Source organism: Cupressus sempervirens, chromosome 2, assembly GCF_028749045.1.
Source record: "Cupressus sempervirens isolate cs-2001-9-10 chromosome 2, ASM2874904v1, whole genome shotgun sequence".
Lineage (NCBI taxonomy): Eukaryota > Viridiplantae > Streptophyta > Pinopsida > Cupressales > Cupressaceae > Cupressus > Cupressus sempervirens.
In genome coordinates, this window is record NC_143119.1 from 306,843,657 (window position 1) to 306,915,745 (window position 72,089).

Sequence of the window (72,089 nt, forward strand, 5' to 3'; positions counted from 1 at the left end):
TTCTGGAGAAGGTATATGGGCTGTCCTAACTCAAAGGGGACATCCAATAGCATTTGAGAGTAGAAAACTAAATCAATCAGAGAAAGGTTACTCCATCTATGATAAGGAAATATTGGCAATCATGCATGCACTTCATAAGTTTAGACAATATTTGGTATGTGGGAGATTCATTGTAAAGACAGACCATAATAGCCTTAGGTTCTTCTTGAACCAAAGGGATTTGAATGATCGTCAACAAAAATGGGTAAGCAAATTGCAAGCTTATGATTTTGATATTGAATATATGAAAGGAAAGAATAATGTGGTTGCTGATGCTCTCTCAAGAAAGCTCACTCTGTGTTCCTTAACATCTACCTCTGCTAATTGGAAAGTCTCCATAATTTTAGAGTATGCTAAAGATTCCTTTGCCACCAAGATTTTGGATAAGTTAGTGGATGATAACAGGTACAAGGTTGTTGATGAATTGATTTATTACAAGAATAGGATCTTCTTAGTGTTAGGATCAAAAACTAAGGAGAGGATATTGAGGGCCTTTCATGACACACCTTTGGCTGGTCACTAGGGATACTTTAAGAAATACAGGCAAATTTGAGAGCAGTTTTCATGGAAGGGTATGAAGGAGGATGTCCTTAAACACATTAAGGAATGCATGGTATGCCAACAAAGCAAGAGTGAGCAAAATTTTCCTGTAGGGTTGTTGCAGCCATTTCCTATTCCTGAACAAAAATGGGAAAGTATTTCCATAGACTTCATCACCGGGTTGCCCAAGGTTCAAGGTAAGGATTGCATATATGTGGTGGTAGATAGACTAGCTAAGTATGCACATTTCTTTCCTATCACATCTGATTTCAAGGCATCACAAGTGGCCAAATTGTTCTTCAAGGAGATTTTTAGATTACATGGCTTGCCTAGAAACATTGTTAGTGACTGGGATAGTAGATTCCTCAGATCTTTTTGGAAGGAGCTCTTTCATTTGGCAGGAACTAAACTCACTCCCAGTACTAGCTATCACCCTCAAATAGATGGACAAACAGAGATAGTTAATAAATGGATAGAGGGATATTTGAGGAACTATGTTTCAAATCAACAGCATGCTTGGGTGAAATGGTTGCACCTAAGGGAGTATTGTTACAATACATCTCATTGCATGTCTATTGGTATGCCTCCTTTTCATGCTCTTTATGGTTATGATGCCCTTTCCTTTGTTGATTTAGTACTTTCAGATAGTAGAGTACCTGTAGCAAGTGATTTCATCAAGCAAAGCCAAGACATAATAAGGTCCCTCAAGGATAATCTACAACATGCACAAAACCAATAAAAGTTGTATGCTAATAGGAAAAGGACTGAAAGATCTTTTGAGGTGGGAGATTTGGTATTTGTTAGGTTGTAGCCATATAAGCAAAGCACCTTGAAGAGGAGTGGGGCAGAGAAACTCAAGCCAAGGTTCTATCGGCCTTATAAGATCACCAAGAAGGTAGGAGAGGTAGCTTATGAATTGGAGCTCCCACCAAATAGAAAAATACATAATGTTTTCCATGTATCTTGCATGAAGAAGGTTCTAGGCTAGCAGACCATAGTATCTACAGAATTATCACCTCTTGATGATGAAGAGAAATTAGTTTTGATACCATAAGAGATTTTGGATACAAGAGAGAAAAGATTGAGAAACAGGAGCATCATAGAGCATTTGGTCAAATGAAAAGGATTACCACTAGAGGATGCAACTTGAGAAGGAGCACATATTCTTGAACATTTCAGTCTTCATTGCTTGAGGACAAGAAATATTTGGGAGTTGTCATGTCCCCTTTTCAATTATTTAAAAATAATAATCTTTGCTAAGGCAGGTAGGCCCAAAAAAGGTGAAGTTTCGGCAAAAGGGGCTAATCTTTGGAAACCAATGGACTAATAAATAAAAATTATTATTAAAATATGTTTTATTAACCCATCTTGGATGTGAGTTAGGGTTATGCCATCTTTTAAGGGATTTGGAGGCATTTTGGGCTCATTCCAGAACTTGATTTTTGCTCATTGCTTTGTTGTTCTTCAGAGGCTGCCAAACCTGTGGAGAAGGAGACCCAAGGATGGGAGTTTGTCAGTTTCTAGGAATGCTAAGGAAAAGAGTTTAAAGCCATTCCATGTGCAAGCTTATGCAGAGTTTTCCCTTGTGCTGAACAGTGCAAATTTGTGGGTTTTTGGGTGTGTTTTTTTGTAAGAGTTTGGTGTTTTCGGTTGAGTATTTCATATTAGGTTGGGTTGCTGATATATTTTAGAGTTGTAGATGTTAAAATAGAGCTGAATATATGTATTGGGTCATGGTTAAACTTTTGTGATAGATTATTAGTGTTTTGTGGTGATTTCGGGCTATTTTGTGTTATTTTTGGGAGCCCGATAAGCATTGTTTTTGTCCTCCGTTTGGGAGCTGTTATGTAAATGTTATATAGATCTAGAAATGTCATTTTATAGGCTGTTATGCTGCTCAAATTTCTATAAAAATTTCCACTTTCATATTTATTAATAATATGTGAAGTTGTGAAGTTTTTGGCACTATTTCGGACATACCCGATTTGGGGTTTATTGAGAAATTGGTGGATCTTTGTAATATTGGTTGTTTGATTTTGAAAATCTGATTAGATGGTTGAAATATCATATAAATTTAGAAAAAGGGACATTTCAGAACAAGACCCTAGTTAGAAGGAAGAAAAATAGAGACCCTTCCCTAGTTTCACTAGCAGCCACTAGGAGCAAAGTGAAAGTTGATGTTGGAGCTAAAATTAATACTCTGGGAAGAAATAGTTTAAGCCAATCCATTTAGGAGGAGGCTAGAAGGAATGTGGTGGATGGGAGCCAAAGGAACATCAAGGAGGTATGCTCAATTAAAAATAAATAAAGATAGTATCCTAGAATATAAGTGGGCTAAATGGAGCCCATAAATAGGAGGTAATTAGGAATATGATTAGAGACCATAGACCTGATTTTGTGATGATCCAAGAAACCAAAATGAAGAAAGACTTGCTAGGTAAGATTTCTTTTTGTAGCAGTATGGAAGGACATACCACTAATGTAGATGGCATGTCTGGGGGACTGCTCACTTTCTTCAATCATAAGCACTTCCAAGTCACTACCATTCATAATGAAGGTAACATTCTATTGTGTAAACTTCTGCACATGTATAGCAAAGACTCCTAGTTTCTTTTGAATGTGTATGCCCCCAACACTAAGTGAGAGAGGAAGGTTTATTGGTCCAAGCTCAACTCCCTCATTCAGAACTACAACCTAAATAAAGGGATCATTATGGGAGATTTTAATACTCCCCTCTCTTATGAGGAAAAATCTAGGGTCCTGGCTTCGAACCTAGATAGAAAAATGGATCTATCTTTCTTCATAAATAGTTTGGCTCTTTTGGACGTGGAACTTTCAGGTGGGATCTTTACTTGGTCCAATAGGCATTGAGGGAGTGAATGTATCCAAGTTTACCTTGATCAGGCCCTTATTTTTCTAGGCTGATTGAACCCCTTCTCCAACAAGATCTCCCTTCTTCTTAGAGTTGGGTCTAATCATTCCCCCATCTCTCTTTCTTTAGTCCCTCTCTCAGTGAAGCAGAACTTCCCTTTTCATTTAGAGAAGATGTGGATCTCCCACCTAAACCTATTTTCCATAATCTCCTCTTGGTGGAAAATTGATGTGGAAGGGACAACTATGTTCAAGGTTGCAAAGAAATTGAAAAATGTTAAAAGAAATATCAAAATTTGGAACAAGTCTAATTTTGGGCATATTTTCTAGGACAAGGATGTGGTATCTGATCAAATTCTTACCATTCATAACATCATTCAAAAGGAAGGATATAATGAACACCTCATAATTATCTAGATGTCTCTCCTTTATGATCTTCACAACATCATTATGTCATGTCCCCTTTTCAAATAATTAAAAAATAATAATCTTTGCTAAGGCAGACAGGCCCAAGAAAGTGAAGTTTCGGAAAAAGGGGGTTAATCTTTGGAAACTGTTGGACTAATAAATGAAAATTATTATTAAAATATGTTTCATTAACCTCTCTTGGACATGAGTTATGGTTATGCCCTCTTTTAAGGGGTTTGGAGGCATTTTGGGCTGATTACAGAACTTGATTTTTGCTCATTCTTTGTTATTCTTCAGAGGCTGCCAAACCTGTGGAGAAGGAGACCCAAGAATGGGAGTTTGCAGGTTTCCAAGAAGTCTAAGGATAGGAGTTTGAAGCCATTCCATGTGCATGCTCATACAGAGTTTACTTTTGTGCTGAACAGTGCAGATTTGTGAGTTTTCGGGTGTGTTTTTTGTATGAGTTTGGTGTTTTCAGTTGAGTTTTTCATATCAGTTTGGGTTGCTGCTGTATTTCAGACTTTAAGGTGTTAAAATAGAGCTGAATATATGCATTGGGACGTGATTAAACTTCTGAGATAGATAATTAGTGTTTTTGTGGTGTTTCTGGGCATTTTTGTGTTAATTTTGGGAGCCCGATGAGCATAGTTTTTGTCCTACATTTGAGAACTGTTGTGTAAAGGCTATACAGATCTGGAAATGTCATTTTGTATGCTGTTATGCTACTGAAATTTCTATAAAAATTTCCACTTTCAGATTTATTAATAATTTGTGAAGTTGTGAAGCTTTTGGCACTATTTTCAGCATACCCGATTTGGGGTTTCTTGAGAAATTTGGTGGATCTTTGTGATATTAGTTGTTTGATCTCAAAAATCTGATTAGAGGTTGGAAATATCATATAAAATCAGTAAAGGGACATTTCAGTGGTATCAGAGCCATGATCTTGCCAGCCTGAGGGTTTGTAGAAGTTTGCAGGTCAGTTTTGACAACTATCCAGATCTTGCATTTCAGTTTTGAGAACTACCCAAATCTTGCATGTCATAATTTATGGTTGCATGTTTCTTCTAATCAGCTACATGTCAAAATTTATGTTTGCATGCTACTTCTAATCATTTTCATGGTAGTTCTTAGTGAATTTGGTGTTTGTAGAAGTTTGCATGTCAGTTTTGACAACTACCCAAATCTTGCATGTCATAATTTATGATTGCATGTTGCTTCTAATCAGCTGCATGTCAAAATTTATGGTTGCATGCTACTTCTAATCATTTGCATGTTAGTTCTTAGTGAATTTGGTGGTTGCATGTTGCTTCTAATCAGTTGCATGTCAAAATCTATGGTTGCATGCTACTTCTAATCATTTGCATGTTAGTTCTTGGTGTTTGAAGAAGTTATATCCTATTGGGGTTACACTCTACTTTATCCAGAATGGACAGGTATAGTACAGAGTCTCAGAGGACACAATCTTGGACAATTGATAACCAGAGTCAAAACAGTAGAAAGGATGGTTATTTAGACATTCGAGATAAACTTATGAAAATAAGCCATGACATGTCTGAATAGTTGATTGAGCACCATCGTATAATGAATGACATGTTGTCTGACCCAGCTAAGGTGGATAAGTTGACTGGATTTCTGCCACAGGAGGTGGTGGGAAAGGATATTACACTGATTGATAGTAACAGTCAACTTGATACTCAAATTGAGACAATTGTTTACAGGTTATCAAAGGGTGATGCCATAGGTATTCAGGATGGTATAGTTACAACAGGCAGTGACTACAGTGTAGTGGGTTCAGATGATGATTATGAGGATGTTGTTGTGCAGGATGGTGAGATACCTGGTAGAGATGAGCAAACATTGAGCATTCATGACTTTGCTGAGAAAGAGTACCAGGCACAGTTAGATGCTTCATCACATGAGGTTGAGGCTGGTAGTACTTCACATGATTTGTCCAGCCAGCTGAAGGTGAACAAAGATAGTATTGTGACTTCATTATCTCATCATGACAGGTATGTGGAGTTAGTTGGTATTGGTCATATTACTCAGGTGAGGAGTTTTCTTGAGTTACCAGTTGATTCTAGTTTATGGATATGGACTCGGGATTGTTATATTGCCGTTTGGGATTCAGTTGATTGGAGATCTTTAACACTTTTTGGTAGCAGTGTTTGTTTGGGTGCTATCATGGATTTGATTAGCAGATTACATGGTGTTGTCTTTTCTTGTGCCAGTATCTTGTCTGATGTTGGTATTAGTTTTTATACACCGGTGTTGGGCTTTGTTTATATATCTAGTCGACCATACTTGTTGGAATGTGTTGATGATCTTTCATATTTGGCAGTGTGTACAGATGAGTCCCAGGATCATATTGGCATTGATGACATCCAGGAGGATGCAGTGGGCAGTTTTGAAGACTTAGTTTCTTTGGGTACAGAGGAGTTGGACAGCAGTGCTATAGTTTTTGATACTCCGTATGTTGATATGAGCTTTAGATTTGATTCACAAGATATGGATGGTAATACTCTAGAGACTAGTAACTTTGAGGATACTCCTTTAGATAGTGCATCAGAGGAGGTTTGTAGGAGACAATCAAGCCAGTTCCATCATGTGTCTAATCAGTTGAGAGTTAGTGACCGAGATATTGCTATCACTTGCCAGCATTTCGATGTTGCTCGTCAGTTGTTAGCAGTTTATGGATGGGGTTCTCCTACTAGTGATGAGCAGGGAGGCAGTTATCTTTCCTTGACAGAGTTCCACTCTTTATGAGAGGCTATTCGGATTTTGAGACAGAATTATATGCAGTTGGTAGCTGACAGAGATTATCTTATGGAGTGGGGCAGTACAACATATGATACATTGTTGGCCAAGGAAGATGAGGTGAGTGAGCTTACTGAGCAGCTTGAGGTGACTTCTGAGATTCTTGAGAGTACACAGTTGGCTTTCAAGGAGTCACAGTTTCATTTGGCTAAGGTGACCATGGAGTTAGAGTGACTACAGTCTTTACCTGATTCGATACAGTCACAAGCTATGGTGTTTGGTGATCCGAGGATGTCCACGGCCGAGATTGTTAGAGACAATGGAGATGGGGATGCATCCATCCTTGATACTAACATTGGCATATCAGGTTCATTCCCACTAGAGTCAGGTTCAATTGAGTTGGGTGCTGTAGCAGATTTTTGTGGTGTGCCTGACATGGTGGTGACCTCTAGTACTAATGGCACAAAGACTAGAGATGTTGTATCAAAGACCATGTGTGATATTGGTGAGCTGATAGTTGGCATGGTTCCTGCTAGTAATACTACTCCCTTCACAATGTCTTCAGAGGTAGTAGTCAGTTCCAAATTGGTTAATGATCGATTGCAGTTAGTTACATCTGGATTGCAGTCTGAGCCACTTACTGAGATTGGTGCATTCTATCGGCATTACACTGTGAGGTATGCTCATCAATCTACCTTTGATGACCATGTTGATGAGATGATGATACATAGATGTACTTTGGTTCCTAGTGCTTATCATCAGTTATGGGATAGTTTGATGCCTCGAGATGAGAGTTGTGATGGGCATGACATGGTGATAGGTCCTGCAGTTGACAGGTTGATAATACATGACTTAGAGCAGGAGTTTTGGACTGATGCTTCAACAGGTGTTGTTATTGATTCTACTCCTTTGGCTATGACATCTCCTGACTTAGCTGGTGATCAGTCACAGTGGGTTGTATCACTTCTTCATGGTGAGCTGTTGACTGAGGTTGGTTTTTTTTATCAACATTATATTGCAGGGTATGTACATTAGTTAGCATTTGATCCTTGTGCTGAGGAGTTGATGGCAGACAAATTTGGTTTGGATTCCATTTCTTACTCTTTATCTTGTAATATCTTTTCACCATCAGTAGTGCATGGGAGTTATGGTTATGAGATAGTGGTCGGTGATTTGCAAAGTTGTGTTGACTGTAGGAGTTGTACAGTGTGTGGATTTTCCATACTTGGTACAGTTTCATTCGAGAGCATTCACCATTGTTGCAGAGTTGGATTGTACATTCCGTATAGGCCAGTGGGATGCGTTGATGGTATTTACTGTGTTGGTAGTTTGATTTGTCCACTTTACTTGGGTTCTGATGTTCTAAGAGTTTGTGCCTCATGGGTTTTTGATTGTGGTAGTGGTGATTTTGGAGTTTGGTTGAGCTATAATTGTCAGTTTGATTATGGATTCCTCTTGGTCATATTGCAGAGGATATTGCAGGAGCCTGTGTTAATTGGTAGTAGTATAGTTCATGACTACATTTGGGATCCAGGTGGATTGATTGGTTTATTGTTCAGCCATTGCTTGAGGACAAGAAATTTTTGGGAGGGGAGGACTTGTCATGTCCCCTTTTCAAATAATTAAAAATTAATAATCTTTGCTAAGGCAGGCAGGCCCAAGAAAGTGAAGTTTCAGAAAAAGGGGGTTAATCTTTGGAAACCGTTGGACTAATAAATAAAAATTATTATTAAAATATGTTTCATTAACCTCTCTTGGACATGAGTTATGGTTATGCCCTCTTTTAAGGGGTTTGGAGGCATTTTGGGCTGATTACAGAACTTGATTTTTGCTCATTCTTTGTTATTCTTCAGAGGCTGCCAAACCTGTGGAGAAGGAGACCCAAGAACAGGAGTTTGTAGGTTTCCAGGGAGACCCAAGAATGGGAGTTTGCAGGTTTCCAAGAAGGCTAAGGATGGGATTTTGAAGCCATTCCATGTGCATGCTCATACAGAGTTTGCCTTTGTGCTGAACAGTGCAGATTTGTGGATTTTCGGGTGTGTTTTTTGTATGAGTTTGGTGTTTTCAGTTGAGTTTTTCATATCAGTTTGGGTTGCTAATGTATTTCATACTTTAAGGTGTTAAAATAGAGCTGAATATATGTATTGGTACATGATTAAACTTATGAGATAGATTATTAGAGTTTTTGTGGTGTTTTCGGGCATTTTTGTGTTAATTTCGGGAGCCCGATGAGCATAGTTTTTGTCCTACATTTGAGAACTGCTGTGTAAAGGCTATATGGATTTGGAAATGTCATTTTTTATGCTGTTATGCTACTGAAATTTCTATAAAAATTTCCACTTTCAGATTTATTAATAATTTGTGAAGTTGTGAAGCTTTTGGCACTATTTTCAGCATACCCAATTTGGGGTTTCTTGAGAAATTTGGTGGATCTTTGTGATATTAGTTGTTTGATCTTGAAAATATGATTAGAGGTTGGAAATATCATATAAAATCAATAAAGGGACATTTCACATTAGTAGAGGAGAACTTTTGGAAACAAAGATCTAGAATTGACTGGCTCAAAGAGGGAGATCAAAATACCAAGTTCTTCCACCTCCCCACACTGAAGCATAGAGAAAGCAACTAGATTTTAGGAATTAAGAAGGGCCAATTGCTATTAACTGATGATAAGGACATTTCTATTAAGGCTGTTGGCTTTTTCTCTTCACTACTTTCTAGGGACTTCTCTTTGTTTGTGGAAGACTAGAAGAAAATTGTTTCCTCTCTTCCCTACTTGATTCAGCCTCACCACAATGCAATGATGCAAGCTATACCTAACATTTTGGAAGCGAAGCAAGCTCTATTTTCTCTCCCTATTAATAAAGCCCCTAGGCCAGATGGTTTGCCAACTTTCTTTTTCTAGGTTTATTGGGAGGTGATAAAGATGGATATTGTTAAGGTGGTGTAGGAATTCTTTGGGGCTAGGAATCTGCTAAAAGAGCTCAACTTTACCTTTAAAATTATTCCTAAATTTTTGGAGCAAATTATATGGACTAGTTCAAGCCCATTAGTCTATGTAATTCATTCTATAAGATCATCTTGAGAGTTCTAACAACTAGAATTCTCAAGGTCCTCCCATTGATCATTTCCCCATAACAGATGGGTTTCGTTCCCGACAGATAGATCTTGGACTCTATGATGTTGGTTCATGAAGCCCTTCATTCTCCAAAGGTAGGGCATAGGGAGGGTCTTCTCCTCAAGCCAAATCTCTCTAAAGCCTATGACCGGGTGGACTAGTCCTTCCTTGGTATAGCTCTCTAGGCCTTTGGTTTTGATCAACAAGTATGTAAGCTTATTTTCCAACTTGCTTCCACTTCTTCACTTGCTATCATTGTTAATGGAGCCCCCTCTGAATTCTTCTATCCACCAAGAGGCTTAAGGTAGGGAGATCCTCTTTCTCCCATTCTCTTCATCATCTTGGTTGAGTGTATTGGCAGATTGATTCAGAGAAAATGACATGAAGGGTCCTTGAGAGGAATGAAACCTTGTTTAGGGTAGTTTTCATTTACTCACCAACAATTTGTGGATGACATTATTATGGGAGGAGAAGCTTTGGTTTTTGAGGCCAAATCAATTAAGAGCCATTTGGATATGTACACTAGGAGAATTGACTAGCTTATTAATTGGCAAAAAGTTTAGTATTCTTTATCAATACCCTTGTAGACAGACAAAGGAAGATTGTAGGCATTTTTGATTGTGGGGTTGGAAGCCTGCCTGCTAGCTAGCTTGGTCTTTCACTGGGGACAAAGCTGCCATATTCTTTTTGGAAGGGGCTTATTGATAGGTTCAATAAGAAATTGGTAGGATGGAAAGGAACCACTCTTATCCAAGCTAGTAAATGCCTTCTAGTGAAGGCCACCCTTTAGAACCTTCCCATGTATGCCTTGAGTCTCTTTGGGATTCCAATCAAATATGCTGAGATAATGGAAAAGATCCAAAGAGATTTTTTGTGGTCTAGTGTGGAAGAGCATAAGAGATACCCTCTTATGGCTTGGGATAATGTATGCCTCCCCAAGTGTTATGGGGGCCTGGGAATTAGAAAACTAAAGCATCTCAATAGTGCCCTCCAAGCTAAGAAAGTTTGGTGAATATTTAACAACACTAGAGAATGGAGAGATATTCTGGCATATAAGTATTTACGAAGACCCTCTCTAAGATATCTACTTAATGAATCTGATATCCGAACTGGCTCAGTTATATGGAATGAGATCTTAAAGGTAGGAACCCTTATTAAGGCTGAAGCCAAATGGAAAGTGGGAAATGGAGAGCACATCCTCTTTTGGCAAGATAACTAGCTCATTTAAGGCCCTCTCATCAATAACCCCATCTATAATAATTGGGAAAACACCTATATAAGGATGTTTTGATCAAAAGTAAGTTTGATTATAGAATGAACCAAGGATGGAGAGACTAGTACTTGATATTGAACGACTTAAAGTTAATTATGGTGATGCTAAATTCTTTGATTTTGAACAATAACAAGGATGAATTTATATGAGAAGGAAATTCTAGTGGATCCTATTTGGGGTATGGCTCCCTTTGGAATATGAAGGAGAAATATCCCTGGGCTAAGGCTTGGATGCTTGGCCTTACCCCTAAAATCAACATTTTCTTCTCATTGATGCTTCAAAAAAATTTCTCACTTTGGATAGCTTGGCTAAAAGAGGTTAGATTATCCCTAATAGATGCATTCTTTGTAAGCATCAATTGGAGAGGGTCAACCACATCTTCATTCATTGTTCTTATTCCATGGAGGTTTGGGACAATCTCGCCAAGAACTATGGTGTTAGTTGGTGCAAGCTAGGGAATATCCTAGACTTCTTCTACAAGTGGGACAACATGTTCAAAGGTATGAACTTGCAAAGTATAAGCATGCAGATCCTACCCCATTTTTGTTGGGGAGTATGGAAAGAGAGAAATAACCAAATCTTTAGAGATAGAGAGGTTCCTACTAATGTTCTTACAGATAAAATCAACAACTTGAGAGAAAATTTTCTTATTAGGAAGGGTTGCCTTCCTAATGAAGGGGGTATGTGTAAGGACAGAGAAAAGTACAAGAGAATGAAAAGATAGGAGGTCAAGTGGAAACTTCCTCTAGAAGGATGGCACAAAGACAACTTTGATGGAGTGGCCAAAGGCAATCCTAGTCCTATTAGATGTGGGGGCATCATCAGAAATAACCATGGGGCTAGAATTGTTGCTTTCTCCCACCCCTTGGGAAACTAGACGAATCACTATGCTGAAGCCAGTGCTACCCTCTACACCGCCAAACTGGCACTAAAAGTGGGAGTCAAAAATCTATGGTTAGAGGGGGACTCAAACAATATAATTAGATGCATAAATGGTGTCCTCTATCCTTCTTGGACCATTGCAAATATAGTGGAAGATATTTGCACTACCCTTGGTAAATTTGACAATGTACATATCAACCATGAGTATAGGGAATCTAACTCGGTGGCTGATTGGTTTGCCAATGAGGTAGTCAAGTATGAGATAATAAGGAAATGGGCCACTAGAGGGAATATTTTGTTAGCTGCAAAAGAACTAATTGATCAGGAGAGGATCTAGGGAAGTATGGGTGAAATCACATCAAAATCTCATTGAAATCACCATTTAATTATGGAAATTAGTGCAAAAATGTGCACAAGCCATTGTAATAATGAAAAGTACGAGGTGAATTGGAAAATGATGCATTTGGTGTCTAATTTCCATGCTTTATGGGTTACTCATTTTCTTCTCCAAATTTTTAAATTTCAAAGAAAAGGTGGTCTTCAATAGAGGAAATAAAGGAGAATTGAGTTTATGCGACAAGCAACTTCCCAGCTGAATGAGATGGTGGGAGAATGGAGCAGAAGGGAACTAGTTGGAGAGGTGGAGAAATGGAAATAAAGAACCAAGGTTTGGGAGAAACTCAATAAGGGAGGCATTGCTAACTACATTGCCAAGCTTCACGAGTTTGATTCAATGATTACTAATCTTAGGGTTAATTTCTAGAACTGTGATAGGGTTAAGACTGATGGGGTTTCGTATCATGTTGACGTGGGGGTTATCACCCATGTTACTAAAATCCCAGCCAAGGGTTTGGAATTTTATAGAGATAAGAAAGTTTTTGCAAATGCAGTGAAGGACTTTGCCAAGAACACAGAACAGGAGGAGTTGGTGAAAGTTAAGACCTATTATGAGATGGATTCAATCAAGAAGCTCTAGAGGTATGTGTTGTGGGCTATCATTGAGTTTATTTCCTTAGATACAAGGTTTGATAGGGTTAGAACTCACCACTTTGTGCTACTTAATCATTTCTGTTATGGTGTTCAAGTCTCTTTTCCTTTTTATCTTTTCTCTTCTATGAACAAGAATATTTCAAGGTATAAGAAAAAACCTAATGCTAATCTTGTCCTATACGAGGGTCTTCGTCTTCTTGTTCTCTTTGAATATTTCAAAGCTTGGTCTAGGAGTAAACCCCTGCATCATTTCATGGCTACTTTTGAGGAGATAGGGAGCTCCAATTTCTCCTCAAACACGAAGGAAAATGTGAGTGTTAGCTCAGAGGAGGAGGAAGCTTATCATTCTATAGGGAAGAAGAGCAAGGGGAGAGTTAAGGGTATTCCCTCTCTTGGAAATACCCCTTGTAGGAAAATCCCTAGGGCTCATATGTCCAAAATGTCTGGCCAACTAGATGATGAGTAAAATGAGGAAGGTGATGACATGGACACAGATGAGGAGACCAAGGGTGTGGATGATGAGACCAAAGTAGAGCTGGATGCAACCCCTAAAAAGAAGTAGAGGAAGATCAAGGAGGAAGACATGCCACTAGAGGGGCAAAATGTTAGAGGGTCAGTGCTTTCTGCTTCTCTCCCCCTCCTAAGCCCCCACATGAGCAAAATGAGAAAATGGAGGAGGGCAACACAAGCGGTGTGGTGGAAATCAGAGATAGGAAAATGGCCTAGAAGAACTTCAATGCCAGAACCTCCAAAATGGGGATAGTTCATGAAGTTATGAACCCTCAAATATTTAAAGAAAAAGAGGGGAAAATCCAACTGGATGAACTCATCAATTCAACATTGGTGGCCATTACCAACAATGCAAGGGAGGTGGGTATAAAATTGCTCAACAACACCAAAAAAAACATGGTTGACAACTTTCAATCCATAAAATGGCTTTTTAATGAGTTGGGGGAAGTTAAAGATAGACTAGGGTAGATGGAAAGCCAAGTGAAGAAGAATAAGGAAAGGAACTAGGCCAATCTAGGGGACTGAATAAAGATGGCTGAAGATAGGACAAAAAATATGGAGAACTTCAACTTTAGTATGGCTAACCAGATGCTAAGTATCCTTAAATCCCATAATGAAAACATTGTCAGTCTTAGTGGGAAGCTGAAAGCCAGGGGGCTTATTGTAGAGGAGGATGAAAAGCACAAGGAATAAGATAGGATGGAAGAAGGCTCCATAATGGACATAACTCAAAGCCACCTAGATCAGAGCTATGAGAAGGACAAGGAACACTTGGAGGAGGAGCTTTAGAGAATCAAGGATGCAATAGAGACCATCCAAGACCTTGAGAGGAGGATAGAGGAGTAAGTACAAAATGTACAAGTTTCCTATTTGGCTATTGTTATTTTTGTTGGTTTTTTCTTGTCAGGTTTTAGCCCATCTTTTGTTGTAGCCTTTTTGTTGGCCGTGTTTCTGTTGCTAGGTATTTTAAACTTGCTGCCCTTTTTTATGTAAGAACTATTAGGTTTCAGGAGCATTGTAAAACTTATTTTTCTTAATAAAAAACATATTATTATTATATCAATAATATATTATTAGTTAACCTTTAATAATATATTATATCATTTAAACATATTTTAATAATCATGAGATTATAATAATTTCTATATATATTTTACTCTAATAATTTAATATATATATATTTATAATAATTAAAACTATTTATTTCATTCACCTATATTACTATAATTAGAGGACATGACAATCCACCCTTCCTCAAATTGCTTGTCCTCAAGCAATGACTGTTTACACTCAACTTTCCTTGTGAAGTTAACATACAAGTTATACACTAAGATGCAAGAATACATAAGGTATGCATATAGTTAATATCATAATGCATGAAGTAAATATATTAGTACTTGCAGACATGAAGCATACATGAAGAAGACACATTAATGCATGAAGACATGAAGCATATATGATGAAGACACAATACACATGTTATGCAATTCCTTGATTGTCAACTTGAAATCAAAAAGTCATTAGTACACATTCATATAACTGTACCAAGGAATACAAGTTAGTACATCTAGGTATACTTTCAAAAAAGCTACTAGTTTTAATTAGGAAAAATAGCTCCATTATAATCTTCCTACTTGTAAGGGCTTATAATATTGTCCTATTTTTCGAAGGAATCAATGATTGCATTAATTAATCAAAATATTTCTTCATACATGTATATATTCATATCATCTCAATTACATTGTATGTATAGGCTAGGTCACCCAGGGATTGGACAAGGAAACCACATTAAAGACTTGACAAGACCTTGGTCCTTGCCTTTCAAATGGGTTCCTTCCAACTCTCACTATGCCTAGATGCTATACCATACTATAGTCCTCGAACATTGTGGTGGGGTCCCATAGCTCAATAAACCTAAGCCCGAAAGTCGGTATACACCCCTCTTGCCTTAGGAATCAGCCCTACCCTCTTATCCACCTAGTTCTTACTAATTAACATAATCTTGTGATCATTTTAAAATCATTACTTCTTAATGCTATACCTTGCTAGAGTACTCAGACATTGTGGTGGGGTCCCATTGCTCGGTAAGCCTAAACCCAAGAGTGGAATACATTCCTCTATTGCCTTAGGGATCAACCCTACCCTCTTACCTACCTAATACTTTCCTCAATAACATGCATTTTCAATTTATCTTGAATCATTGTATTTAAGATAATCAAGAATTAATATTAAATAAACAAATAGATATTTAGTCTTAATATTTTACTTTATTATTTTTGTATCTCACAATAATATTTACTTTCCCTTTATTTTATTTACAAAATCATAAACATATACATTAAATGAACCTTACCTTTCCTCATAATAACAAAATTGTTTCATTCTTAATTTATCAATCATATTCAATATTTATATTTATATTCAATTTCATCCTATTTTATATTCCCAATGACAATATTAAAAATTCATATTTTATAGTATAGATCTACATACCTTTGTGTACCTTGTTTGTGTTGTTGGTGACTCCTTTAACCGATGATGTGGTTGTTTGTACAAGTAATGTGTCATTCTTTACTACCTATGCCACTCCTTTATTCTTTAATTTGCTTCTATGTTGATCGCCTCCTCCCTTATGTGTATTTCAATAAAGGTATGTATTGTTATCCTTGATCCATCCTTGATTAGTCAAATAAATACGTGGCTCAAAGGTACACATGTTGTGGTTTCCATTACTTGTGTTCCCCCTATTTTGTGGGTGCATTGTTCCTCCAAGTGGGAGTTTTTCCACAGTGTGTAATAATGACATGGATTATTTCTATTGATATATTTTTCTTTTCTCTAATTGATCGATGTGTATGATCATTACATAATTAAATTTGGACTTTAATATATAGCTACTTGACTGGAAATCAATGCAACTACAATTATTATCACACAAGCGAGTAAAGGATTTGGTTTGTTTGAGTTTTGGATTAAGGTGATACATTGTCCATTGTATCTTATAGACAACAGTTCCAGATGGTGCTACCATATCTTATTATGTTTTGTATAAACATTAGCTCCAAAATCCAAGAGCTACTACTCCATCTCAACAACGTTTGATTGCTATAAATATGCTGGCACTCACTTCTCCCATCAACAATGATTGTTCTTTGTCCCTACTCTATCTGGTTTTCATTTATAACCATACTCTATCGAGTTTTGCTACAAAGTTGGGCTATGGAAAAAAATTTGATTAATGATTCACCAAATATATCCATGACACCAAACTTTACGGGATGGTATGAAAGTTTATCAAATTTTTTTTCAAGCATATATTGATGGGGCACCTTTACTTTTGGATCACAATATTTATATCATTCCAAGTTCCTTTCTATCTTTATTCACAACAATGCTAAAAATAATGAAATATTTCTCAAAGCACTCATACAAATCTGCCCATTAATATCATCTGATAAAAACTTTTATTTTCAAATCAACTTGACATGTAAATTTTGTACACAGGTTGGTAGGAAAACTTACTTTGATACCACTGTAATGTCCCTGATTAGGACATTAGATTATAAATCCCAACTCTACATGTATTTTTCTATATTTTTTTTCTGATATATCCCTATATCATATTTGTGAGATACACTACTCCTTTATATATTTTGAAATATGAAAAGTTGCATCTTTTCATATTTGTATTATATTGATAATATAATAATTAATATGCTTATATTATATGAATAATATAGATAAAATTAATTATATTTCTTATTATAATATTAATAGTAATATTATTGCATATACCACATAATATATTTAGATTATTAATCTAAATATTATATTTAATTCTCAGATTAATATATTATTCAATATCATAATATGATAATAAACGTTATTGACATTATATTATTATTACGATTTTATTTATTAAAATTAGTTTGATCTTATTATTTTAGTAGTTACTACCTTGGTAACATATTATTATTATATCAATAATATATTATTATTTATTCTATAGTAATATATTATATCATTTAAACATATTTTAATAATCATGAGATTATAATATGTTTATACATATATTTTATGCTAATAATTTAATATTTATTTATTTATAATAATTAAAACTATTTATTTCATTCACCTATATTACCACAATTAGGGGACATGACATTCTCTCATAACAATTGTTGTCACCACATTCTTTTCCTTACTAGATTCAATAGTTGTTGTAGCTAATGTATCTAACCCATCTTGATCAAGTTTTTCTATTACTTCCTCAACAATTTATTATCTAAATTTTAGGTAGTCCTCCAAAGGGAACTCTATAGAATTTTCACCAATGTCCTGCATATCAAGGCTTTCCTAAAACTCCTTAGATACTTCAAGCTCACCAAACTCCTTATCAGTATCAATAAGCACATAATTAACACTACAATCAACTTCAGGTTGTGGATTCTAGAATTTATACTCATTCTCACTGGCTACATTTTGTTGTAATTTTTCCTTTGGAGAGGACTCAATTTCACATTCAAAAAACTCAAGGTTAACTATTGGAACAAATGTTTCAGGAACCCTATTTCCCTCAGAGAGCCTCATACTTTGTCTTGTGGGTAGACAAGCATGAAATTCTTTCATTTCCTCTTGCTTACAAGTATTTCCACCATAGGTGCTTTAGGAGGTTTGTCTAAATCTTCCTCCTCTTATGAGTACAAGGTTTCATTAATGTTACTCTCATCATCTAGTTGTTGTTCTAACTTTTCTTCTTTAGGTTCCACAACTTTATCTTTACCTTCCCTAATGGTAGACCTAGTCTTAATAGATGATGGGGTCTTAGGGACACTAGCAACTTCTCTATTTTTGCTTCTCTTTTTGCTAGAAATGGAGGTTTCATCTTTGTAAATCTGCTTCTTAGTTGGTCTAGAACTAGAGGGAGAGGCTTCAGGAACATTTTTAGTTTTGGGAACAACCTTACAGAAAATAGTAGATGTCCTTTCCCTTTGTCCAACACCTTGGCCTCTAGGGCCAACCAACCTAGGCTCTACCTCATTTAACTACAAAAACTCTTCCCACGTCCCAATTGATTACTTATTCAACTCTCTTTCTACAATTAATTTTATTAAGCAATTGTGAGAGACAACCTAATCCTTTCCTGATTGTACTAAAGAAGCTTGCTTCTTAACAATGTTAAACTAAAAATTTGGAATGTTTACCTATCTACAATCATGTAGTAGGTGAGCTAAAATATTGAAGTGTAGGGCATGTGGGTATGCATAACAACCTTTGCAAGTGAAGTACTAGATGATAAACACTACTAGCTAGATAAACTCCATGGGCAAGGATAGTCTAGAGGTACCTTGCTTCTTGTCAATTTCTAGTGGAGGGTCCTGGTGTACACTAAACTATGGCCTAACTGTCCGTAGGTCAAAATATTTTTTCCAATTTTCTCCTTCCTGGGGTATCCCAGTGACCTCAGTTACCACCTCTTTCACAAACTCAATTCTCAAGCCCGTCACTATTGCAATGCCATCTTTAAGGTTCTCATGAATTGAAGAGTGATATCTTCATTGAATCCTTTTAGATTGAGACAGTAATCCAACCATCCCCTTCTTATAAACATCTTGCAACTAGCTGCATCACCTAGAAGAACCTGGTGGTCAACTGGATCATACCTCTAAGACCTTGACCCATTATTGACTTTAGTAGAATTTTGGCAAAATCATGATGTTTTAGAGCTTGGTGAATCAAAGTTTGCAATATTATGAAATTGGATATCTCAAAAGAAAAAATGACATGTACTTGAAGAGTTTAGTGCAAAATATCTCATAATATCCTTCTTGCATCAAGTTTCATAATTTATTCTCATGTATAGGTCCATCACTCGAACACATTGCAAATTATCATTAAAAGTTAAGTAAATGCTTTTAATGTCCTTAATTTCATGATGATGCAATCATAGAAGGACAAGTCAAAAGTATATGACATTAGTCATTTCAATTATCAATCATCTCAATTAACTTTTAAATTTTACATGTGATTGTGATTTGAAAACAAGTATTTAAATATTTCCCTCCCCCAACTATGAAAAGGCATGGATCCCACTAGGCTAAGATATACAAGAGTGAATAATTGTAAACAATACCAATTCCTAACAAAGTATGATTAAAATAGAATGTATGCAAAGTTATGTAGTATGTACCTAGTAACTAGTGCAAGAAAGATGTTCTAGAAAGGATCATCAAAATTGATAGAGTGATGGGATGGAATGGTAAGATGAGAAAGAGAGACGATGAAGTGGAGTGGATGGTGAAGAAAGTACTTTCAAGAATAAAGTGTTTATTATGAATGCCTTGAATGAAATCAAGTAGCAGCAGGAGCTAGGGTAGGAGACCTAGACTCTTTGGCTATAGGCATGAGGATATCCTCACTAAGCTAAAACTACTATAGGAACTCCCCATGGCTAACTGGTTTATTGTAAATCTTAAGGAGATGCCTACTAACAAGTAACTTGAGTCAGGCAAGATCAATGGTAGACAACTGAACTGCACCATTTGGAAATATAACAACAATCTGATATGGTCCTAACTAGTATGTTTGAAACTTCCCTAGATTGTGCTAGTATTTGGAACCATAAAGGAGTGTCCAATCTCCTACAACAAGCATTTCCTGTTTGATAAACCTATCATGCCACTATTTCCTTTGGTGCTAAATGAGTTTAGTGTTATTTAATGTAAATTTCTTCCATTCATCAAGACCATTTAAACTTAGGATTTGCTCCTATTGTGCAATAGTAAGTTCCATACCAAGATCCAAGGAAATCCTCAATTTTTTATATTTGAACTCCACAGGCATTACAACTGACCTACCATAGACGAGCTCGAAAGGAGTAAAATTGGTTATGGATTTCTAGGTAGTTCTATAAGCCCATAGAGCTACAGGAAGGCATGTGGCCCAATCCTTCCTATGGAGTGCTACTACCTTGGTGAGGATGGCTTTCAGCTTCCTATTAGTAAATTCTACTTGACCATTAGCTTATGGATGATAAGGTGATGATTTACCATGCCAAATATTATACTCTTGCATAAGAGCAGTTATCAAATGTGACGTAAATTGAGCCCCTTGATTAGATTTCAATTCATTAGGTACTCCAAAATGTGTAAGGGTGGATTCATAAAAGAACTTGGTGACGTTGGTATCCCTTGGGTGTTTCATGGGTTTAGCTTCTACCCATTTGGTTACATGGTCAGTGCAAACTAGAATATAGGATTTTCCCTGTGAAGAAGGTTCAATAGGTCCTACAAAGTCAATCCCTAATTTGTCAAAGGGTACAACAACAACTTGAGGCTATAGGGACATTTCATCTGATTTAGTGGGTCTTCCTATACGTTGACACTTCTCACATTTATTTGTATATCTAGCTGCATCCTTGTGCAAACTTGGCCAATAATACCTAGTTGTCAAGATTTTGAAAGCTGTTCATTTACCTAAAAAGTGACCTCCATAGGGCTCATCATGACACACACTTAATACATCATATGTTTCATCCTCTCTTATATACCGACACATTACTTGATTAGGTCCAATATAGAACATAAATCCAACAATCCATGAATAGTTAAAGCTCTTCTCTACTAGTAACTTTCTTGTTTTGGTAGAAAAGTGAACTGGCATTTTACCTATGGTGAGATAGTTAGCAATATCTGCATACCATGGATTCTATGTTGACAATAGAAAAATCTATTCATATGGAAAACTATTGTCAATGGCTACAGGATCATCAGGGACATGCAACCAAGAGAGAAAGTCAGCTACCACATTGGCCTTGCTAGGTTTATCTACTATGGTGATATCAAATTCTTGCATGAACAAAAACCATCGAGCTAATCTTCCTAATATTACAAGCTTGTTCATGAAATATTTTATAGCAGAATGGTTAGTATGGACAAATATTTCACCATTAATATAGTGCCTAAATTTTTTGACGGTGTAGATGACTACAAGTAACTCATTTTTAGTGACTGTGTAGTTAAACTCCACACCTTGCAATTTTTTACTGATGAAATAAATGGCATGTTCAACTGAGTCTACCTTTTGTCCTAGCATGACACCTATAACATAGTCTAAGGCATCTATATGAATGTGGAAAGGAAGTCCCCAATTGGGTCCTCTTAGAATAGGTGTTGTGGTAAGAACTTCCTTAAGCTACAAGAAAGATGTAACACAATCAGAGTCCCAAGAAAATTTAGAGTCTTTTTTTAGCACGTTGTAGAGGGTGCTACAAGTTGACTGAAGTTTTTTATGAATCTTCTACAATATCTAGCATGTCCCAAAAAAATTTGTACATCCTTTTGCTTTTCTGGCATAGGAAAGGTACTAACAACTTCAATCTTTGTTGGATCTACTTGGATGCCCTTAGATGAAATGAAATAGCCTAGCACTACACCTTCCTCCATCATTATAAAACATTTTTCACTATTTAAGCAAAGTTTATAGTCTTGACATCTGTTGAGTACCATTTCTAGATTGGCTTTTGCTTCCTCAAAAGTAACCCTATAAATAGTAAAATCATCCATGACGATCTCCATATAGCTAGCAAATATATCTAAGAAGATACTAATGATAGCTCGTTGAAATGTGGCTGGGGCATTGCACAAGCCAAAAGGTAAAATAGAGTAAGCAAATGTTCCCCATGGGTAGGTAAAATTTGTTTTTCCTTGATCCTTTGGAGCGATTTGTATCTAATTGTAACCACTAAAACCATCCAGAAAAGAAAAATACTTTTTGCCAGTTAGGTTGTCAAGGACTTGGTCTATACATGGAAAGGGAAAATGGTCTTTCTTAGTGGCTGAATTGAGCTCCCATTAATCTACACAAACTCACCATTTTCCTCCCTTTTTAGGTACTATAACCAGGGGTGAGACCCATTAGCTATTATAGATAGGGTATATAAAACCAACACTTAGTAGTTTCCATAATTCATTCTTAGCTATATCTTTTAAAATATGGTTAACTCTCCTTTGAGGTTGTCAGATAGGTTTGTAGTTAGGGCTGATGTAAATCTTGTAAGTGCAAAGCATAGGATCTAGTCCTTTCATGTCCATGTAATCCCAAATGAATGCTTTTTGATTCTCCTACAGTAACTACAATGTAATATACTATTGGGAGGGTGATAAGGCATTGTTGACATTCAATTCTCTTCCTGGACCAACTTCCATCTTAATAACCTTATCTACCTTGAATAATTGGGCAACAAGAGAAGAATCCATCTCATGAGGTAATAATGAGTGGAGAAACTATGAAGCTTCTAAATGATTTGGTGAATCCAAGGATGGTAATATGGTCTCTAAGATACATATAGCTTGAGGAGACACTTGAGACTCTATTCCATATTCATTCAGAATAATAGATGAAATTATTTCATCTTCTTCTCAAGTAGCTATAAATGATTCTCTACCTATCATCATTAGATGATGGATGAAATTTACCTCTAGATCACGATCACCCAAATCTAGCCATATTACTAGGTCATCTAGTAATAGTGGTTAAGCAAGAGAATATAAAGTTAGGTTCTTAGTATGAATACCATTGGATATTGTCATCTTTCTAGATTGGCAAGCTATATAAGCATTTGCAGTGGCCAACTATGGATGTTCTAAAATTAAAGTATATGCTGCTATATTAGCCTTTGAGGAGAGGACAACAAAATCAATTGGATACTCCCAAGAGTTTAAGGTGACTATGACTTCTTCTATCATCCCATCTAGCTTAATAGTAGAGCTATCAACAAGCTGAAGCATGGTGGGTGTCTCTCTGAAGCCAATGATATGCAGTCGAGACAATACCTCTTTTGTCATGACATTTATAGATGCTCCTAAGTCAACTAAAGCATTTTGAACTTGGATCCCATGGATAGTGACTGTAACCACATGACTCCTAAGGTCATAATGTTTAGGTATAGTTAATTTCTCTAGCATTAAATCAGACAATTATCCTAGGACATGAATGGTTTTTGGATCTTTCTTCTTCCTTCCTAGCTATTTAATACATACTTCCTTAATAGATTTAGTATGGGCAAGGACTTCCTTGATTGTATCTAGTAATGATATTTTTACTATTATTTGCTTCTGCTAATTAAGAAAATCAATGACTACATGGTTTTTTGTAGGTTGTGTTGAGATAATGGGTGTTGCACACATTGCATAATATTGTTATTTTATTATTTTATTTTTATTATGTAATGTTGTACCTAGATGGACGTGCAACATGTAAAGATTCCCATGGAATATTCTTGATGAGTTGTATTGTAACATTGTGAAAATATTTCATGTAATTATTTAATATTGGGGAAAAGAATTAAATGCCCAATATTAAATGTGGGGTCAATGGGTTAGGTAGCACATGGTTTTAACACATGGTTTATGTAATACCATTTAGTGGTTTTGTGGGACTTGCTACTATATAAACAACCACAAGGGTAGTTGTTGTAGAGAGAGTGACAATAAGATAAAAGGCAAGAGTCAAGCGGGACAAGGCTTGACAGGTTAGCCAAGGGAGCATTTGTGAAGGTTGAAAGCATGGCATGGGATGTGTGGATTCATGCTTATTCACATAGTTTGCTCGGTTGTGGCTATGGCCATGAAGGCTTCCATGATTGTATGGAATGGTATTTTTTGCTAAATAATACATGATGATGGATGCTTTTGGAGGTTGGATTTTTTCCCTCAATGAGGGTTTTTCAGGGTATATCTTGTGTCACAATTTTGTGGGTATGTTGTTTATTCTCTTGCATGTGGATTTTAATTCTGTGTTTATTTAAGATCTATTATGGGTTATGTGGAAACAATTATATTCTTTATTGCCCAGTTTTCCTTACAAGTGGTATCAGAGCTATGGTTTTATTATTGTAACCCTAGATTGAATCCATGGGAATGCATGAGAGGATAAAAGAAAAGGGCAAGATATATGAATGATTTATTGTAGATCTAAGAGTTTTGGATTTGCTGTTATGATGGGATGTTAAAAGATTTGGGCATGTGAAATTGTTGGAGAAAAGGATTTCTTCGGATGTTTCATTTAAATGAGGGTTTTTGGGGGTAGCATGCAGAAATGACCTCTTGGGTAAAAAAAGACCTCACCATTGGATCCAGGTTGACATTTCCATAAAATTTGATATATAATATGCCCTAGTTTGGCTATGTTTAGAGGAAATGAAAGAGTTTTTTAGTTTTAGCCCATGATGGCCGTCAAATTTAATCCTGTCTGAATTTTCGTCACTGAAAAAATAAAAAATGAAAAATCGTACTAAAAATGGTAAAAAGATTGTCTTAGTAAAACGACCATAACCTTCTCTCAGAATATCGGATTTCAGAGTTCTTATAGGCGTTGGAAAGCTAATTCAGAGCACTACAACATGATGTAGGTTTGGTTCTATGATTTTGAAATTTTTTTAGATTTTAAGATCCCTAAAGGCAAATGTTATTTATTTTGAGCACGGATTAGGGCATAACTTGGGCATACGAAGTTGGATTTTGGACTTTGAGTAGTCAACGGAAAGCTCTTGGAGAGCACTACACATTGGTTTAGATTTTGTGTAGGTTTGGCATGATTTATTTGTTGATATATTGATCTGAACAGTTTATAGGTATATTTTGAATATGGTAACTTGTGAGTTTATGGCATTGGAGATTTAAGTTTTGATGTCATTGTATACTCAGTTCATATTTCAGTTTGGTCTCATGATGATATGGTTATCAATGTTTGGATTTGGATATGCATGATGACTTGTTGGGTCTACAAGTTGTGCAGTGTTGTAAGTGGTCTATACTTACAGGTTGCATTTATAGCTTAGTTATGAGTTGTCTTTGCCCATTGATCTTTCATTATTGATGCATATTCAGATTGGTGGCTTGGATTTGGGTTGTCTATGCCCTAAGTCACATGATTTACTATTTTCTTCATGTAGAAGGGATTAGATGTTGTTACCAGGGAGAGTCATGGTGAAGGATTGTGGTTGACTATTTTATGTTGACAGGTTCGACACTTTGAGAGATAGATGCTTGGTTCATGGATGTGATCATGGTGTCATGGATTTTGGCATGACATGATTGGATATACAGGTACATCCTTGATGTTCATTAGCTTGGATTTTTTGATTTAGTTATGGTGGTGTATCTTCTTGGTTGAGGATCATGGTTATTTGGTTTTCTTTTGAGGAGCTCATGATGTGCACTTTGAGTTCTTTGATGGTTTGATGCCTTGGTTGATTCTCATGGTTAGAAGATGGTTTTTCATCATTATGTCATTGATAGCTTGGATACACGATTTAGTGGGAGCTTGTGACAGTGATGGGGTGACAGTGCAGGATTAGTTCCTGGTTTGGTTTATATCTTCTTGGTTTGGAGAGGATTGATTTTATGATGCCATAGGTGACTTGGTACCACAGTTGAGTGGGAGTTGTTAGCATTGATATATTTATTGAGTGTTTGCAGATGTTGGAGGTTTGTCTTAGATCCTATTGCTGTAGAAGTGTCTTTAACATTTGCATGGTGCACTTGTTATCTTCATGGTGTGTGAAGATGGTTAGATCTTGAAGACTCATGGAGTTCTTAGTTATCTTTGTGGTATGTGGAGATGGTTGCATCTTGAGGACTCACAAGGTTCTTGGCAAAGGTGTGGTTTATGCTTTTATTTGGCATGTTATCCTTGGTATGAGGATGGTTTCATTATTATGTCATGGTATACTCTTGATATGCGTTTAGAGTTGTGACATGTTATAGTATGTTCATGTGGAGCATGTTATCTCTTTGGTTGAGATGGTTAGATCATGTTGTCATGTTTATGTTCCTGAGGCCATGGTTGGAACTTTGACATTGATCTTGGTTTAGTTTCTTGGTATTGAGTACACTGATCATAAGCTGGATACTTCATGATATTGCTATGTTTCATTTGGAGTTGGCATGGATTGATTGGTTACAGGTGCTCATGGATACTTAGAGATGGTGGTGATGCTGATTTCTCTTGGATTAGAGAAGTATTTGTTGGGACGGTTGATTGCTTCAGTAGGAAGTCCGAGGGGCAATCACCTGATATGGACTTGAGAGGAGATTGTTCTTAGATGAGTCTTGGTTGGAGACTTGGGTATCTTGATGAGCATTCTCATTCCCCACTCTTGGTCTACTCGACAGTTTGCTACTTGAGAGGTATAGCCCATTGTTTTCTCTCAGTTGCATTATATTTATGCTTGTCTTTCATGGATATGGATCTTGAGCTATGGTACATGAGTTAGTTCTGGAGGGTTCATTTGAGAGATGGTTTAGCATTGGTTATCTCCATTTGCATATGTTGTTATGCTGGTTGAGTTTGGAGATGGTTTTATATTGGGCATATTCCTTGATTTAGGAATGGTTTTATTGAGTTTGATCTTCTTGTGAGAGGCTTACATCCATGATTAGTTATATGGTATGGTTCAGGTGTTGTTGAGGCTTCTTGTTGGAGTTTTATGGAGGAGATCATACTTGCACAGTTTACATCTAGAGGTGTGTGTAGAAGGACATGATACAGGTTATGATTTGCATGGTTTCTCTGGTCTTGGTTATCTTCCTGGATGTTCAGTTTTGCTTACATTGGATTTGAGATTGGTTAGAGATTGTGATCACTGATTTGTGCTCATGTATGTCATGTGAGAGATGACATGGTTATTTCTTTCTCTTTCCTTTGTTGGTTGTGGAGAATTTGAGAGACTATTGGAGACTTGTTATGAGAGTTTTTCTTGCAGGATATCAGTTTATGTATTGTGGATGTCCTTGATACTACATGGATTCACTTCTTTGAGATGTGTTGAGTGGATTTGTTATAGATTTGACATTATATTTTTCAGTGGGAGCTTCTTGTTATATATGTGGCAGGTATTGCTCTTGAGGCTTGTGATTGCAGGTTATAGATTGGATATGTCGGTGATATGAGATTCACTTGTTATACCTTTGAGGTATGGATAGTTGGATGGGTTTGGCACTTGCTGTGGGTGCTATTTTAGCTATGGATATTTTGACAACTACGGATACATGTGATTACCTTTGGATCAGATTTTTTGTGCTTGGTATTTCAATTGGTATAGGATTTTATGATCTTCTAATGTGACAGGTTGGGTGTCTTTCTCTTTGGATGGCTTCTATGTATGTCCAGTGGGAGTGGCATAATAGGAGGTGAGATCATTCATGTTTGAGATGCTAGATAATTTGATTTTGTTGTGGGTACCAGGATGGAGCACTTGGTGTATTTTGATCCATGATGGTGGATGTGCTGGGAGGGATTGTTCCCTTGTTCATTTATGTGGCTACGAATTGACCCTATGCAATGCATACAACAAGTGGGAGATTGTTGAGATAATGGGTGTTGCACACATTGCATAATATTGTTATTTTATTATTTTATTTTTATTATGCAATGTTGTACCTAGATGGACGTGCAACATGTAAAGATTCCCATGGAATATTCTTGATGAGTTGTATTGTAACATTGTGAAAATATTTCATGTAATTATTTAATACTAGGGAAAAAAATTAAATGCCCAATATTAAATGTGGGGTCAGTGGGTTAGGTAGCACATGGTTTTAGTACATGGTTTATATAATACCACTTAGTGGTTTTGTAGGACTTGCTACTATATAAGCAACCACAAGGGTAGTTGTTGTAGAGAGAGTGACAAGAAGATAAAAGACAAGAGTCAAGCGAGACAAGGCTTGACAGGTTAGCCAAGGGAGCATTTGTGAAGGTTGAAAGCATGACATGGGATGTGTGGATTCATGCTTATTCACATAGTTTGCTCGGTTGTGGCTATGGCCATGAAGGCTTCCATGGTTGTATGGAAATGGTATTTTTTGCTGAATAATACATGATGATGGATGCTTTTGGAGGCTGGGTTTTTTCCCTCAATGAGGGTTTCCTAGGGTATATCTTGTGTTACAATTTTGTGGGTATGTTGTCTATTCTCTTGCATGTGGATTTTAATTCCATGTTTATTTCAGATCTATTATGGGTTATGTGGAAACGGTTATATTCTTTATTGCCAAGTTTTCCTTATAGGTTGGCTTTGTTCCATCAACCTATGAAAAAATGAAGGTTCTTTGGCTACAGGAGAGGTCTGCTGATTTGACTCATCTATCTATTTAGTTGGAGAATCTTTAAATTCAATTATTATAGGCTTTTGGGGTGAAGGAAGAGTGGTACCTAACCTTAAGTGAATATCATTCAAGAAGATAGCATAGCTTTGTTGTTGAGCCTATTGTTTAGTATTGTTTGGATTAGGATTAGGCTAAACTGGTAGTTGGGTCTGCTTGGGAGGAGTATTAGTGGCTACAAGAGGAGGCATTAAAGTTTGTTGTTGAGGTGGTGGCAATAGGATTTGTTGACTCAGTTGGTTATTCCAATTCTGAGGTTTTTGCCAACTTGGTTGAGGTTGTTGCCAAATTTTCTGATGTTGTTGCCAATTATTATTTTCACTAAAACTAGTATTTTGAAAGTTTTTCCATTGATTGTTATTATTATAACTTTGAAGATGATCTTTCAACATGCCTTATCTTTGAACCCATGGCCTTCATTGAGCAACATAAAGAACCTCTCCATTTTCATCAATGACTCTAAACTTAGTAGGCATTGGTTGTGTCTCCAAACTTGCGATGAACTTACATCTATAGTGCCTTTTCTTTTCCCTACAATGTGGATAGTATTGAGTCAACATGGCATCAACTTCATCTTTCTTCCTTCTTTCTTGCACAGTGTCTAACTGAGTGGCTACATCATTAATGATGTCTTGCTTGGAATCTGACAACAAATTGGATAATTCCATCTTTGATACTCTTGAACTGCCATTGGACTTATGTGGTAGATCTCTATGTCCCCTACCTTTCTTCATAGTGGCTATGGAATAATTTAGACATATATTTTGTATATCAGTCCAATTTTTTTGAGTAATATCTCCTCCTTCCATAAGATCTAGAGCTTTAATGCTTCCATCATTCACACTTCTAAGAAAAATATGTTTCTTTCATTTTGAACATTCAATTGATGTTGTGTATTATGCTGCAGGTTGAACATGAACCAAAAAACACAATCTTCTAGGGTTTCATCATCCTTTTGGGACATTTTGAAAATGTAACCCCCTTTTAAATCTCGACACTTGAAGTATTCTTTATACTTTATGAGGAACACATTGCTCATTATAGTCCAATTTGCTACAATGTTGGCATCCAACCCCATGAACCATTTTAGAGCAGCTTCCTTTAGGGTAGAAGGAAACAACTTTAGTTTATGGGCATCAGTTTTATAGTTATAACTTCTACAAAGTATGTCTAAATCAAAGAGAAATGTTTCAAGGTCTTTTATAATTAGGCCATAAAACTTAGGAAGTGCAACTCAACATGTATGTTCTTCAAGTTTGGTTACCCTATTGAGGAGGGATAGGAAAAGGAAATGAAGGTTGAAACTAAGGCTAAGCCATTCTTGGAGGAGATACTTATTAGGAATAAGGTGTCTCAACCTTGGATGATTCATATTCTTATTATTTGTTTTGTAAATGTATTTTTTGCAAATAATGTAGTTAAGTGTGAGTGTACATGTCTAGTTAGCATGTTGATGTGTCACTCCACTTGCATGTGTCAACATCTTAAATTATGATAGATTCCTATGATGTGTAAGAGATATCTTTGGAATATTTAATTATGTGTAAGGAGATCATGACTAAAAATGGTTATGATAGATTTCTATGACACGTAAGAACTATCTTTGGAAGATTTAATTGTGTGTAAGGAAATCATGACTAAAAATGGTTATGACGGATTCCTATGACATATAAGAACTATGTTTGGAAGATTTAATTGTGTGTAAGGAAATCATGACTAAAATACTTATGACGGATTCCTATGATGCATAAGAGCTATCTTTGGAAGATTCCCTAATAATGGAAAGTGCATTATATAAGCACTTTGAGGGCTTTAGATAGTTGAGTGAGAGTATGTGAGCAGTGTATTGTTGGTTGCTACTAGATAAGTCTTCCATGTCCTGAAAGAGCTTGCACTATAAGTGTGTTGTAATCTTTGAGTTGAAGATAATACATTGTGTAGGTTTTGGAGGGGTGGAGTTGTTTTATCAAAAGGTTTTTCCCCACCAACATATCTTTGTGTTTATGTGTTATTATTTCTCTATCTATTTTCTATATTCATGGTTGATTGCAATATTTTTGTTATACTGAAAGTGAATATGAAATTGTAAGGATTTAAAAGAATTTGCATAATAATTTCCTTTAGAGATTAGTGTAGGAAGCTATTTCTGCACTTGAGTTTCCTTACAGTACTAATGGTGGTGGTTGATAGATAACAAGGGCAAGTGGATTATCTTGGTATTCAGGTTTAGTAAAAAGATCATTCAAATATAGGGATTCTTTAGAGGATGAGGGTATTCATTCTTGAGTAGTAGTAAATGGATTTTCAAAAGTTCCTCTTCTTTGTTCTCACTATGAGGTTCTTCAGGTTGAAGATTAAAAATGTCTTCTTGAGTATTATGGGGAAGAAATCTCCCAAGGAGGTCTCTTCTTCTATGCATGCAAAATAATGCAAAATCTAAACTAACATAACAACTTTAGGGTTGAATTAGATTGAAACCTTCCCCAAAAATGGCACCAAAAATGGTTAGCCAACTTAATACCTTATAAACAAAGGATTGGACATCCTTTGACAGTGACTCCATGATTATGTAGAATCATGTGTTTTCCTAAAATGACATACCGACTTCATTTTATTTTGTCAAACTAGAAGCATAAGCTTGAGAGGGTGGCTGCAAAGTATATGCTCTAATTCTTCTTTAAGTCATTACAACTAAAACAAATGAAATGTTAAAGAAGAATTGAGCTAGAAACTAAAACAACATCTTAACTTAAAGCTTAAAGTAATATTGCAAGCAATAAACCTATCTATGCACTTATACTATAGGAATAGTTCACTAATTCTATTATCAATGCCTATAGGAACAACATAATTCTACCTTGTGAAGAAACAAACAAGGAAATGAAATATATTGTAATAGAGTAGTTCACTCACCAAGTGATCCCCCTTGGATGAGTGAACAGAAAAGACAATCAAGGAAAAAGATGTAAACTTGAACTTTGTATTCTATTCATTCATGGTAAGAGATTACATATGATTAAAAACAAGATCACACGCTGCTATAAATCAATATATTCTATATTTCTTCCAAAAATTTGTTCTTAAAGCTACAACAGGCATTATTTAAAGGGAAACTACAATAACTTCCTAAATCTAAGATCATGCCATCAATGAGGATCAATTATAGATTCATAAAGTTTGCAAAAAAAATATCATTAACTACGATTAAATACTCCAAGAATATAGCAAGTTGAGGGAGCTATATTTGTGTGCTGCCATAATAGAAATCATACAATAACTTGCTCATTTGTGAGAATTCAATAATCTAGCTAGCTTTGACTTAGCGCTGAGGTGCTAACTTTGAATACATGCAACAAGTACCTACAAAATATTAAATGCATACAACTTTCACATACATATATTCATTTCATCATCAATGTTAGAAAAGCTATAATGCTCAAACTATCACTCTTTGCAAATCCTATGGTTATAGGTAAGAATCTACCCAAATCATAGCATGGATGAGGAAACATTTATCAACATGAAAGATTCCTTTATTATACCACATAAGTCCATAGATTCAAGCAAATATAGCATATTTGAACTATCCATACTGTATATGAGCAATGTTAGTATGCTAATAGAAACCAAATTTAAATAAAGCTTCTACAAACTAAACAAAATTCATAAACTTGAAGATAGACTAAGATGAGCTCTCAATTGAGAATATGAGCCATTAATGGGCTCTCTCAATAAGAAGCTCTCTTGTTGAGTGGCTTTGTCTAAATAGATAGGATGCATGCTCGAGCTTATGCTTCAAAAAGGGCTTCAAATGGAGTTGGAATTTGGGTGTGAGTGTATGGTTTTGATGTAAAATGGCTTCTTAAAATGGCATTATGACTTTACTTCATGGATTGTGTTATTTTGCAAAGGGGAAGGATCCAATTTATAGGCAAGAGGCTTGAGGGATTGAGGGCTAAGATGCAAGGATGAGAAAAAGGTCATGGAGGGCTCAGATTGCATGAGAGGAGAGCACATGGATTGTGCTTTTTACAACCAATCAGGGAGTGACACATGTCACAAGGTACCATTGAAGCTTTTTGAGCAGGGGGATACTCCAAAGAGAAGTACCACCATGTAGTTGAGCACTAGATTTGCTATAGGACTGTTGGTTAATTGCCAAGGTTACCAAGAACATCAAGGCCTTTTCACCAACTATCCAGAGGACTGACGAACTAACTCTAAACAAACACGAAAGGATTGCCCTAGTATCACACATGAATCCCAGAGGAAGCAGTGTGGAAACGACACTAGGTAACCCACAAGCAGAAAAGAAAACAAGAAAAAGACATGATCAAGACCTTACGCTCTGATTGCCCCATTCATAGTATACCATGATATGGAAGATCGTGGCAACCTTGAGGAGGGAGCAAGGAGATTTCTTGGAAAAGATATTTCAAGACCCAACAGGGAAGAGTCCAAATCAAAAGAAAGCAAAAATCTAAAAGAGAACCGTTTGCCAACGAGATGGGTAGGATGAGGTACTAACGGACCAAGATCAGACATGAGGAAAGCTATATCCTGCAAGGACCTATCGAAGAGTACCTAAGCTGGTGGATTTGGATGAGTGATGTGTCTTGCAAGCTGAATTAAGAAATATAACACTTTGGTGACAAGAGATCTAGCTAAAGGATGCATTGGAATAGCTAACCAAGATGTGCGATGTGTGCAAGATGCTAATCAAGGAGGAACTGACACAAAAGCTAGATAGCTACAATGGTACTAAGCTAAAAAGGATGTACAAGCTGACGGACCAAGATATTTACAAGAAGGCTAATCAAGATAGTTACAAGCAGGAAAAAGCTCAGGATGATAGGATAGCGGGATGGTTCGATGTTGTGCAAGATGCAAAAGCTAAGGGTGGGGTGATAGTGAAAGATATGGATTTGGTAGGATGCATCCAATGATGATGAGAGATTTTGTGACCAAGGATAGCTAGAGGAACTAGATGAGATGGTTGGATAGGATGGTAGATAGCTAGGATTATGATGGATATAAAGAGATGACATTGGGTTTACATGAGGATAGCCTAGAGCTAGATACCAATGACAAGAGAGGATGGACAAGACAAGATCTCCAAGGAATATAGTGCCCCCAATCAGAAGATAACATGCAGAAGGAGGTCTTATGATGGATGTGATAGGATTGAAGCTAGGATGGAAAAAGCTGAAGGGGCTAGGGAGATGGATGATAGCTGGGATGGTTGGCTGAAGATGCAGGAGATAAGTGGATGGTGTGAGATGGAAGATGGAGGGTGGAGGATAGGTGGATAGATTGGAAGATGGAGTTGGATGTCAATAGATGACCAAAAGCATGAGGTTGATAGGCTAAGCTGGGGATGGCGAGATTTGATGCTTGTTTGCCAAGTTTTTATCATGGTACTTGTCCAAGGCGCTTGAATTGCCAAGTTTTCACTAGTGGACACTTTATTTTTCTTTACTTTTTTTTTTTGACTTTTTGACTTTGAACTTAGCTGGAATGATTTTGGCTTTCTTCAGCTATTTTTGGCTCATAGATGTTGGTAGGATGGATGAAAAAGGATTGGATTGAACAAGTGGAATGGTGGGTGGGAGTTTGATAGATAATGTATGCGAAGACATAAGGCTTGTGGGTAAATGGATGAGGAAAATGGAAAGATCATCATTGGCACACACCTTGAGAGGTGATAAAGCAGTGGGAAAGATGGTTTTGAGTGAGGTTGAGGAGAAAATGGAGGAAGAGAAAGATAAGGACTAAAAGTAGAGTTGGAAGATGGAGGATGGGAAATTTAGGATAAGAAGCATATGGACTAAAAGTGGATTGGGGGGATGAAGGATGCTTATATGGGGATTTGGATGAAGGATGGATGGCTGAGGCTTTTTGAGTAGCATGAATGGATGCCAATAGAGATTTTTCTTTGAGATGCATTTCTTTTATGAGCATCTTGGGTATCCACATGATTTTTTACTTTTTTAGCTTGGACTTTTGTGGCCTCTTGACTTTTTCTTTGATTGGGATTAAATGTTTCTTGTTTTGAACATGCATTTTAGAAGGGACATGTTGAGACTTGAATTTTTATGGATTTTTGGATTTATGCTTTTTTATTTTGGCATCCAATATTCTTCTATTAGCCATGGGATGGGAACAAGAGCATGGAGGAGATGGAGGGATAATTGATGGAGTGATAGGGTTTAAAGGTTGGAAGGGATTCAAGGGTGAGTGCCTTTGATGATCTAGCTGGTGGATTTGAGGGGATGGAAGGATAAATTGGAACATAGGATATGGATGGATATAATTTCCCAAAATGGATGGAGGGAAGGAAGGATATGGGGCCAAAATAGGTGGAAACGGTGAAGGTGTAGGTCCCAAAATAAATGGAGGGGATAAATGATTCATATTAGGTATGTAAGGACCCAAAATGGATGGAAAGGGGGTGGGATTTAGATAAGGGATATATGGACCCAAAATGGAGGGTTGGAGATAAGAAGTAGGATGAGGGCCCGAAATAAATGCAGAATAAGATGGATGGGAACTTTGGGGTGGAGATGGAAGGACTTGGGACCATGTAGGAATAGCGGGGATACCAACATCTAGAAATACATTTTCATTTCTTTTTTCAATATGATGTTCATTATTTGGAACACAAGATGTGAGTCCATTACTAGCTGAAGGAGTTGGAGCTTCGGATATGATAATTAGTTCTTTTTTGATGGATCTATCATCATGGATTATGGGAGATGTATGATCATGAAGCAAAGGAGATGGGAGGATAGGATCTTGAGTTGGGTGGGCTGAGGGAAAGGGATCTTGAGATGGAGTAAGTAAGATGGTAGGATTTAGATATGGAGGGGATGGTAAAAGTGGATCATGTAGGGGAATAAGTGGGATGGTAGGATCTGCTATTCTGTAGGAGGATATTTCAACATGCTTTTGGACAAGATCTTGGCAGGAATGGATGGGAGTGGATGCATGAGGTTCATTTTATGGGATTTGGATAATGCTTGGAGGAGGAGATGTGGATGGGATTTGGAGCGATTCAATGGGTGGTGGGAATTTGATGCTTGCGGGAAGTGAAAGGATTTTAAGCAATTTGATGGATGGTATGGGGATGATAGCTATGGGAGATGGGGATGATATTATAGATGGGGAAGCTTCATCAATGACTACTTCACATGGTTGGATTAGATGACATGGCTTATTGACTATTGGAGGTGGCTTTTCTTGTATTTCCTATAGGAGATTCCTTGGAGACTCGTGTGTCAGAGGTGGAGGTGGTGGATTGATAGGAATAGCTAGTGTGATGAGGGTGGAAGATTGGAAGCATGGTTGATTGGGTGATGGAGGAGAAGCTGGGATATCAGATGGCATGACTAGATAGTTTGGAATAACTCTTGGATTTTGGGGGATGGTTGGTGGAAGGCCTCTAAGGCTTTCAATATACCCATCATAGTTAACAAGATTTTCATCATCATTGGAATAGGAGGTGGCGGGAACAAGGACAATACGACCGAACACATCATGATAGGTTTTGGATTTCATGTTTTGATGATGAGTCGGATGGGGATGGGGTGTTGCATATGGATGAACACGGAAGCTCATGGTTGGATTTGGATTAAGCATAGATTTTGGATTGGCTGATGAAGGATTTCCTAGGGAGAGTCAAAGCTGTATGACAGACCTAAGGAGGATTGGTTGGAGATTTTTGGCTTTCCTGTGGATGGAATACTTCAAGGGCATGCTATCAAAAAGTGAGAGTTTTGCTTTCCTATGCGCTGTATTGGTGGAGATTGTGTCAACTTAAGGATAGAATAATGATCCTATGGGCATGGCATGAGATTGACCACTTGTGGATCCCAACCTTAGCTCAAGGTGATGAGGGATAACAAGTGACAAAGCTAGATTACCCTAGACAAAGCTCTGTCAAAGGGATAACCTTGGTGAGGCTGGTGGATTGGTTGAATTGATTGGATAGCAAATTCTAGTAGAATGACAACAACTCTCTAAAGGCTTGGGTGTGATTTTGGATTGGGTTGCTAGCTGGCTGGGGGGGATGATTTGGAGATACTTTGGATTTGGGATTTTTCTAAAGCAAGGAACTAGATAGATTCAGTTGCAGCGGGGGAGCTTGGATGATTTTTTGATGAGGCAGTGACTACGCTGAGTATGCCTTGAGCTAGGAGATTTCTACTTTTTTGGATTTTGACCAAAGTTGGCAAACATTCATTCAAAATCTATGAACAAACAAGTAGACAAAATTTTGGAGTAAGCACGTCAAACACACCAACATCCTAGGAAGCTTTCTACAAGGATAAAATTTTTTATAGGTAGGGAGTCCTCAATATATGCAAGGTACATAAGGCCCAAATTTGTAGATGAAACCAAAAAGATTTCACATAGCCGAGAGGAGCGGTAACCCACTTCTCCTCTTTCACTTCTCAAGGGTGTAAAGTTCCTTGAGGCTTAGCCCGAGTGACAAAATCTTGATTCCAAGAGAGGTGTCTTTGGATTCACCTCCTAATTTTTATACTCTGCTGGAATGCTAGAGTTGAGGTCATCCCAAGGGGTGATGAAATCCCCAAGTACGCCTCCTAAAAAGAAACAAGGTTTTGGATCCTAATCTTATGCACCCAAGATGGCCTCGAAAGATGACAAGGGGAGAGAAGACTTGGATGACCTTGGGCTAAAAAAAAAACATGCTTGTTCTTTTACCAACTAACTCTTATGTGTGCTAATATAGACTTTGCAAGCACTCATGTTTAAGAGACAATGTTCAATTCCAATTTGAAGTGCCAACAAAAGTAAATCGATCGAAGAATGCAAACGAGAAGAAGAGTTAGGGTCAACAAAAGCAAACTCACGTGCCCGGAGGCCTTCCATGTCAAGTATCGATTAAATTCCTTTAAAGCATTCAAGAGTTGGTGTGATTTTGTTTTAAGCCCAAAGCAAAGATGTGTGAGACTCGATTTGTCAAGCATGCGTTCGAAGGCCCTCCACATCAAGATTTGTCCAATTTTTATGCCCAAATGAAGTGTGAGCGAGATTAATGCGCATTCAAGAAATTTTCTAACTTAGAAAAACCACTAAAGACCCAAGTGAGTGGAGTTTGATCTTTGTGGAGAACTTAACACCCTCTTAGGTAGACCCATCCCCATAGATGGCACTGAGATTGCAATCAATGGTTAAATTGATGGGTGATTAAAGAGGGTGAGTCCAACTACAAACTTACTCAAAGCGTCTTTATTAGTTTTTATAACTTAGAAGATTTCAAAAATGTGGATTCTTTTTATGCCCCAAAAGATGATTATTTGATCTATGGCATTCAAGATTGGATTTGTTGTTTTAATCATGCATTCATAAAAAAAAAAAATTTGATTTTAATCCATGGCACTCAAGAGTGATTTTAGCAACATGCATTCAAAGACAAGTGATTAAACATTCAAGTTTTTTCCTTTGAGCATTCAAGATTGAGATTTTGTTTGTTATTTTAAGAACTTTGAAGTGCTTTGGTTTAACCTTAGATCATTCAAGATTGTTTTGGACTCAAAAGTGAAAATGACTCTTTGGAATTTGGTTTTCATTCAAGATTTTGTGTTTTAGTTTGCATATTTTAAGCCCAAAAATGATATTCCTAGGTTATTTTGATGCATGAAAAACCTAAGCAACATTCAAGATTTTGCAACAAGATATTTGTTTGGAACAAATAACAAAGCTTTTAGGACAATTTTTGGCAACCATTTAGGACTCTTAGTTTTCATGAGATTTTTAAAAGAACTTTAAAATATGTGCAAATGAGGTTCATTTTATCCTTGATTGATGCTTTGAGTTTGATTTAGATTTTAGTGTGCACTAAATGTTGATTTTGAACCTTTTGAAATGGAAACTTGAAGTTCTTTTTAAATTCCCAAAAATGAAGTGTTCCTAACTTTGCATGAATGCATCTAAAACCTTGATGTTGCAAGGATGAAAATGATTGGATTGGTTTAGTTTCACTTGTTAAAAGATTTTTTTTTTTTTTTTTTTTTGCAAATTTTTAGTTTTTAATGGATTTAAGTATGATTTGGGGGTTCATTTTAAGAACCTTAAAAAAAAATGGCCAAGATCTCCCACAAGAAGAAGAAGAAGAAGTAGATGGAATAAGAAGAATATAGACAAGAAGAGGAAGAAGAATTCCAAGTGCTTTGTCCACCTATAAGCTTGAAAAATCTGCAAACACTATGAGATAGATTATGAGTTCCTTTGTCTTTTTCATGCTCATGTGGACCTACAAAACCAATTTATACAATCCTACCAATCACAAAAATAAACAAAATTAGCCAAAATTAGCAAATGACATACAAAACTTGACTAAAAAAGCTAATGAAGATGACCCATGTGGGGTCCCACCGGGCGTGCCAAAATGTATATGAGCAATGTTAGTATGCTAATAGAAACCAAATTTAAATAAAGCTTCTACAAACTAAACAAAATTCATAAACTTCAAGATAGACTAAGATGAGCTTTCAATTGAGAATATGAGCCATTAATGAGCTCTCTCAATAAGAAGCTCTCTTGTTGAGTGGCTTTGTCTAAATAGATAGGATGTATGCTCGAGCTTATGCTTCAAAAAGGGCTTCAAATGGAGTTGGAATTTGGGTGTGAGTGTATGGTTTTGATGTAAAATGGCTTCTTAAAATGGCATTATGACTTTACTTCATGGATTGTGTTATTTTGCAAATGGGAAGGATCCAATTTATAGGCAAGAGGCTTGAGGGATTGAGGGCTAAGATGCAAGGATGAGAAAAAGCTCATGGAGGGCTCAAATTGCATGAGAGGAGAGCACATGGATTGTGCTTTTTACAACCAATTAGGGAGTGACACGTCATAGGGTGAGAGGATGGAGGAAAGGGGAAGGATGAGTCAACAAAGGAGGTTCAAGGGATAAAATCTTCATAAAGACCTTCATAATGGCTTGTAAGAGCAATAAAAGGGCTTGGAAGAGTCATTTATGGCCTAGTGGACTTCATAAAGTTTTATGGTTGAGATATTTTGAGGGAGATGAGAGAAATTTCGACTTGGGCTTGATTAGGAGGGTTTTAAGCTTGCTTAGGCTTGTGCAAATGATTAGAAGATGGATTAGGATGGTTTAGGATTAGCTTAGGGATAGGCAAGTGGATGGCATTTAATGAGGGTGGGTGAAGGAGGAGATATTTGTTAACTTTGGCTTGGGTTAGTAAGTCTTAACCTATGTTTAGAGAATGTGACAAGGTTAGGAGGGGATTAGGATTAGGTTTAAAGACATCTTCTAGAAGACTCTAGACTTTGGATGAGGATAAAGACTTTCTAGAATAGTCTAGAATTTCCTAGGATAAGGATGAAGAATTTCTAGAAGAGTCTAGAACTTCTTAGGATGAGGATAACTTAGATTTTTAAGAAATAAATAAATTTTTATTTATTTCAAGGGTTTGGGTTGAGGAGATATTTATTAAAACTTTTTAATAAACACGAGGATTAATATTTAATCTTAATTAAATATTTTGAGTTGGGATTAGGGTAGGAAATGATGGGATTAGCCTTTAATCAAAATTAAAGAAGGATTAGAAGATTTTGGAAGAGGTTAATGGTCTTAAGGAAATTGGCCAAGTTTTGGGCAAAAAATAAATTTTTTATTTACTTTGGGTTTTTTGGTCAATTTATTAATTAAATAATTAATAAATAAGGAAATAATGTTTAAATAAGATTTAAACATTTTTGGGAGGGATTCCTTAATTAAATATTTTGAATTAAGATAAAGGGATTTAATGGCATAAAAATAAATAAATAAATTAAATAATTAATTAATTAATAAATGATGATGTCATCATAAATTTTTCAAAAAATAAAAATACTTTATTTTCTAAAGATTTTAGGTGTCTACATTTTGCCCCTCTTTGATGTGATGCCGCAAGTGGCATGGCATCAAAGATAAGAAAATAAGATGCCCAAGGCTAGAGCAGAAGAGGAGAGAATGGACTGCAAGATGCCCCCTCAAGAAGGCGGCAGGGAGAGAAAGCGAGGCTCAACGACTTCTTGAAAAGTACAAGAATTCAAGATGAGCAAGAAGACTCAGATTGGCTTAAGAGAAGAGGTTTAGTTAGCTCAAACGCTCACTACGGGAGAATGAGAAAGGGAGAATCAGAGGCATAAGAGGAAGCAAGCTTAAGATCTCAAGGATTGCAGAGGATGAAGGAGCAGAGCGCTATAAAAGGAATCCAGGATGGGGAGATGGATGAGGGGATTAAAAAGCTAATGCAATAGGATTTCAAAGAGTCAGATTGGTGGAAGATGAGTTTTGGAGATCCCTAGGACTAGGATTGTGGATCTCGAAAGATGAGGCTTGGTGGATTGATTTGGATTGGTGGATCCCTAAGACTAGGATTGTGGATCCCTAAAGCTAAAGGTGAGAAGTGATTCAAAGAGATATTGATGCATAAGCTGGGGTAGGAGAGACGAATGCTAGATATAGATGGGGGATAATGGAGATGAAGGAAAAACATTGAAGATTTTTGAGTGGGGGGATACTCCAAAGAGAAGTACCACCATGTAGTTGAGCACTAGATTTGCTATAGGACTGTTGGTTAATTGCCAAGGTTACCAAGAACATCAAGGCCTTTTCACCAACTGTCCAGAGGACTAATGGACTGACTCAAAACAAACACACAAGGATTGCCCCAGTATCACACATGAATCCCAGAGGAAGCAGTGTGGAAACGACACTAGGTAACCCACAAGCAGAAAAGAAAACAAGAAAAAGACATGATCAAGACCTTACGCTCTGATTGCCCCATTCATAGTATACCATGATATGGAAGATCGTGGCAACCTTTAGGAGGGAACAAGGAGATCTCTCCATGCATCTGTCATATATCTTTACATCTTAGAAAACCCTTACATCATAGTTGTCATATCCTTAGAAAGTTTAGCAAAAGCCATTTTCCCACATATACTTGTATCCATTATCATACCATCTTACATCTCATCATTAAGAGAACTATCATTTTATGCCACCTACCACATGTTTAGGATAAAAAATAAAAGGAAGAAGAAGGACATGGATCCTAGTATTAGTCGTGGCTCAGCTAGCACACAGCTAGACCCAATGGTGTCTATAACCACACATAACCCACCATGACAAAATCTAGATGATTTAGGTCCCTTACTTGACATAGATTCCTTTAGGAATCAACTAGGGTACACAACCATTGTCAATGCTATCATACATAGAAATAGAGAAACCATCATGGAAAACTTCCTAAGAGACAATGTCGGTGCCTTTAGCTTTGGATGACCACCACCTTTGAATATATCAAATCTTGCCCATACCTTATTTGGAGGACTACCCCCATCTATTGGTCCCTCTGATCCTAATGACCCTTTTTTCATACCAGAAAGAGGACATCAATAGGTACAACCTAAACTCATGGATTCAAATATACCATCAACCCAACTCAGTGCTCCCATCCCCCAAAGTAACCAACCCACCATAGTGCACTCATTAGTCACACAACATCCCAACATACCACTACTACACTATCTACATCTACAAACATCTCCACCATCACTACTCCAATTTTACAATCTGCCTCTCTCCCACTTAGTAGTACTATGCCTTCCCTTCCTCAATTTCCCATTTCCACCTCATATGCATCCACTAGTGCTACAACCAATCCTTCCCAACATCACATCCAATCAACACTTCAGTACACCACAGAGATGCCTTCATTAGTGTCTAGTAATCCACCTTTTATCCCACCCAATATCAGTATCAACTCATTTACTACCAGTCAAAATATTGCCACCACTTTTACACTTGGTCCTTGGAAATTTCCATAGTCACAAGTACCAACTACAAATATTTTCACCAATAATCCATTCATGCAAAATTTCCAACCACCACCACCATCTTCAGTCAACCCCACACCTACCATCACAAATTATTTTTCCATGCCACCCTTAAGAAATAACCAAACAATACCACGATAATTAGTGCCGACAATAGACACATTTTCTTACACTAACTATTTGGATCCATACAACTTCTAGTTATCACCTTAGCCAAGCACACAATCCCAACATGTAGCACCATTATATCCACCACCACCACCACCACCCTTCCAAAAAACCCCACTTCAACTATTGTATATACAAACCTCCATACAGAATCACCCAATCACAACAACTTTACATCTACCCTCCACCCCAACAACCAATCTACCAAAACCAAATTCAATAAACACAACGATATGTTGAGCTGCCATTCTAACAACCCATAAATCCCATCCCAATAGTAGCACAATCTGCATTCCACCCACTATCGTATACAAACCAAATCCATCCGTATTCACCTGTGACATCTGATACCTACCCTCCACTAGGAGCATCAAGATTGGGGGCACTAGAAATAATACTTGATAACCTCAAGTGGGAAGAGGTGAAAAGTTCCCTAAAAGAAATCAAGGATAGAAAAAAATCCAAAACCTTCAAGTTTGAAAATGATTGTCCATATCCATTTGACAAGACTATAACAATGACACCGTTTCCTAACACTTTGAAATCCCTAAATTTGATAAATTCAGGGGGAAAGGAGATCCAATTATGCATGTCAAAGAGTTTTATATGTACTTCCAAGAGGTGGTCTAAAATGACACATTCCTCATGCATATTTTTCCAAAATGTATGGGAGGCCTCACTCTCGAATGATTCTGTCACATACCCTAGGGCACAATTAATACCTTTGCTAATCTTTTAGAAGTTTTTGTGGCCCAATATGCCCACCTTGTTGAAACTATGTTATTTATAGTAGATCTAGTCCACTCCAAACAAAAGGGAGGGGAAAGACTCACTAATTACTTACAATGATGAAAAACTCTCACCAGTCGGATCTCGTGCACTATACCCAAATTCCACCTTGTCAACATGTTGATTAACAAAGCACATCCTAGCCTTGCACACCACATGGTTATGAATTGATTACAAACATAAAAAGACATCAAAGAAAAGGGTATGGTCCTCAAGCAAGGACTCATTAAAGATGGAGTCATCCAATTTTACAAAGAAAACACCCAAGAACAAGGAAATTACAATGACAAACCACAATATTGGAACAAAAATAAGAATACCATCATAGATTGAGCCACTAACACCTAACACATCCAAGTGGTTAGTACAACACCTAGCACATCAAACACTCCTTGTCAACCAACACAACAACAATAATAGTCTTCATACCTACAAAATATATGCTATCAATAAAGATACCAACAACTCCTGCCATAATAATATTAACCCACCACTCACACACCTAGTCACCAAACATTGACAAAACAAACCAATGCTCTCACTATTGTAGGTGGACCAAAACCGTAGGTCCAAAGACAACCTTGGGTGTACGCCCTTTTGTGAGAACCACTCAATGCTATTTTTGACAAATTGACTAAAGACCATCTTATTCACTACCCATAAACACAACCAGTAGACCAAAGTTAACCTAAAGTAACATGGTATAGAGAAAATGAGTTTTGAAAATTTCACCATGTCAAAAGACACCCCACCCTTAAATGTATTCAACTCAAGGATTATGTACAAGATCTTATTAACTAGAAAGATATCATAGTAGGAGCACAAGTCTCCCTCCACACAAGACTATTGATCTATCAAAATGTGTTTCAACTACACAACAATAAAAATATAGACAAAACACCTATGCAAAACAAAAATACCAAAACCACCAACCAAACTAACAATACTTGGACTAAGTAGGGTGACAAAACTAACAAATCACATGATTACACATCTGCATACCTAGACTACGATAGTTTGATTAGCTCCATATCCTAGGTAGAATCTCATGTTAATGTAATCAATATCAAAGGCTGTACTACTCAATATGCAATCGCTACATGAAGAACCTAACTCAACATTACCAGACCATCTGTGGCTACCTTGTTAGGACTACAATACAATATCCTAGAACACCTTGGGAACATGCCGATCCAAATATCTATCCTAGATCTCCTACACATTGGTCCAATTTACAAATAAATACTTAATAGTGCACTTCATGTATCTCACATCACTAGTGATATCAATCCTACAAGATTTCAAAACTTGGTAGGCCATTTCTCTACATCATGTGCATTATTCTTCAAAACTTCTAACATCCTAGCCATTGAACCAGATAACATTCTTCCACTCTACATACCCATAATGGTTTTTGATTTTTCCATCAAAAGGGTCATGATAGATAATATATTAGCCTTAAAACTATGTACATTGAATTTCATCAAACAAGCAAGATACACTGATAAATGAAGTCATAACTACCAAGGACTATGACAACTTGGAGTGAACCACTGAAGGAACCATTATGTTGCCTATCAAAGTTGGCCCCACTATTCAAGAAATAGTCTATCATGTAGTTGATCTTAACTGACCCTTTAACATCCTCCTCATCTGACCAAGGATTCATGTTATGAAGGTTGTCCCTCGCACTTATCATTAGTGCATCAAATTTCTGCATCATGGTACTGAGATAAGCATCTATAAGGATCCCACACCCTTTACATATTAGAATATGCTAGAAGCATCCTATGATAACCATTTCCTTGGAATTGAGATTGACACCACCTTAGCTAGCTCTTCCAATATTTTCCACTTTCTTGACACCATCTTAGCCTCGACACTCTCCATAATTAAGATCAACTACCAAGGCTGTGGTGAATATAGTCTCTCAGATGCATTTCTTGTTGGCACTCTACCTCTTGACCCACATACTTGAGGGTTCCCAATCTATTAGGGGGAAAAGCCAAATATAATTCCTTAGCTTAAAAAAATTGGGTCCACCGTATTTTTTGCCAATAGGATCCTCAAAGGAGAAGAAACAACCCCTGATATCAGTACATGGTTATATAAAGACCCACCTCCAAAAGGTAAACAACTCCTTGAATACTTCAAATACAAATATCCACACTCACACTGACTTGCTACTGAATAGTGGGATTATTAAGGAGGTGGCCTAAGATGTGAAGAGTTAGGTATTAGACATTTAGTAGAAGCATACAAAGAGGAAAAGAGTAAAAGTCTAGACTATCATAACTACGAGTATTACTAAAGATAGTCATGTCTTTTTAAGCATCCAGAATAATCCCATAGAAGTTGAAGACATCCTTAAGGAAGTTAAAAAGAAATCCTATGATGATATTTTCCTTGATGAACTCATCTTACGAGCCTTTTTGCTTAGTGAACTATCCCTCAACCTCATAGACCTCCTCCTTACTCATCTTGAACTCATTGATTAGGGCCAACCAATTGTTTTTTGGAAATATAAGGTAGGCTAGTTACTAAGTAGGGAGAGGTGAATTAGAAACCAATAAATTTTTAACTCACTTCACCAATTAATCCTTCATATATTATTCTGATCTAATTGCATGCTTGAAAGAATGAAAGCAATAAAACATTCATAACACTTTGACACAAGATATGGTGATCCAGAAACCTTCCAAATAGAAAGTAAAACTAGGGTGGAGATGATACCCAAAAACTTTAGTACTGTAGTTTAAAGTTGGTTTGTTAAGGTTTACAATTGACCAATTTTGGTGATTTTCCATGTTAGGAGCAATAAGGTCTGTTAGGTCCACCTTGTTAAAGGATTTACAAACATACAATAAAGTATGCACTCTATTAAGAGATTTAGAAAAAGACTATTAAGTCCACCTAGTTAAAGGATTTGACTAATGCACCTGTTAGATTGAATCAATGGCTAATCTTTGATCTGCAACTATGAGTTGCTGAATGAGATTCCTTGAATTACAATTATCACTTTACAGTGATATATAAGTCTCTTTTGTACCATATCCTAATTGTATCCTTCTTTAATTAGAACACATCTACTGTTACTTCTTCACATACTCATACTCTATTTCTTATCTGGATATGATACAATATATTACATATATATCAATCCAATTAGCTACTTAGTGGAGTTGACTGCAATACCAAATTCATAATAATTCACAAAGTGAGTCTATTTTTTTAAAATTAGGTTTAGAAGATAAACTTGGTGATGTTTTGACACTCACCAAACACTTTCAACACTCAAAAAACTCTAGAACTTGGTTGAAGTTGAAGCTAGGTCCATACTAATCACTTCAAGTAGCATGAACTTAGTCAACACTGTATGACTCAATGAATACTAAGAAACTCGGTGGATGCTGAATCACTTGATTGACACCGCATGACTCAGTCAACATTGGATTCACTTCATTAACACTATGAGCTCGGTAGACACTGTAGAACTTGGTTAGCACTATAGAGCTCAGTTAACACTAAGATCTTCATCACTTCTACTGGATAGCTTGGTAGACACTGTTATGCTTAGGCTATACTATAAACTATCTTTAATGCTTGGTAGACACTATGAAGCTCGACATGAACTTTACTGACTACTTAGCTTAGTAGCAACTAAAACACTTGGTTGACAATACTAGATGAATGATAAGTTCAGTGGCAACTGTAGAGTTTGGTAGCAATTGTAACCAACTGACTAAGTGTTAAGTCACTAATAGACAAATTGACCTTAATTTCAACAATCTCCCCCTTTGGAATTAGTGGAAAAAATCTTATCATACCAAAAATCTAAATTCTCAAAATTACAAGTCAAACCTTCCTTTATTTACATTTTATGTCTTCAACTCGATTTTGACTTACTACTATTGTAACTCAATAAATAACTCTATTTTTTAGATTTTTCAAAATTTCTTTGGTAAACATATTTACTCCTTAGCTATACACATATCTACATATTACTACCTCAATATACATATATCTCTCCTCTATACATATATCTAGAGTATGATAATATTTTGTATAGACATAATCTTCTTCTCTCCATTTATCAATAATATTAGTCTCCTTATTATTAATAAGCATATCTTCTCCCATACTCTATACATATAATCTTCTTCTCCCACTTTTAGATGTAAATTCCAAAAGTGTATAATATCTACAAGTTAATACCAAAAATGTGGCAAGAAATCAATGTGTTCCTTCAAAATGATAGACATAGTCTGGTCCTAATTTTCTTGCAATACCTTGCATGAAAGGCTATTTTTACTTCCACTGATAGTTCCATCATGTGGTCATCTATGGAGAAGAATTTTTCATGGATGAGTGTCTTTTAATGTGCAATGTGCTTTTGTAGTGCATCCATGTTTGGAAGAATCATGCCCTAAATTTTTTCAAGTGTGGCCCTAATTCTAGCTTCTTCTGTCAAAAATTTTGCTTGAAGATTTGTTAAATATCTTACCTTTGTAAAGTGTGCAGAGCTACAAATAGGGTCAAAATATAGCCGGTGTGCACTTGCCTTCATATCCTCATACATCTTGGATAATTTATCCTTGATTTCCCTTGTAAAGATATATCTCTCACTCAACTTGATAAATAATAAAACAAAATTATTGACAGATGTTTCCACTGAAGTAAGAATAGTAGACAACTCTACTTGATCAATAGAAATATTCTATGCTACTTACTCCAAAATTTTATTTTCAAATTTTCTATACTCTTTGCAATAAATTTTCTTGTCCATTCAATTATTCATTGTTCTTGTGGACAATTTCAGCTAACTAATCTAAAATAGGTTGTTTTCCATCAACCTCAATATTCAGAGTATCAAAAAATATGCTCTTTATGTCCTCAAGTACTTGATTAATCTTTTCCTCTCTTCTCTAAGCTTCTTTTGCTTAGCCCTTTTCTTCCAAAGTTCTCCAATGGTATCTATCTCTTTTGGAGTGAGGTTAGAGGTATCCCAAATTGGAATAACAATGTCCTCATCTAGATCAATTTCTTCTTCTTTACCCTTTTCTATAGGAATAAAAGAATGAACAATTTCATTTCCCTCATTCAAAACTTTAGTGCTTGGTTGAGATTGATTCTCAACTGTCATTGTACTGGCCATGGTGGAAACAATAGTTGAAAAAGTAGGAATAACACCAAATGTACTAACAGTAGAAATAACATTAACACAAGGAATACCTTGTTGTTGCTCGGTCAAGCCTGATGCTAGAAAGGCTTGCTGCTTGGTAGATGAAGTGTTAGGCACTTTAGTCATTGAAATACTTGGCAGAGAAATTGTAGAGATTGGTTGTGTGCTTGGTGTAGTATGTTTGACCTCAACCAACTCGATAGAAGCCTTCTTTGAGCCTGATTATACTAAGAATTTTCTTGAAGAGTGAGGAAAGGAAGTCATAACTTCTACTGCAATCTTTTCTAACTTAGATTCTTCAATGCTTTGTATTTCTAGAAGACTTCCTCCAGTGGCTTCTTTCTCTTCTTCCTCATCATCAGGATTGACATTGTCTATCTCATCATCTATGATTTCTAATTCTTCTTCAGCATCATCTTCACCAGCTTTGTCATCTACTTGCACAAAAAAGTAACTAGGCTTGTCTAGCCCATAGATTTTTTTCCATGTGCTAGTATTAGACTTCACCACAGATTGAATGTCTTTTAGAAGTATTAGACATGTATTGAATTTGGGTGTGAGCTTCTTCTCATTAGTTTTCAATGATTCCTTCACCTCTTTTTTACTGAGAATTGACATAAACTATCTCAAGGTTTGTTGATTGATGTCTTTAGAAAATTTCATTACACCTATCCCGTTGAGGTTTGATTTCTTTCAAAAGTACATTAGGAACTTGTTGTGTAAGCTCATCAGGTGAGTACTTCCACTTACCCAATTTTGTCACAAGGGTATCCTCAATTTACTTTTTCTCTTCTTATCTCCTAGTCTCAAATTGAAGATACTTAAAACACAGAATACATGTTCATTATTACATATTATTCAATATTTCTTGAAGGGGTAGACCTTTGAAAGATAATCTTTTCAGCTTCACCCTCTTCACCAAACTTCAGTTTCCTCTTAGATTTGGTAGATCTTCTTGTAAACATAACACGGGAAGACTTGGCAGGTTTGGTTATTATAACTTTCCCTTTCTTCTTAAGAGGTTCCTCTTCCGCAAGTTTTGCTTCCTCTACATTTTCTTCATCTTCATCTTCTATATCATCTCCTTTTCCCTCAGTAAGCATGAGATGAAAGCCTGATTGCTTAGTATTCTTCATTATTTTCTCAATCATTTTCCTTCCTCTACTCATTGCTTTGGGTAGCTTGATCTCAAGATTAATTCTGGCCTTAGCCTCTTTCTAAGTACCAAATTATGTTGCCTTAGGATCCATAGACTCATTTAGTAGATCTTTAATAATATATTTAGTATCATCAATGTTAACCTCATATTCTAGAGGCTTAACCCATGCCACTCTAGGCTTGACTGCTTGAATGTAAACCTTGTCATAGTCAACCATAAAATAGATATCTTGCTCATAATCCTCTACTAGTTTCTTGGGTATCCTAAATCCTCTTTGCATCTTCTCCTTGAATTTCTCAAAATAATTGTCCATAATAGTGTCAAAGATTTCTCCCATCTCTACTATAAATTCATTGATTTGGTACAATACTAGAGTATCCTTCTTCCATACTACAATTCCTTTAGAAGGGAAAAAATTTTGAACATAGAAAAATAAACATGTCAAGAGAGAACCAAAATTACACAGATTGTTCTTTGATACTTAGATGATGTCCATGTTCTTACTTAATTGATTTAGTAGCAACTCAACAAGATCAAAGGACAAATTGTACTTTACTACCTTATATGCTAGGTCAGCTACTTCACATGACACACTATTCAACTAGCTTGAGATGTATATTTTTTGAGCAATCACATAGATGTCAAACTTCAATTCCATGTCAGTTACACCACTTAGTTTCAAGCCTCTTCCATCTCATTCGCCAAGAGTCCTTTTCACAAATTCAACTTGAACTAAGGTTTTAGTGGTCTTCACTTTATTCAGCATAGACAATCTAGTAATCATGTGTATCATCTTCTTGGTTATCAAAATAGGATGGTATAACCATAATTACATGTTATGAACATGACTCAAAATAAGTCTGATCCACTTTACTTGAAAATCCCTTGGCATATGTAAAATATGTGTCAAACCCTTTGTCACCAAATGTTTGTGCTCAGGTTTCAGAATACCATCCACACATACTTCATTGTATGCCTCATTCATCTTTGGGGTTCCAAGCTCCTAAATAAAATAGGGATAAAATGATTAGATGTCATGGATAAGAAGTACCTTAGGTGGAATTTGGTATTGTTCCCTAGTAGGGTCAAGTGCCTCTATAATTTCCAAACTCAATTTGAACATGGAAGCCTTGCAATCAACTCCACAAACCAACATTTCAGAACCTTTCTTAACCTTGCTGCTAGAAGATGCCATCACTCTATAGGGTTTTGGATAGAGGATAAATCTTCAAGAAAAATTGCTAAAATTACTTGGAGGCTCTAAATTCATAGAGAAACAATACATTCAAATACCTCCTTTTAAAAAAATTTAGTCTTTATGATTGCCACTAATGTTTTGGACACATATCCACTTAGTGATAGGCTATCCTCCACTCAGTTTGGTCTTTAGTGCTTGGAAGACACCTTCAACTTGGTAAGGTCTCCTAACTCAGTAGGAACTACCAACTTGACATCTACATCCTTAAAAGATATACAAGCTGATCTTTGTCAGTAAGGTCTTGTGACCCAAACTTTCTTGGTAAGGTCTTGAACTTTCATTATCACTCTCCTCATGCATCTTGAATGTTGATATGGATCATTTTTTCTTGCTTACTAGAAATGATGTTTGATGAATTCTTTTGAATTATAGTTCCAATGATCTCCATAGGGAACTTAGTCAAGGTGGTTGAGCCACCCAAATAATTGACTTAGGTGTCAAAAATTTCACAAATTTGGCTTGCATTCTCTAGAAATTTTTGCACCCATTGCTGCCTCATTTGTTTTATTATATTGCCAACTTTGGCTTTCTTTTCATCTTCAATTCTACGTATGTTTATACAGTTCTTGGCAAGATGTCCAAGTTCTATACAAACAAAACATCTCTTTGTAGTGTCTTTCTTCCTCATGTGATGTTTCACTTAATTTTCTCCAATGTGCCCAAACTCACCACAATAGTGATATCTACACCATATTTTGTAATCCCAACCAAATATTGCTTTCACAATTTTCTCTATTGGATTCCACTTCTTGGTTTTACACTCTAAATATTTGTGTCCTTGCTTGTTGTAGTTGTGAAACTTTCCTTCAAACTTAGGTTTCTCTATGCATTCACTTGGTCCATGACCATGCTTATTACAATTGCAACACTTTTCATTGAATTTTTCTTTATCATTGCTCCAACACTTATTTGATGTATGACCTATCTTAATGCAATGATTTCAAGTAGGTCTTTTGTTCTTTTGAGCTCCTTTTTGAGATGATTCACCTTCTTCTATATATCCTAATTTGGATTTTTTTTTGTGTCTATATTGAGTTTTCTCATTCAACTAATTCATGCTTTTTTGAGATTTCATCTTTATTTCATTGGTTTGCTTTTCAATATTGAGATCATTCTACAATATTTCATTCTCTATCCTTAAATTAATAAGCTCTTGATTTTCATAATTGAGTTGATCAATAAAGTCTTTTTGCTGAAGGGATAGTTGTTGAATTTTTTTGTCCTTTTCTTCTATCTCTTTTTTGGTTTTATCTTTTTCTTCCATGACTTCATATATTCTGATTGATTGGATTTCATGCTCTATTTTCAGCTCTCTGACTTCTTCCTAAAGATTGGAATTATTTTCAAGTAGGTCTTTGATTGACACATCAACTTCATCTAAATTTATTTCTAGACATAAGTCTTCAATTATTTCTTCAATGTAGAGTTTGTCATCAATTTGTGTAGCAAGATCTTTTCTTCTTTGCAATGATTGAGAGAGTTTCTCCTTTTCTTTCTTCAGTTGTCCAATAGGTAATTCAAGATTCATATTTTCATTCTAAATCTCCTTTTTCTATCCTATATACCTCCATTTCCTCTGATCTCTATCTCAAGATGTTAAACTTATGATGTGAGAATTAAATGCTCTTATACTAATTGTTGGAAATATAAGGTAGTGGTGCAGGAGCACCTAGGGTAAGGTCAAACCCTAAGGTCTAGATTTTGGTTTGTGGATGATCTAACCAACCATGGGGTAATAAGGACTAGTGATAAATTCCAAATGTGTGCTTAGGAGGTGTTGAGTTAGAAGGTTTTGGTTTAGGAGTCTATTTTGGTCAATTAGGTTGTGATAGTTAAAAATTGCAAAAATTGCTCTAGAGGGAAAAATGAGGTAAAATGTCAGAAAAAAGGGGGGGAAAAAGTGTGTCAAGATGTCCTTTAGATTCTCTAAGGTCATCCTAGAAGGTTTGGGAACATTCTTTGCAAATTTGAAGAGTCTAGGAGCAAAATTACAAAAGTTGTCAACAAGTTGCATTGACAACTTTACAATTTTTGCTTGACAACTTTTCAAGTAGTTCTTGAAATCAAACAAGTTGAGGCAGTTACAGTTTGAACTATAGACTAAGAGGAAGCATGAAGTCTATTTAAGATTTTTCTAACTCAGTTCTAGGGGTTGGATAGTTGGATATAAGAACAACATTCATTAACATGACAATTTGAGCATTTTGAGCGTAGTTTTGGAGTTTTGGTTGGATTTTTGGATTGAATAGAATATGAAATGGGCTATAGCTTGAGTGTCCTTGGTCTAACCACCATGTTTGTTGGAGACCAAGAAATAGCTTTTGTACATATTGTAAATATGATTTGTGGAGGTTGTGGAAGGCCATTTTCTATTTTTACAAGCGAGCCCTAGGCAAGCTAGCAAGCTTGGCAAGGTGCAAGGAGAGGCTTGTAAGGAGTTCTTGTGAAGAATAGAAGATTTTTATAGGTCAATATTGAATTGGTAAGGTAGGAGAAATTTTTAAGGAAATCTAAACCAAAAGGAGGAGGCTAGGTATGGAGTTTGGCACTTGAAAGAAGGAAAACACTAACATTTCTTCCAAAACCTTTAAAAATAGGATTTTATGAATCTATATAGTACAAACATTACTAGAGCCCTAGGCCTAAAAAATCTTCAAGAGGTGGCCATAGGTAAAAAAATTATAGAATACACCAAGGTTCCTTGTTAAGGGTTTTTTTGAGTTATAGTTCTTTCCTTGATTTGAGGAGGGCTAATAGGGCTACAAGGCCTAACTAGTCAATCTCATGATTTGGATGAAAGAACCTAAAAAGAATGGTGCAGAATGATGGGAATGTAATGATAAACTCATTAGGAGTGTTCCACCTTATTTTTGAGGTACTTGGTGTTCTTGGAAAGTTTTGGCATTTCTAGGCCAAAGAAGGCATTTGTGGTGAATTGGGAGAATGAGATTGGAATTTTGAATTGGTGGTGAGTTTCTTCTAGGAAGGGTATTGTAGAGGGATCCTTTGAGTTAGGGTTTGTAGAGAAGACCCTATAGGGGATAGGAGTAGCCTAGGAAGAGATACAAGCTCTTAGTTGAAGAAGCTCTCCATCAAAGTGGCATCAGAGCCATTAGATGTGGCTTGTGGTGGCATGATGTATTCCATTGAGTCAAGTGGATCTTCCAAGATGGTGACCAATGTAGAGTTGGAAAAGGAAGTGGATGAGAAGAAGAAGATCTTAGAAGAAAAGACCAGGGTTCTAGATGAGGTCCTAGAGGAGGTAAAAGAAAAATTGAAAGAGATAGAAGGAAGATGAAGATTTTGGAAAGGGTAAAGAGAAGGTGAGTTTGGAGGATGAAATCCCTAAACTAGATCCTCCACTTGGTGAGAAGGAACCATTCCTAAAAGCCCTCAAAGAATTTGGATGGAAGAGTCTAGAGAATGTGTCTTTATTTCATGGAAAGATGGATTTAGAGGTCATTTTAGAATGGCTTGAAAGAATTGAGAACTACTTTGAGTGTGAAGAGACAATAGAGGCCCAAATTGTGAGGTTTGCAAAGTCTAGGTCGAAAGGTCAAGCTTTGACATGGTGGAAATATGTGTAGGAAGAAAGAGAAAGCGAGGGGAAGAATCCTATAGCTAATTGGAAGGCAATGGTGGAAAAGATCAAAGAGACATATCTAATAGAGAATTATGAGATTCAGATTCATAAGCAGAGGTAGAACCTTAGGCAGAAAAAACTTGATGTGGCTACCCATACTAAGGAATTTCAAAATTTAGCACTAAGGTCAAGGGTACAAGAAGTAGAGAGTATCAAGGTGGAAAGGTACTTAAATGGCCTTAAATAGTCCATACCATATGAGCTAAGTATGTTTAGCCTCACGACTCTTCATAATTGTTTTCAAATGGCTAGGAAGGTGGAGGAAAAACTAAGGAAGAAATGAGAATCTAGTTCTAAGAATATATGTAGAGGCAAGGACTTTAGAGGTGTTTCAAGGGAATACTCTAGTGGTAGGAATATTGAGAAAAGAAATTGTGGAGACTCTAAGTGGAGTGAGTAGTCTAGTGAGACCAATTAGAGAGGAGGCTCTAGTAGAGGAAGAGGACCCAATAATGGTCTCAGGAGCAAATATGGAAGCAACAATAGAGGTTCACACTTCAGTAACATGAAGTGCTACAACTGTGATAAGGTAGGACACCCTGCTTATAGATGTCTAGAGAAGGCATCATCTTCTTACAGAGAAAAGAGGATTAACTATGTCTAAGAAGAGTACAATCAAAAGGCAGGAGAAGTGGAGCTTGATGTAGAGAAAGGTGAAAACATTATGTTGAGGAGGGTGTCAGTTAAGGAACCAATCAAGGATGAACCAAAATAGAGGAGAGCATTGTTTAGAACCATGGGAAAATTATGCAAGGTAATCATAGATTCAAGGTCTACTAACAATGTCCTGTTAGAGGAGACAGTACAAAATATTGGTTTGACCAAGATTCCACATGTGTACCCTTGTAAGGTGACTCGGTTGAGTAAGGGGCATAATATCCTAGTGAATGAACAAGTGTAGGTAGACATCAAAGGGGGCATGAAGACTAAATTTATGTGGACAAAACCCACGGACCAAAGTTTTGAGATATTGAAGAATGAGGTAGCAACCCAACCTATCTTGGTTCTACCTAGTTTTGAGAAGCCATTTGTGGTGGAATGTGATGCCATAGAAATTGGGGCAGTTTTGAGTTAGGAGGGTAGACTAGTGCCATTTTTAAGTGAAAGGCTTAATGAAGCCAAGAAAAGATACTCAATAAATGACTTAGAGCTTTATGCACCTATTCAAGCCCCCAAGAAGTGGAGGCACTATTTATTGCCTAAGTAGTTTATTGTCTTCATAGATAACTAGGCCTTGAGATTTATTAACTCACAAGAGAAGCTAAGTCTAAGACACATCAAATGGACGGAGTTCTTATAGTCCTATACCTTCACTATCAAACATAAGAAGGGGAAAAACAATAAAGTGGCAAATGCTTTGAGCAGGAGATTGCTAACAGTGTAGGAAGTCAAATTACAAAGCATTGGATTGGATGGCTTCAAAGATTTGCATGAGGAGGACACTGAATTTTTAGAGGCCAATAAGGTATGTACTAATTTTCCTAATCATTTCCATAGTGATTTTTTTGAATATACCCTATAGAATGGACTATTGTTTAAGGGTCAATTGTTGTGCATTCCAAGGGGATCCATGAGGGAGAATCTTATCCAAGAAAAACATAATGGGAGCATGAGTGGGCACTTTGGCCAAAACAAGACCTTGAGGTTCTACTATTGGCTGAAAATATAGAGAGATATTAGAAGGTATGTGGAGCAATGCAACATATGTTAGAAGGCAAAGAGAACTTCATCAAATGTAGGGCTCTACCAACCTCTCCCTATTCGGAATAGACCTTGGGAGTGCATTACCATGGATTTAATAGTGGGATTACCAAGGAATAAGATAGGGATGGATAATGTTTTTATGGTAGTAGACAGGTTTAGTAAGATGAACCACTTCATACCATGCAAGACTACACATGATGCAAGTAATGTGGCCAACCTATTCTTCAAGGAGGTGGTTAGGATCCATGGCTTGCTAAGGAGCATAGTAGCTAATAGGGATTTTAAGTTTATGGGGCACTTTTGGAAGACCCTATGGAAGAGGCTTGGAATAGACCTAGCACATATCTCTACCTACCATCCTAAAATTGATGGTTAGATAGAGGTGATAAATAGGGTATTGGGAAACCTACTAAGGTACCTGACCAAGATGTATGGGTGAAGTTGGTAACAAGTTATTCATCAAGCTGAGTTTGCATACAATGATAGAAAGAATAAGACAATAGAGCTAAGCCATTTACAAGTGGTGTGTAGTACTCACCCAAGAGGTATAATGGAGTTGAGGGACCTACATTCACATGACAAGATCAATGGAACAATTGAAGACTTTGTGCAATCAATGAAGGAGGTGCATGACTAGGTGAAGCAAACCTTGATGGAAGCCAATAAAAATTTGAAGGAGAAGAAAGATGAAGGGAGGAAAGAGTTGTAGTTTAAAATGGGAGACTTGGTGATGGTGCATCTCAATAAGGCTAGGTTACATAAGGGAATCCCTAGCAAGTTGCAAATGAGGAGGATTGGGCCATGCAAGATCCTTGAAAAGTATGGACCCAATGCCTATAAGATATATCTACCAAAGGACATTTCTCTTTCTCAAATATTCAATGTGAAAGATCCAATACCATACAGAGGTCCTAAGATGGATGACATAGAGTATCAAGAAGACTTAAACAAGGATGTAGCAGACATGAAGGTACCTGAAAAGAATCAACCATAGGCTGAACATATATTGGACTCTAGGGTGAAGAAAAACACAAGAAATAAGGTCTATAAGGAGAATTTGGTAAAATGGATGGATTTAACTAAGTCTAAGGAAACTTGGGTTGTTGAGGGTGAATTCAAGAAGCTAGGCATCAATATTGAGTTCCTATCTCCAATAGTACCTTAACTTCTTCATGTATAGCTCCCAGGGTAAGGTCAAACCCTAAGGTCTAGTTTTTTTTTTTGTGTGGATAGTCTAAACAACCATGGGGTAATAAGGACTATTGATAAAGTCCCAATGTGTGCATAGGATGTGTTGAGTTAGTAGGTTTTTGTTTAGGAGTTTATTTTGGTCAATTAGGTCCTAGTAGTTGAAAATTGCAAAAATTGATCTAGAAATAAAAATGAGGTAAAATGTTAGAAAAGGAAGAAAAAAGTGTGTCAAGATGGCCCTTAGATTATCTAAAGTCATCCTAGGAGGTTTAGGAATATTCTTTACAAATTTGGAGAGTCTAGGAGCAAAATTGCAAAAGTTGTCAACAAGTTGCATTTACAACTTTGGAATTTCAGAATATTGCTTTCATGACTTTTTAGGCATTTTTTGAAATTGAATAGGTTGGGGAAATTATGGTTCAAAATATAGAATAGGAGGAATCATGAAGTCTATTTAAGACCTTTCCAACTTAGTTCTAGGGGTTGGACAGTTGGATGTACAAACAACATTCAGTAGTAGGACCGTTTGAGCATTTTGATAGTTTTGAAGTTTTGATTTTATTTTTGGATTGAATAGAATACTAATTTTTTAATGAATTATATTACTATGTTCATGTCCTAAATTTATATGTAATTTTTTTCATTTCAAGTAGGCATTCAATAAGCTTATGAAAATTACTTTTTTTTGTTGATCTTGCTATCTAGTTTTGAGTAGCAACCATGAAATGGGCTATAGCTTGAGTGTCCTTGTTCTACTCATCATGGTTCTTGGAGGCAAAGAAATATAATCTATAAATATTTTAAATATGATCTATGGAGGTTATGGAAGGCCATTTTCTATTTTTACAAGTGAGCCCTAGGCAAGCTAGCAAGCTTGGCAAGGTGCAAGGAGAGGCTTGTAAGGAGTTCTTGTGAAGAACAAAAGATTTGCATAGGTCAATATTGAATTATTAAGATAGGAGAAATGTTTAAGGAAAGATAAACCAAAAGGAGGAGGTTGGGTATAGAGTTTAGCACTTGCAAGAAGGAAAACACTAACATTGCTTCCAAAACCTTTGAAAATAGGGGTTTCTAAATCCGTACAGTACAGACATTGTTGAGGCCCTAGGCCTAAAAAATATTCAAGAGGCTACCATAGGTAAAAAAAAGTATAGAATACACCAAGGTGACTTGCTAAGAGTTTTTGTGAGTTATAGTTCTTTCTTTGATTCTAGGAGGGCTAATAGGGGCTCTTAGGGATACAAGGCCTAACTAGTCAATCTTGTGATTTGGGTGAAAGAACCTAAAAATAATGGTGAAAAATAATGAGGAATGAAATGAGAACCTCTTTAGGAGTGTTCCACCTTATTTTTTAGGTAGCTTGTGTTATTGGGAAGTTTTGGCATTTCTAGGCCAAAGAAGGCATTTTGGGTGAATTGGGAGAAGGACATTAAAATTTTGAATTGGTGGTGAGTTTCTTGTGGGAAGGGGATTTTAGAGGGATCCTATGAGTTAGGGTTTGTAGAGAAGACCCTATAGGGGCTAGGAGTTTCCTAGGAAGAGCTAAAAGCTCTTAGTTGAAGAAGCTCCCCATCAAGTAGGGTAGGTTACTAAGAGGGGAGGGGTGAATCAGGAAGAAATAAAAGTTTAACTCACTTTACTAATTAATCCTTCATATATTATTTTGATGTAATTGCATACATGAAAAAATGGAAGAAATAAAAAATTCATAACACTTTGACACAAGATATGGTGACCCAAAAACCTTCCAAATAGAAAGTAAAACTGGGGTGGGGATGATACTCACAAGCTTTAGTACTTAAGTATAAAGTTGGCCTATTAAGGCTTACAATTGACCACTTCTGGTGATCTACCCTATTAGGAGCAATAAGGACATTTAGGTCCACCTTGTTAAAGAATTTACAAACATATAGTGAAGTATGCACTTTGTTAGGAGATTTAGTAAAAGATTATAAAGTCCATCAGGTTAAAGGATTTGACTGATGCACCTATTAGAATGAATTAATGGTTGATCTCTGATATGAAACTATGATTTGTTGAATGAGATTCCTTGAATTTCAATTATCACCTTACTATAATAGATAAGTCCTTATTGTACTATATACTACTTGTGGCCCTCTTTAATTCATACACATTTGCTCTTACTTCTTCACATACTCATACTCAATTTCTTATATATATATATATATATATATATATATATATATATATATATATATATATATATATATATATATATATATATATATATATATATATATATATATATATATATATATATATATATATATATATATATATATCAATCCAATTAGTTACTTATTGGAGTTGGCTAAATACTAAATTCATCATAATTCATAAGGTCGGCTCATTGTTGTAACTTGGGTTCAGAAGACAAACTCAGTGATATTTTGACACTAGGCAAACACTGTCAATCCTTAGCAAACTCTGGCACTCAATTAAAGTTGAAGCTCAATCCATACTGATCACTTTGAGTGGCACAAAATAGGTCAAGATTTTATGATTTGGCCAACACTAAGAAAATCAATAGATGCTGAATCACTCAATTGACACTACATGACTTGATCGACACTAGATTCACTTCGTTATTACTATGAGCTCAATAGACACTGTAGAACTTGGTTAACACTATAGAGCTTGATTAACACTAAGATCTTCATCACTTCTACAAGATAGCTTGGTAGAAACTGCTATGCTCAGGGTATACCATCAACTGACTTAGATGCTTGGTAGACACTATGAAGCTTGACATGAACTACACTAACTACTTAGCTCAATAGCAACTGAAACACTTGGTTGACATAGCTAGATGAATGATAAGCTCAATAGTAACTGTAGAGCTTGGTATAAATGTAACCAACTTACTAAATGTTAAGTCACTAATAGATAAATAGACCTTAATGTCAATAGTGTTATCTATGTTGATGAGTTTTCTATGGAGCATGCATGCCTAAGATTCATCAAAGCCAAAATATAACACAAAAATCCACCATTTCCATCATCTTATTTTTACAACTTGGACCCAAAGGGTTAATTTGGGGAGGATAAGATCTCCAATTGCAAAAATGATCAAAATAAAGAAAATAAAAATTAAAAAAGAAAATAAAAGGTATCCCCTGGTGAAAAATCTTATGGAGCACCATTGGATCATTCAAAAAATGAAATAAAATAAAGGATGTATCTAATGGTGAAAGCCTCTCTAAGGTGCCTAAGGATGGAGATTCCATCCTTCTCCCACAAGATCACAAGCCTACAGTATCATCAATCTTGATTGAGGACACCAGACTAGTCAACATCAGTCTAACTGAGACACCAAGGATCACATACATTGTAGCATCCTTACCACTAGATCAAGTAGAGCTTCTCATTGAGGTACTTTGGGAAAACATTGGTTGGTTTGCATGGCCTTACTAGGACATGCTAGGACTAGATCCTAAATTAGTGGTACACCATTTGATAGTAGATTGAAAGTTCAAACTAGTCAAGAAGAACTTCTAAAAGATACATCTCAAGCTTTATTTGCTAGTCAAAGGAGAGTTAGAAAGATGCTAGATGCAAAGATCATCTGCCAAATTGATTATTCAAATTGGATCTCCAACATGGTACCTACCACCAAGCCCTCTGGTGATATCAGAATCTTCACATGTTTCAAAGACCTCAATAAGGCTTGTTCCAAATATGACTTCCCTTTACCAAATATCGACATGATTATGGATCTTACAGTAGGCCAAGAGATATTATCCCTCATGGATAGATTCTCCAGGCATAATCAGATATAGATAACAGAAGAGGATCAACATTAAACAACATTAACCATCCCTTAGAGGACCTTTTTCTACAACATTATTCCTTTTGGATTAGAGAATGCAAGAGCAACCTTCCAACATGCTATGACAGTCATCTTCCATGATCTCATCCATAAAACCCTTGAAGATTATGTATATGAAATCTTGGTCAAATCTATTAATGCCTTGGATCATGTATCTCACCTTGAAGATGTGTTTGATTAGTTAGCAAAGTATTGCCTCATGCTTAACTCTAAGAAATGTATTTTTGGCATCATGTCTGGAAAGCTCCTAGGTTTTATTGTATCAAGACATGGCATTGAGATTGATCCCTAGAAGGTCAAAGCCATTATGGATATGCCTCCTCCCAAAATACTATGATAACTTTTCTCTCTCCAAGGAAAGTTGTAATTAGTAAGATGATTCATCTCATAGCTAGCAGATAAATGCTAACCATTTACACATTTTCTCAAGAAGGTTATGAGTTTTAGATGGGATCCTATATATTAGTACAACTTTGAGTAGATCAAGCAATAATTGGCCAACCCACCTATCTTGGTTTTGGCAATTGCTAGGAGACCATTAATACTATACATAAAAACTACCCCAACAACATTAGGTACATTTCTAGCACAACTTATTGACAAAGGGAAAGAAAGATCCATATACCACATCAGTCGCATTTTAGTTGGTTATGAGCTTAATTACACTCCTATACTAAAATCTTATTTAGCTGTAGTCTTTTCCACTCAAAAGTTCTACCATTACATGCTAAGTCATATTATGGAGCTGATGTCCAAGACTGATCTATTGAAATACACATAATAACACACCACACTCATAGGCTATTTGTAAAATAGGTCATGCTTCTTAGTGAATTTGACATCCAATATGTTGATAGAAAGGTAATCAAGGGACAAGCTATCATAGATCACTTGGTTGATGCACCTTTAGTCGATGATTACCCTCTAGTTATGGAGTTTCTAGATAAACATCTCTACATGATAGAAGAAAAACCATCATGGAAGCTATACTTTGATGAATCTTATACCTCCCATGGCTCAAGAGTAGGAATATTACTGGCCATCCCTCAAGGTGACTACATTCCTAAATCTTTCAAACTATAGTTCCAATGCACAAACAACATACCAAAGTATGAAGTGCTTATTACAGGCCTCAAAATCATGATTGAATGGAATATAAAAGAGCTACAAGTCTTAGGGGACTTGTAACTGATTATCAAGAAAGTCCATGATGAATACCAAATAAAGGATGACAAACTCCAACCTTACAAAGAATTGGTTGATTAGTTAAACAAACATTTCACTCAGATCCAATAGTGCCAAGGTTGCAAAACAAGGCTGTAGATGCCATGGCCACTATTGACTCACTTTTTGAAATTCCTCAAGAAGCTACACAATTTGAGTTCTTATTTGAGTAGCTACATGAGCCTGCATATGAGAATAATGAATCAACATGGGTATGTGTCTTGGTTGGTCCCCAATCCCCATGGTACCACAAAATTCATTCTTATCTAAAAAATGGTATGATATCTCCTCATCTCACATGAAACGAATGCCAAAACCTCATTCACAAACCATCCCACTACACTATCATAGCCAAAACCCTATATCATTAAGGTTATCATGATACTCTTTATGTGCTCAGACCAAAATGATGCTGCAATGTCTCTTAAAGAGGTACACACCATACTTTGTGGTGCTCACATGAGCAGTATAGTCCTGGCTAGAAAAATACCCAGAGCTTGTTACAACTGGCCTACTATTAAACATGATGTTTGTGAGTTTGTCAAAAGGTGTCTACCTTGTCAAAAACATGCAAATTTAATATGAGCTATGACTGAACATCTCCAATCAATTACACCACCATGGTCGTTTTCATGTTGGGGATTTGACCTTGTTGGTGTTATTGCACCCTTATCTTCAGAAGACCACAAATGGATCATCACTGCAACAAATTATTTCACCAAATGGGTGGAAGAAGTCTCATTTGTCACCACCATGTGAGTTCACGTATCTAAATTCATCCTCTATCACATTATATTCCACTTCAGTATCCCTACTACCATTTTTATAGACCATGGAGGTAACTGATGTGGTGTCCACAACACACGCCCCATTCCTCACTAGGAATGGGGACCCCCTACTTTTTTTGACTCCCGGACTCACAATTCGAGAGTTAGGAGAAGGATTTTTGTTTAGAGTTCAAAAAGAAAAAAAAAAAACACAAAAAATTGAAAATTGAAAAAATAACAAAAAAATCAAAAATTGAAAAAATCACAAAAAACATTAAAAAAATTTAAAAAATAAACAAAATCAAATGTGTTGCTGACCAAGCACGCGTCCATAAAGGCCGCACGCACGCCGCCAAAGAGGAGCTTGCGCGCACCCATAAAGGCCGTGCACTCGTATAAAGGGCGCACACGTTGCCAAGAGGAGCGCGCGCGCGGCCTTTGCGCTCCCAAGGGCCTTGTGTGCTTGTCAAGCTATTTTTTCACCTTCAATTTTTTCTGAATAGTCATAAAAGGGGTCTAAAATATATCATTTAAGGATATACTTAAGATATATTTTAATATATGCGACGAATCTTTTGAGATAGGTTTCAGGCCTCCCGGAGATAAGGTAAAGATTCTAGGAAATTTTAGGGCTTCAGAAATCCAGACTTAGCCAAATTTTAGGGCTTCAGGATTTCAGATGTAGCCAGATTTCAGGGCTTCAAAATTTTAGACTTAGCCAGATTTCAAGATTCACCTCCAGTTTTGTTTGAATGGCTAGTGTGTCTTTACTATGCATTGTTAACTCTACGAACTAATGTTTGCTTCTTTTGTAGGTAAAAATGGCATCATCAACTTGTTGAGATCATAACTTTTAACTTGGGCCTCAAAATTCAGAACCGCTTACACCGTTAGAAAGAAGAACTGAAGATCTAATTTCAATTCCTAAAATAGTGAGCCTTTGGCTACCCAATTTTAGGGACCGATGAAAGTTTCAAATTGAAATTTTGAGCAAAAGACCTCCAAAAAGGTCATTAAAAAATGTCTAGAAAATTTGTAAAAAAAAATAAAATTGAAAAGTTACAAACATTTGATCATTTTGGATAATTTGGATCACTTGGTTTCTCACCGAGAAGGATTCGACAGGTGGAGAGAAGACAAAGGTCAAAGATATGGAGGTTTGAAACATAAAGCAAATCAGGTTCCTCATCTTATGCAGCTATTGAGGGCAAGATTCAATGTAGGTGCCTTGAGATTTTTCGATTGAAGAAGCAGAGGGAGTGCAAGTTTATGAAAATAATTGGCTATAAAGAGGGTTTAAATCATCAGAAAGGGGCATGGAGCATATACACAAGTGATCTAAAACCTCATTTGAACAAAACCCAGAAACCATTTTCAAAATTGAGAACTTTGATTTTTTGGCGAATTGAGCTCTGCAGGTCTGCAGATCCGCAAATCCATAGGTTTGCAGCTCCGTAGGTCCGCAGCTCCACATTTTCATGTAGCTTTTCAATTCAAAGTTGCACCGACGATTAACTGCCAGTTCCAAAAATAGCACTTTCCATGCATTGGGAGCATATTTTGATGACAAGTTTAATACTAACACACGCCTAGTGAAGGGGCAACTTCTATTTTTGGTGTCTCCATGCACTTCTACTTTGACTGATGGCTTTCTCCTACTTTCTCTCTCATGCTTTCATTTTTTTCGACATGTAAAGGGATCATGCATCCAATTAATGAATAAAATATGGATGGAGTCCCTCTAAGCACTAGTTAGATTAGTAGTTTGTATATATTTAGTTTGTTTTTTATTTTTTATTTTTTAAAGCATTTTATTGCATCAAGATATCTCTCACTCTCAACACAAATTGAGGAGACAATTTCTTATAAATAGCCCATTGTAAAATGTAAGAAGGGCCGCTATTATTATGCAATAAAATTATGCTTTTGGTGCTAGCATTCAGAGTGTAGTTATTCTTGCCTGAATGTGTCATTGTTTTGTGGATTTATTCATGAGATTGTGATTGAGCCAAAGGTTTATTGCATTGTTTTTGGTTGTGCGATCTTTTAGTTCTGGTGTTTGCTATAGATATATGAATTCTGTTGACATAATGAGCTTGAGAAGAGATCACCCGATTGTGTCTACATAGCTTTTTGTCCCGCATGAGTGCACTTTTCGTGGCCTTGCAATTTGATGAAAAGTGAAACATTATTTGATTTGTTAAAGATTCTCACCGACGATTGCATCAGTGGATTCTAGGAAGCACTGCTCCTATTTTCATTGGTTTCCTATTGATTTCTTCAAAGGTTTAACTCGCAGCATGTTGTGTTCTGTAGCTTATGTCCGTTTAGGAATTTCACTTTCAAATTATTTGATTTCATGTTATTTTCTTTCAATTTCATTATTTTCTTTGCTAACCCCCTATTAGAATAGGACCTCATAGTAGCTGCATTGTTAGAGTTGCATTCATTGAAAAACAAAAAATACAAAAAATATTGTTCTTTTGGTGTGATATTTTGAGACAGCAAACATATTTTACTTGATTCCAAGGTGAAAGAGTTTTTGGAACCAGCAAAGGCCTCCTTGTGAACATTCACATTTATCTTCTACTGAGTGCATTTTGGTACGTCGCAAGACAAACAATGAACCTTGGAGTGGATCCTTAAAAAGATTTACTTTTCAAGAGAGGAATTACACTATGGATTCCTACTGTTGACCTCATGCAAAATGAACGCCCAACAGTAACTTTGAAAACCTCAATATGTTAGAGTTGTGCACCTCCCTCCACATTCATCACCATTTTTCCACTCCATACTTTCCACAAGTTAATAGTTAGACTGAGGGAACTAACAAAACCCTACTCAAGATCCTCAAGAAAGTTGTTAATGATTCTGACTGTGATTGGCATCTGCAAATTGACCTAGTCCTATGGGCTTACCACACTTCCTTTCACAAATCCACATGTTCAATTCCATACTTCCTAGTCTATGGCATTGAGGAAGTCTTTCCTATCGAGGTTGAACTCGCATCCTTGCACATATATTTATGAGGGAAAATATGAGATGAGGAGTATAGAGTCGTCAAACTCACACGATGAGATCTACTAGATGAAAGAAGGCAACAAGCCTATGACCATCTCATAGTCTATCAAAATCAGCTCAAGTGTAACTTCAACAAGAAGGTTCACCCATCACAATTTAAAGTAGGTGACATGGTCCTTAAAGAAAACATGAAAGTCTAGGTAGATTGTGAAAAGAAGGCCAAGTTTGAGCCCACATGGATTGGTTCATATGTTGTCACAATGTCTTTTGGCTTAGGAGCATATCAACTATCAAATCTAGAAGGTAAAACTTTGAATGATCCCACCAACATCATTCCTCTCAAGAAGTTATATTCCTAAACCCCTTAATGTATCCTACTAATCCTACAAAAAGAACCAAAAAAATCAAAATACCCAAATAAGTAAAAAGAAATTAGCAAAGAAAAATAAGCATCTAATGGTGAAAACTTGGCAATTCAAGTGTCTTGGATAGATACCTTGGTGAAAACCTAGAAATAGGCACCATGTGTACTTGGCCTTCCCATTATCTATCAATGATCTACATCCTCCCACCATCACTTCCCACATCTACTCATCCATATCCTCATTTCTCTAGGGTGTCTAAAAATCCCATTGCCACATTATCATTATCACTATCCCAATATGTAAACTTGGCAATCTAAATCAACACAATGCATTATACCATCACCATCTCCCCTATATCATATTCCCTATATCATTTCTATGTATCATATCTATTTATCATACCCCCTTTATTATAGATCAGTGTACCATATCTTGTCTCCACTATTTCCTCATCCTAAGCTTTTTCACATTTTACTATATCAAATCAATTCCACTATCCCCTCATCTTGAGATTTTCTATTGTAAATAAAAAAACTAACCTATCATACTAAATGTCCTATCATACTATGCTTTTGAACAATGATACTTGTAAATATCTTGGTCAATTTGTTGTATATCCTAGCTTCAATCCTTTATTTTCTAGTCTCCTTGTACATATCCCATTTTCTCTTTCTAGTTAATTTGTATCTAGTCACAAACAATGGTTCTCTTCAAAAGTTCCTTTTTCAAACCCTCCAACGAGATTCCTTGTCATCAAAGAGTTATCCTCAAAAGTTATGTTTGCCAACATTTTTTGTAGCTCCAAATACTACTAATAGGTCCTTGCAAGATGTATCCTTCCTCATGTCTGATCTTGGTCCATCAGTATCCAGTCCTACCAGTCTCTTTGGAAATAGGTTACTTTTTATTAATATGTTTTTTACTCTTTCTTTTGATTTCTTTTTATTTTTAGAATCTCAAACTTTGGTTCTTATAGGTATCTTTTCCAAGCAATTTGGTTGTTCCCTCATCAAAGTCGCAATGATCCTTTCTATCATGGTGTGTTGTGAATGGGGCAATTTGAGAGGAAGGTCTTGATCAAGTCTTTTTCCTTTTTCTTTTTTACTTGTGAGTCAGTTGGATGTGACCCTTGCACCTTCTAAACATATGTTCATCTATGATCACATGGTGCATTTGGGAAATATGATTTTCTTATGGATTACCTAGTGTCATTTCTACTTTGATTCCTTTGAGATTCACATGTGATGTTAAGGCAGTCCTTGTGTGTTTGTTTCAAGTCAATCCTATGTAATATTGGTGAAAAGGCCTTGATGTTCTTTGTAACCTTGGTCTATCCCTAGGGTATTCCTATATCAAACTAAGTGCACAAAACTACATGGTGGTCCTTCTTTATGAAGCACCCCACCCTCGAGCTTCAACCAAAATTTCATCCCTCCCACTACCTTTATTTTCATGAAAGAGATCTATTCCATTTCACCTTACCAAGTTAGTCCTACTAATCCTACAAGATCCTAGCTTATTCTACACATTAGTCCTGCCAATCCTACTAATCCTATCTTATCATATGTATCTGTCCTACCAGTCTTAGAGTTCCTATCTCCCATTCCACCCAATCACAAGGGTCCAATTTCAAATGCCACCTCTTCCTCCCCACCTTATCCCCTCACCTATCAAACCTCTCTAGATCCCCTCAATGAATTTCATTCAAAGTTTTGAACATTATTTTTTTCCTCCCCACCATTCGAGGTTACGGTTGATCAGTGATATGTTACATTTCCATCATACCCATCCCCCCTACTCCTACATTTGTATCCCTATCATTATACTTGCATTTATGTTACACCCATTCATTTCATGTCATTTGCATTATCTTCTTAGGTTCATTTTAGTTATCATATGCATTATCATCGTCTTCTTAGGTTCATTTTAGTTATCATATGCATTCATCATTATCTTCTTAGGTTCATTTTTAGTTATCATATGCATCATCATCATCTTCTTAGGTTACTTTTGAGTTATCATATGCATCATCATTATCTTCTTAGGTTCATTTTTGGTTATCATATGCATCATCATTAGCATCTTAGGTTCATTTTTAGTTACAAAATGCATTACCATTATTTTATTAGGTTCATTTTTAGTTATCATATGCATTCTTATTATTTTATTAGGTTCATTTTTATCATATGCATTATCATTATCTCCTTATGTTCCTTTTTTGTTATCATATGCATTTTCACTGTCTCCTTAAAAATCATTTAATTATCCATTGCATTTTTCATTCACAATATACTTTAGGTATCCTTTGCATTTTTCAATCCATTTCTCATTATCATTTTTTGCATTTTACATGCATATCTCCTTTTAACCATTACATATTTCACATCATAAATGACTTAATACATCTCATAAATGCATGCATTTCTAAAAACAAAACCAACATCATTACATCCATATATAGCTATAACATCACATCCTACATCACAAATGTCAGTAAAATCATGCATCTCATCCATCTCATATAAAACATCATAAATGTCAGTAAAATTATGCATCTCCTCCATCTCATATAAAAAATCATATCTTGTATCAAAAATGTCAATAAAATCATGCATCTCATACATCTCATATAAAACATCACATCTTGCATCACACATGCCAGTAAGATCATGCATATCATCTTTCTCATATAAAACATCACATCCTACATCACACACATCAATAACATCATCCATATCATCCATCTCATATAAAGCATCACATCCTATATAACACATGTGTAATGCCTACCCCTAATTTACTTTACTTGTCGTATGTTGGATTCCTTTAGGCCAATTTTCTAATTATATTTTATGATTATTGGTACTTGATTACCATATTAGATTAAATGTATTTCCATATTCAGTTGATATATGTGTTGAGTTACTAAGTTATTTCATGTGTTTAGGATTATTTCTATGATGATATATGTATGTTTATACATTGATTTCAGTTATTGTATGATTTTAGTTAAATGAATGATTTATATGCAGTTTCTATGGTTACTTACCCCATACTTGCATGCATATGGTGTACTTATATGTTTTACTGTATGATTGACATTCCTAATGTGGTTGAGGGAGGGAGTCATAGTCACCTGCTAGTTAGGATCTACACAATGTACCACTTCCTATCATTGCCTATTTAGTTTAGAATATAGGAGTATGTACATGCATGGATTTTATGCAAATTGTAGTACTCGGGTATTGACTTCTTTGAATTTCCAGGATCAGCGCACCCTATCGTAGTATCTCAATGGTATAAGTGGGGAGATAACTCTTGAGTCCAAAACCTAACATAAGCCAATTGTCCTAGAAAATAAGATAAGTATTTGAGTTAGTTTCACCTTTTTGAATTTGTCAAGTGACATGAATTTGTGATTTTTGACCCTAGAGTTTGTTTTGGTGTTCTGTACTTTATGACGAGCTTTTGTATTTTGTCTTGTGGCTCTGTGATGATTTTTTGTTATAATCAAATCAAATTAAAAGAGTATTTAATAATGTAATCTAATGGAAATTTAATAAAGAAAATTCAATATTTAATTATATTTAATTAATTGATCAATTAATTAAATAAAAGAATTAAATTTAAAAGATTAATTAAAGTTCTAATTTAGGCGTACTAATATTTATTTTATTTAATAATAATTATTTAGGAGTTTTATTTTTAAAAATAAACTCTAAATAATATTATTAGTTGAATTGATAAATATATTATTAAAACATCTCGTAATTAACTAGAGTGAGAAAACATAAATTTAATAAAGTTTAATTTTAATTAAATTGCATAAGATTATGCATGAAATTAAAATATAATGAATTAATTAAAGAGAGAGAAAATTAATTTAATAAAGATATTTTAATCAATTGCAAAAAGGTTGTGCATGAAAATTAAAATTTAATAACATATAAGATCAACGAGTCTTCTCGCGTGATTGCACAATTGAAGCCCTAAATTTAGGGGAGAACTCTTTATCAGAGATCTAGAGCTCATTTTGCAATAATTGGGTTTTTGGAGGAGCAATTTTCGAGGAAAATGGTTTTCAAAAGGAAAAAGTGTTTGGTTTGCAAGTTTTGAGCATTTGTCGTTTTAGCATCAGATCTAGGTATGATCTTGTGAGTTTTTGTGTAGTAATTTTCTATTCTTCAAATTCCTATCTTCTTTGTGTCTGTAAATCTATTTTTGAAATGAATTTGGTTTTGAAACCCTTATATTCAAACTATCATTCTTTAATTGAGAAAAATCTATGTATTGTTTATTAATTTGAAACCCTCATTTTGTAAAGTTCAGAATTTCATATTTTTATTTGAGATGAGGTTTTGAGAAAGAATACCATAAATTGGAATCAATAATTTGATTATTTTAATTGTGTTTCCCTACTAGATCTATGGTAACTTTTTGATATAATAATAATAATAGTAATATAGAATAATAATAATAATAATAATAATAATAATAATAATAATAATAATAATAATAATATAACTACATAATAATTGGTAATTACCATGGAATTACATTATTAAATATATAATAAAAGAAATTCAAAAAAAATTGAAACAACATATTATGAGATGGGACATCTTGTGGTTTTATTTAATTTAAAAATAATAATAAATCAAGTGGGTGAGGGCCACCATCCCTACCTCCTTTCTCCTCCCTATGGTTTTCTTGCCAATGATGGTCTTATTACTGCCGCTATGTAGCATGTACTGCTGCAGTATCAACAATACTATGTACTGCTGTTGTAGCAGTGCTACTGTTTGGCCAATGAGCCATCATAAATGCCTTTGTGTCATCCTGATGATGGACGTTTAAATAGTTTTTAAAAAAATTTATTAAATTTTAAATAATTTAATAAATATTTTAAATACATTAAATTTTTATTATTTAGTAAAATTAAATGTAATTTCATAATAATAATAATAAATTATCATTTTAATAGTTATTTTATTAATAAATAAAAATAACTAATATCTTTAATAATTTTATGGTTATTGATTTTAATTTTAATAATATTTGATTGAAGTCTTTATATTATTAAAATGTAATTGTACAAAAAAGTGTGATTTGTGAAGTTGGAAAAATTGGTTAAATCAAATTTTGTTTGTCGATGCAATTTTTATATGAAAATGATTTATAACACTAGGGAAATTTTATGATACACAAACCTTAACTTAGTTATATTACTTTGAAAAGACAAAATTTTTAATGTGTATGGTTATTGAACTCTTATGTTTTGATGATGAATTGAATTATTAAACAATGTTTAAACAACTTTATATGAATCATTGAATTGTCT